The 72,089-nt window shown below is 37.3% G+C and overlaps 3 protein-coding genes and 3 pseudogenes across 7 annotated transcripts; 3 read left to right on the plus strand and 3 right to left on the minus strand.

Moving 5' to 3' along the window:
• The first annotated feature begins 8,940 nt into the window (after positions 1–8,940).
• LOC147507870 (synaptotagmin-5-like) lies at positions 8,941–17,143 on the plus strand (annotated as a pseudogene). Its single transcript, XR_015217817.1, has 13 exons — positions 8,941–9,249; positions 9,331–9,435; positions 9,506–9,556; positions 9,633–9,753; positions 10,779–10,900; positions 11,714–11,815; positions 11,901–11,975; positions 13,122–13,201; positions 13,613–13,763; positions 13,848–14,078; positions 15,177–15,476; positions 16,075–16,188; positions 16,611–17,143. The product of XR_015217817.1 is annotated as a synaptotagmin-5-like (transcript).
• A 1,782-nt stretch (positions 17,144–18,925) lies between these two features.
• Positions 18,926–27,498, minus strand: LOC147507871 (protein NTM1-like 9; annotated as a pseudogene). Its single transcript, XR_015217818.1, has 5 exons — positions 27,182–27,498; positions 26,485–26,750; positions 24,915–25,692; positions 19,545–19,991; positions 18,926–19,462 (listed from the first exon to the last, which is right to left on the minus strand). The product of XR_015217818.1 is annotated as a protein NTM1-like 9 (transcript).
• Positions 27,499–28,987: 1,489 nt separating this feature from the next.
• Positions 28,988–30,578, plus strand: LOC147507872 (transcription initiation factor TFIID subunit 7-like). The gene is made up of 6 exons (XM_086599086.1): positions 28,988–29,124; positions 29,217–29,352; positions 29,423–29,556; positions 29,649–29,768; positions 29,891–29,960; positions 30,223–30,578. The coding sequence occupies exons 2-6, from the start codon at positions 29,238–29,240 to the stop codon at positions 30,354–30,356; spliced, it is 573 nt and encodes a 190-aa protein (XP_086455212.1). The 5' UTR covers positions 28,988–29,124; positions 29,217–29,237; the 3' UTR covers positions 30,357–30,578.
• A 1,197-nt stretch (positions 30,579–31,775) lies between these two features.
• On the plus strand, positions 31,776–32,457 carry LOC147507873 (deSI-like protein At4g17486 pseudogene; annotated as a pseudogene). The gene has a single exon (XR_015215467.1). The product of XR_015215467.1 is annotated as a deSI-like protein At4g17486 pseudogene (transcript).
• Positions 32,458–32,648: 191 nt separating this feature from the next.
• Positions 32,649–37,827, minus strand: LOC147507874 (bifunctional purple acid phosphatase 26-like). Of its 2 annotated transcripts, XM_086600538.1 has the most exons (10): positions 37,668–37,827; positions 37,258–37,468; positions 36,488–36,688; positions 36,149–36,260; positions 35,279–35,505; positions 35,016–35,154; positions 34,031–34,251; positions 33,833–33,954; positions 33,519–33,680; positions 32,649–32,980 (listed from the first exon to the last, which is right to left on the minus strand). In XM_086600538.1, exons 2-10 carry the CDS (start codon positions 37,270–37,272, stop codon positions 32,905–32,907), a joined length of 1,275 nt encoding a protein of 424 aa, XP_086456664.1. In that variant the 5' UTR covers positions 37,273–37,468; positions 37,668–37,827; the 3' UTR covers positions 32,649–32,904. The 2 variants fall into 2 exon arrangements, with proteins under 2 accessions (XP_086456664.1, XP_086456665.1); XM_086600539.1 differs by lacking the exon at positions 32,649–32,980 and having other exon boundaries at positions 33,515–33,680; positions 37,262–37,468; positions 37,668–37,809.
• Positions 37,828–39,558: 1,731 nt separating this feature from the next.
• On the minus strand, positions 39,559–40,326 carry LOC147507875 (uncharacterized). The gene has a single exon (XM_086596520.1). The coding sequence runs from the start codon at positions 40,324–40,326 to the stop codon at positions 39,559–39,561; it is 768 nt and encodes a 255-aa protein (XP_086452646.1).
• Between the last annotated feature and the right edge of the window lie 31,763 nt (positions 40,327–72,089).

Consider the following 72,089-nt stretch of genomic DNA (forward strand, 5'->3'; position numbering starts at 1 on the left):
CCACTTGGCTGGCGATGACCGGTAAGCGTGGATGAGCGCCCGGCTGTTGGGTTATACCGCAGAGGCGTTGTTCGAATTGCGATTTATTCAAATCGCGGCAACCCGGTGTTGCTTTCACGTCGCGTGACACGTGTAGGGGCGAGGGTTCAGGGGACATAATGATAGCGGCGATGGCGTTTGGCGCCTCAAGGCAATTATGAGGCTCTTAGGAAAAGACGTTTCCTAAGGAATATAAACGGTTCTTTACATACCATCAAGGTATTTGGCCATCGTTAGTCTGTATACGCTCTCGCTTCTTCGCTTCTACCCTATCGCCGCCGTAATTTGCTTCTTCTTGCTTCTTCACCGTGCATGCGTGATTCCTTCTTTGTGAATGTTATTCTGTTTGAGAAATACCTAGAGTAAGTGTTAACTGAAGCCGCCGTAACTTTGCTGCTAGGTTGGGATGGCTAGATGTCGTGCGTTTGTGAGAGAAACGTCGCCACTATCAATGGAGGAGATGGAGTTTGAGCCTCATGTTCATGGCGATCGGGGGAAGAGAAAGGTTGCAGAGGGAGAAGCGAAGGGTCATAAACGACCGAGGAGAGATAGTCGCTCTGCTGGCGGCATTGTATTCAGGTCGCCACAGCGAGTGGGTGAAACTACTGGTCGTTTGGCTGAGCACAACGAGTTGGGGCAAGGTCGCCCAGTTACAGGTGAGAGTTCGGCCCCGCCATGTAAGGATGTGGGGAGTGAATTCTACTACCTGGGGAAGACGGGGAAGAAGCGGATGGTAAAACGCTCGGACTGTAGCTTCCACTCGGCTCCCATAGCGACTAGCGTTCTGAAGGGGATTGTGCTAGATGGTGATAAAGCAGAGGTTGAGGACGAGGACATGGGGACACTACTGGGGACGATGGATATGGCCGCTTGTTTGGTGAGTTCCTGATAGCTTAAGCTGTTGTACCGACTTTCAGTGGAGTCTGGTGGTCTAACTGTGTTCATGCAGTTTCTTGCAGGGTATGATAATTCGAAAGATCTTTGCGGGGCGTTCGAGACTAATGGGAATCCGCACGTGGAGCTGGGGTTGATGCGAGCTGCGTGGGGGGTGGACAAGAAGAAACTAGAAGTGATGTCCACCAAGTACCAGAACGTAACTGCTGAGAACGCTGTACTGGTGACGGATGTGACTGAGCTGGAAAGGGAATTGGCGGTTGTGACTGCTTATGCGAAGAAATGTCGGAAGGTGGGCGAAAGCGAAGAAGGCGATAATGAAGCTCAGACGCCTATGCCGCCGCCTGGACGAAAAGTATGACACGCCGAGGTCACTTCAAGCATTCGCCCGACTAAGCGCAAGACCGAAGACAAGCATGTCATTACTGAGAGTTGATAAGGTGATCGTCATTGGACTCTGTCAGTCGTAAGTTGTGAGTATAGTCTACATTCCTCTCTCTTATACGAGAGCAAACAATAGAGCTGTGTTTTAGGCTTGCCCGAAAGTTTCGCCTTTTGTTCGGAGAGGATCTGGTTTCGCGAAAAGCGCGTTCTATATTTTGTTTATTTTGTATGAGATGCCGATCTGGATTTTCTGGGTAGTCCCAGCAGATCGGTGGGCATATCTACTGCAATGCTTGGTCGAATATTGTTATAGGTTGTATTTCGCATGCATGTTATGTGTTCTGTGTATGATGCATGTAGCTTGCGATAGCTGAGTATTTGCTCGTGGAGAGCGTTCTCGCTTTAGTCGATCCTAGAAATATAGGTCCTCGACGTTACAAGAATTGGAGAGGCTATGTAGCCTGTGAGCTCTCGAGGAGTATGCGCTTTCGGCCGGAGAGCGTTTTCGCTTTAGTCGATCCTAGAAATATAGGTTCTCGACGCGTTACAAGAATTGGAGAGGCTATGTAGCCTGTGAGCTCCTCGAGAGTCATGCGCTTTCGTTGAGGCGTTTCGCTTTAGTCGATCCTAGAAATATAGGTCCTCGGCGTTACAAGAATTGGAGAGGCTAAGTAGCCCGTGAGCTCCCGAGAGTTTGTTTTTCTTTCATTGAGTAGCGTTTCGCTTTAGTCGATCCTAGAAATATAGGTCCTCGGCGTTACAAGAATTGGAGAGGCTAAGTAGCTGTGAGCTCCCGAATGCGCGCTCGCCGGTGAGGCGTTCTCTTTAGTCGATCCTAGAAATATAGGTCCTCGACGTTACAAGAATTGGAGAGGCTAAGTAGCACTGTGAGCCCTCGAGCCATGCGCTTTCGGAGAGCGTTTCGCTTTAGTCGATCCTAAAAATATAGGTCCTCGGCGTTACAAGAATTGGAGAGGCTAAGTAGCGCGTGGTTTGTACCAATACAACTAACGGAGTAGATAGTATCGGTCGGCCAAAACTTGTCTTACATTAATGAAAACAAAAGATTTACAACATGAATGACGCCATCGATAAAATTTTTTAGTAGATAAGTATTCCAAGGTCGAGGCAACATCTTCCCTCTTGGGTTCTTATCCAAGAGGGCTCCATTGCCAACGACGCGTTCCACGATGTAGGGGCCTTCCCATGTGGGGGCTAACTTGGAATCGATCCCCCGCGTCTTTTGAGCACTAGGTCTCCGGGTTGAAAAACCTAGGATGAACTTCGCTTATTGTAGGAGTTCTTGAGTTTCTTTGGTAAGATCGACTCGGCGGCAGCTAAGTCTAAGCTTTTCTTCCAACAGTCGACGCGTCGGGATAACACGAAGTCGTTATACCCGACTCAACAAGTTCGATCGAGTTGTAGTGCCGGTCATTTCGGTGGGAATTACGGCTACGTGCCATAACATAAGGAGAATGGCGACTTCGCCCGATCTTGGAAGCGGCGTGGTGCGGTGAGCCCATAGAATGTTTTCCAACTGGTTTGGCCATTGGCTCTTATTCTTTTCAATCTTTTTTTCTTCAAATTTTCCAAGATTGCTTTGTTATCGGCTTCGCTTGGCGTTACTCACGAGCGCATCTTGAGTAGAGAACGCGATGAATGATCTTCCACTTGGCTAGGAACTCTTTAAGCTGTTTCGCCTTTGAATTGAGGCCCGTTGTCCATTACTAGCGTATGTGGTAAACCAAATCTGGTGATAATGTGAGTCGGATGAAGTTTGGACATGGGACTCTTTGGCGTGTCGCGAGAGGAATGGCCTCGACCCACTTGGTGAAGTAGTCGGTGGCAGCTAGGACAAAGCGGAAGCCGATACTTTTACGTGGAATGAATGGTCCCATGATGTCCATGCCCCACATGTGAAAAGCCCGCGGGCTCGCTATCTTGTCGGTTCAGCGGCGAGGTTGGATGATATTGTGGGCGAGCGTTTGGCATTTGAGACATTTGAGGGCGTATGCTTTAGCATCGATCTGCATCGGGGCGAAATATCCTGAGAGATGGCCTTGTGGGCTAATGGCGGCGCCCGCGTGATTTCCACATTAAGCGCCGTGGATTTCGCGAAAATCAATCGACCGACCACGATGCGGGGTAATGCATCGTAAGTGTGGGCCACCGGTGATTTCCTGAATAGCTTGTTTTGGACTAAGCAATAACGCCGAGCTTGATAAGAGACACGCGCGGCCTTGGTACGCTCCTCGGGGGCGTCGCGTCCGGATATAATCGATGATGGGTCGCATCCATGTTTGGCTCAACCGACCGGGCGGAGAGAGGAAATAGGTCGCTTATCATCAAGGTATGGTCGACTTGGTATGCGGTCGGTCGGCGATTTCTATGAGAACTTGTTGGGGGGGCATTTCGAGTCCGGGTAGCCAAATAAGCTAAACCGCTGCGTGGCGGTTCTCCTCACGCAAGAAAGAAATGATGTATGTGTACCGCTTAAAAGAAGGCAATAAGCGATGAACGACACGAAGATACTTGGAAAGGTTACCCGTGGGTAGTGTGTACTCTTTTGCAACTTGGCGAGCGACCGATTCGCGAAGTCACTAAAGACTTGGAGCTCTTTCGACACCGCTGCTTGCGGCCATCCGTAGTCCCCAATTACGCCGTTACTCGGCTTCGTTGTTGGAAGTTGCAAAATCAATGCGGACTGACTTTTCAATCATATTTCCGTCGGGGAAACTAAGGCGACTCGATGCCGCTTCCACCGATTATTACTCGAACCATCCACAAAGAGAGACCAATGCGATTTGACTCCGTTTTTGTAATGGGAGCTCGGTTTCTTGTTCCAGTTAAGGGTCCTCGATTTGGGAAATCTGCTAGGAAATCGGCGACGACGACCTTTCGAAGTCGCGGGGACGAACTCTATGTGGTGTTCGCCGAAGTTCTTCGCCCAAACCGCCATTCGAGTAGTCTTGTTTTCTTTGTGAAGGACTTTCTTCAATGGAAGGTCGGTAAGAACTTTAATTTGATGTGCTTGAAAGTACGGCTGAACTTCCGTCGCGGAATACAACAAAGCAAAAATACGGCTCGTTCGAGGAAGGAATAATTCTTTTCGCCGGCGTGAGTGTCTTACTCGTGAAGTAGATCGGCTTCTCTGAATTGTTCTCCTCTTTAAAAGAACCGGAAATGGCGATGGCGAAGTCGGAATGGCGGATAAAGCCCGGTGTCTCTCCATATACTGGTTTGGCTAAGACGGGAGGCGTGGTGAGATACTCTTTGAGAGTAGCGAATGCATGATGACATTGATCGCTCCATGAGAACGGCTCGCCTTTTTTGAGGAGCTGCAGGAACGGTCGACATTTATCTGAGGCCCTTGATATGAATCGGTTGAGCGCCGCGACCATTCCTGACAACTTCTGTATCTGTTTCTTTGTGCGTGGATCGGGCATATCTAAGAACGCTCGGATCTGGTCGGGATTTGCCTCGATCGTATGACTGCGACACTGATACCCTAAAACTTGCGGAGGGCCCCCCAAAGAGGCATTTTTCGGGGTTCAACTTCATGCCCGTACGGCGTAGTCTGGAGAACGCTTGTTCTAAGTGGGTGAGGTGATCACCCGGCTTTTTGCTTTTGACCACCATGTCGCGTCAATGTAGACCTCCATGGTGTCGCCTAACATGTCTTGGAACATATCCGTGACCAAAGGCGTTGGTATGTCGCTCCAGTTCTTTAGACCGAAGCGGGAGGGGCGTTGTAACAATAGATCCCTTGCTCGTAATGAACGAAGTCTTCTCTTGATCTTCTTCGGCGAGTGGGATTTGGTTGTACCCACTGTACGCATCCATAAAGGAGAGGAGTTCATGACCACAGGTTTGGTCGACCAGTTGGTCAATGCGAGGCAAGGGAAAGCTATCTTTAGGCGTGGCCTGATTGACATTTGTGAAATCGACGCATAAGCGAGCTGTGCCATTCTTTTTGGGGACGGCAACAATATTGGCAATCCACTCGGGGTAGTGTCCACCTTTCGATGAAACCGACTTGCTTGAGTTTTTCGACCTCGTCATTGATGGCTTTTTGAAAGCGCAGGGATAGTCGACGAGGTCGTTGTCGGACTGGTCTAGCATTGGGGTTCACGTTTAATTTGTGGCAAGCGAGGTTAGGATCGATTCCGGGCACATCGATATACGACCAAGCAAAAACATCTTTATTCATTGATAAGAAATTTACAAGTTGGGATCTGAGTGTGGGGTCGAGGTTAGCCCCTACATATACAAACTTCGGGTCGTCTTCTGTGCCAAGATTCACTTTTTCTTTTTCTGCCATTGGGGGTTTTACAACTGGTGGCAAAGCACTACTTGGCGACTCACGCCCGTCGAAGGGCGGAGGCTGGCGGTGGGACGATCCGACCGATCGACCGATGGTGGAGCGACTGTTTAACGCCGCGGGGTAGCCACGAACTGGGGAGTGGGACCTGGCTGCAAACATATTGATGGTGCGGCTGCTATTGGCACCTGTGGCGACGCGGCATGGGCTGAGACGATCTCTGAAACTTTAACTGACGAAGCCACTATCGCTGGGTCAAAGCTAGAGGTCTTCGCTGGTGCATTGAGGACTCGGGGAGCGAGTGCAGGTATCGGCATTGGAGAGAACTTCTGCTTGGAAGAGCCCCCAGCGTTCTGCTTGGCAGTTCGGGGTTGGACTTCTGCGACTAAGTCACGTGCCATTGTGTAGCTGGAGGGCTCATATATGGTGGGAAGCAATTCACGAGCAGTCGCATCTGTTGATTGGACCTGGTTACAATGGTACGCTTCAAGTTGATTGCTTCTAAGCTCCATCATGCCTCGAGGTCCTGGGAAACGGAGAACTTGATGTAAAGTGGGCCAGATTCGACTGCATCGATGAATCCGGCCCAGAGGATGGCATTGTATGGCGATTTTTTGTCGAGAACTTGAGAACCGAGTATTGCGGGTAATCTTATCCTCTCGAGAGCCCACCGATACTGGTAAGATAATGTCACCAATGGGGTCGGCTCTGGAGCCATTGAACCCGTAAAGGGGAGCGATTGGGTCGACTAGAACGGACTTGGGGAGGTTCATCTCTTGCATGGTGTGGTGAAATAAGATGTCACAGGAACTGCCAGGGTCGATCAGGACGCGCTTGACTGTCCAGTCGCTGATTTTGACATGAACGACCAATGCGTCATTATGAGGAAGGCAGACTTTGTTTAAGTCGGCCTCTGTGAAAGTGATATCGCTGTATTTGCGACTGAACCACGCGGGGCGTGAGCTGCCTGTGAAGTAAAATGATAGACTTCCTGAAGAGCGCCGACCCGACGTCTTTTCTCTCGGGAAGAGGTTACGGAGTCGTCCGGAAAGGTAATCACATGAATAGTGCGAGCATTGTCACGATCGGACGAGTCTTTGCCTTCTCTCGTGGCGAACGATCACGCGAGGCGCCCTCTTGTGAGGGCGAGCTGTACTACCCTTTGGCGGTGATGGTGAGGTGGAGACCGACTACGTACACGACGAGCCATCAACTTGTGACGCAGGTCGCCATCAGGAATGCTAGTGTAATGTTTGATATAACCAGCTTCCACCAGGTCTTGGAGATAATGCTTGAGCCCCCAGCATGCATCAGTTTCATGGCACTTTGCTTTATGAAATGCACAAAAAGGCTTGCCAGGTCGATCTGCGGGCTGACGGATGGTTGGCCGGAAAAATGAGGCGCGCTTAATCTTATCCAGTATGTGACTGGGGGAACGTGTCAGGACAGTGAACTCTCTGTTGTTATCTGATCGTGCACGAGCTGCTGGGGCATGCGACCTGGCGCGCTTCTTGCCCCGAGGGGAACGATCTGAGACTTCGGCGACCTCGTGGCTCTCTGCTAAACCATGGAGTTTTAAAGTTTCTTGCAACTTGATGTACTTATCCACGCGAGCGTAGAGCTCGGACAGTGTCTCTGGGCGTTCCTTCATCAACGACCTAGCTAGGTCGCTATTTCGCGACTTTCGGCAAGCATTGGAAAAGGCGGTTAATGGCGAAAAGATTCTTTCAAGCCACTTTCCATGCACAGCAGTTCGGCCTTGAACCGTCCTAGGAACTCACGAATAGTTTCGCCCTCCTTGAATGATAATTGAAACAGAGAATCAAGATCTGCCTTCTTCCGCCTGTTGGACGAGATCTTCGGGCGAACAAATCGATAAAAGTCGTTGAAAGTGTTTATAGAATCGGACTCGATGAAAAGAACCAATCTAGCGCCATCCTTGAGGTCGGCGGAAATAATCTGCGATGGAGATAATCAAACTTCGGGTGAGCTATAGAGTGCCAAACTCGAATATAGCGAGCCACGTCTTTGACCGGGGCATGTCTTTGCCGCCGTCATACATGGGAAAGCGTGGTGGATAAAGTCGTGTGGAGAGGATTTCTCGAGGACCTCTGCGGTGAGCGGAGATGCGCGATACGTTTTAAGCATCTTGTGTACAATCTGTGTCGAGTCCTTCTTCGCAGAGGTCTCGCCAATCCTTTGGGATAACTCGTTAAGCTGCTGATTAACGTCATTGATGCTGTGTTCGGCTCCGTTTCCGACTTGTTGTTCGATAACTATCCACCGAAAGCACGTAAAGTAGCATTTTCCTCCCGAGCAAGGAAATGCTCTCATTCGTTATTCTAGCGGTGGGCGAGGTTCGAACTTGATCTTCTATGCTAACCATGCTTCGTGGGGCCGGAGAGTTAGAGATGGATGAACTGATCTAAAGTGGCTCTCCAGTAATCGAAACCACAGACGGCGCCAATGTAAAGGAGCGTTTTAGTTTTTTCCTGATTATAGTAGAAGAGGTCGAGATGGGTTTGGACTTTGGATGGGACCGAGGTCATTTGTGGAGCTTAACCGCCTCACGTATCTTCTCTTGTTCTTCCTTTTGTTGGGGAGAGAAGAATCAGGTCCGACGTAGTTCCAGTAGATGGTATTTATAGGATTTTGGGAGCGGAGATCTTTCAGACACGTGTACCCTTTGTGTACAAATGTAGGGTAGAGATCGTGAATGAGTGCTGGAGTGGTTTTGGTGTGAGTCATACTCTGATTGGGAGTTGGCGCGGTAGTCCCTATTTCCCGGTGGTGGGGAATACAAATAAGATTTTGGCAATGATTACATCTGGTGGGGCGCGTTCTGTCTCTGGCAAAGCGTTCGTACTGAGATATCTTTGTTCGTACCACCTACTTGTAAGGAGTCGCTCGCAGATCGGTCTTGGAGGTCGATGCGTTGAGGTCGCTTGTGCTTCGTCTGCAATGTTCCTTAGTGGGGATATTGCTCCCCTACATATAGGACATGCAGGAGGGACTACCCAGGAGTACCTTAAACCAGAGGGCAACATTTCATTGGACTCAAAAGTAACTGTAAATCGTCTATTCGGAGGAACTTGATCAGTTGCAGGCAGCACGGAAGCGTCAACTATTTGCCTTTAGCAGCCCATATAGCACTCTTCTCTTGTCCGCTGGCTACTTTTATCTTCCCCGTTTGTTCTCACACCCCATACGATAGTGAGTGCAAATAAGTTTATAGTTAGTTAGTCGGCAGACAAAGTCACGTGTAATACACCCCCACGGGCGGCCAAAGTAATAAAGCCAAAACCTCTGAAGTTCCCCCCCTTCTAGAAACTCCAAAACCAAGAGAGACACATCCTCATTTTTTCCATTTTCTCCTCTACAGCAACCAGCTGTATACCGAAGATTTTTTTTCTTTTCTTCCCAAAACGCCCCCACTCATCTCAATCTCACTACACTAGACTTCTTTTAAGTAGAGAAAATTTCTGTTTTTACATTTGTAGAGAAAGATGTCTTTTTTCTTTGGTTTGATTGTTGGGGTTCTGTTTGGGATTGGAATCATTGTTGCTTTTGTTAATTGTGAAAATACCCGATCTAAGAAGCGTACTGATTTGGTAAATGTTTTTTCAACATCCATTTTATTTTTGATATAATTGATCCCCAAGTATAAGTATTCATTTTGATATTTTTTTTAGGCGGCGGCAATTGCGGCATTTGCTAGAATGACGGTAGAGGATTCCAGGAAACTTCTACCAGCTGAATATTACCCTTCTTGGGTTGTTTTCTCACAAAGGCAGAAGGTGTAATTTTTTATTCCAATTGTGCCCATTTGTCTCTTTGTTTGTTACTGATTTTTTTTTGTTTTGCTAGTTAAAATGGCTTAATCTAGAACTTACAAAGATCTGGCCATATGTTAATGAGGTCAGTATCCTAATTTTAGTAAATTTTATGTTATATTTGTGGAAATGGTAGTTTGATTTGGTGAGAGGTTAAACAGGCAGCATCAGAGCTGATAAGGACAAATGTAGAGCCAGTTCTTGAACAATATCGACCCGTGATTTTATCTTCACTTAAGTTTTCCAAGTTGACTCTCGGTACAGTTGCTCCTCAATTTACAGGTTAGTTTAAGCTGTCCCTTTAGTATGATTGTTTATGGTCTCCTAAAGTTACATTACGTGCACTTATCATGGTTAAATATTGTCTTCTTTTTTGTAGTTTTGATGGTAGCTAATTGTGGTCCAAACTTTATCACTTTCATTACTGTATTTGATTTTGTACTTACGTCAAACTTATATGATACCTGTCAACATTAGTTACCATATGAATTGTGTTTTTTTTTTTTGTCAATATCATCCCCTTGTCAATATTTTTTGGTGGTACACTATCTTGTTGGGTCACCGTTGTAAAATTCAGTAAAACTCCAAAATGAGTGGGGTTGAGCAAGTATCTGCATGTTGACCTTGACATAATAGGTTAGCACCTCTTAGCCCACTTATCATTCCCATTGCACCTTTTGATCCCTTGGCACAACGTTGTTGGCAAAGTAACCCACAAAAGATGCAATGCGGATTATAAAACCATTGAGTCCTAGTTACTACGAAGTCTTAGGACTTCAATTGAGCCTTCTTAAAGTTGGTTGCCATGCTGCCCAACCAAGTCGTCTCTATCACGTCAGGGCTAGTTTGCTTCTCTCATACTTAGAGAGATCCTCTTATTCCCGTCTTTCTGGAAGGCCCGTACAATGTACTTTGGGATTTGATTGGCCAACTACTGGTGCGTAGCCTAAAGTGGGTGAATTATTAGGGGGCTCTGTAAACCTTCCTTGATGTGGTGTGGTGGAGTCTATTTCAAGGAGCCACTGAGTTAAGCGATGCAGCCCGTGAGGTTGTTAAACTATAAAAGGTTTCAGAATCACCGAGGTTAGGGACAATAATTATACTTAATTTAATATCTACGTTTCATTGATGCCCGTTTTTATACATCAGGTTCCACATCTTTAGCTTGGTCTTTTAGGGATCTCAAAGCTCTTACATAATAACAGCAATGATCTATGAGATTACACTCTCCTTCTTTGTCCTATCTATATGTCAGTTCCTTTGATTTCATTGCTTATATTCTCATGTAAGTTGATCATGTTCTTTAGGAGTATCAATCGTTGAAGATTGTGGTGAGGGCATCACAATGGAATTGGAGTTGCAGTGGGACGGTAATCCAAGCATTGTTCTTGACATTAAGACTAGAGTAGGTGTTGCCCTACCTGTTCAGGTGATTTTCTAATTGCTTGAGCTTATTAGTTCTACATTTCCTTTACTATTCGATACACTCTCTTCTTATGAAATTGTAATATAAAGAACTTGCATGGACTGTTATATTATATTATTCTTGAAATATATCTACCACCAAAGAAAGATGAATGGCCATTATTATCTCTATTAGGAAAATCACACACTGTTTACGTACAATGAAAGGACTCACTCAACTAGATGTTTGACTGTGTCATTATTGTTCAGTGTTAGCATGAGCAGTGGGCAGATCATCTTTAAATAATTGACTGAGTGACTTGTGCCTGTTCAATTTGAACTGAATACTGGCCAGTTGAAAAAATGTTAGTTAAATGCTTTTTTACCATGATATGGATTTAGTACTTTGTACTACCTTAAGATTATGGTTCATATTTCTTGGTGACAAGGAGTTGCCATTCTTCCAAGTTTATCACCATCGTTGATCCTGTTGCATTACCAAGTCGAGCTCTGTCCTTTTTATGCATCCAGTTCTCTTAAAAGGCACTTAAATAAAAAACCTAGACAAAAAACTCACAGAAATCAACAACATAACACCCCCCCCCCCTAAAAAAAAAATTATAAACACAAATAAAAAGAAAACATGTACACATTTTTTAACTAATAATAATTTCTGTTCCCACTATATCATTGAAAATGAGATGTTTCCTTGTGGTATTTCATGAGCATCAGCTATTGAAATTTAACTTACTCTTTTCTCTTATAATTAGGATTTACTGTTTTTATGTAATGTACGAAATAAGGGATTCTAATGATTTCTTATATGTTTTCTGTCTAGGTTAAAAATGTTGCTTTTACTGGGGTTTTTAGGTTAATCTTTAGGCCACTGGTTGATGAGTTCCCTTGCTTTGGAGCCGTTTGTTATTCTTTAAGAGAAAAGGTTTGGTGTTTATGAAGACCTTTATGTCCATCGTGTAATCAAACATAATCTGTGACCTGACAACAACTTGATGTTTGATTGGCAGAAAAAGATGGATTTCACACTTAAAGTTGTTGGCGGAGACATATCATCAATTCCTGGGATATATGATGCTATTGAGGTTCTATACCAGTCTTTTTAATCATTTTTTTTTTATTCTCTTGAGCAGTTTGATGTTTGTGTGATAGGATACCTGGAAAATTTACCAAAGTATTCTATTAGGAAAGTAAAAGGGAAACAGAATACATAAAGGGTTAGCTGTATACAAATATGGCCTAGTTACACCAATCATTTCCAATGTCTTAGCTTGATCACCTGCTCTATAGAAACATCTAATCCCTTGTTGGTGAGCCTATTTACTTGATTAGGGAGATCCATAAAATGCCAAACTCCTTAGCCAAAAACAGGTTTATAGAAGAAAAGCTAATGGATGTAATTAAACGACCCAAAATTTTCTATTGCAGATGCTGACTGGGTTTAAGCCTTGTACTTGGAAGATTATCTAGGGGCATGTATACATTTTCTACAAGCTCAATATATTTTCCACCGTTATGGTTCTTCTGTTTCTAACAAGCATTATCTTGCAATCTTGAAGTTACTTCTGGTGGATGTGATGGTTTTGAATGACTCAGTACCTCGTCTCACATGTAACTTTCTAGATAAAAAAAATTCATTCGTTCTCTGACAGAAAAGATAGCTCCTTTACAGTTTATTTAATTAAACTTTTTCATTCACATAAATAGGTTCCAGATTAGCGAAGTTCAATTGTTCTGTTCTTCAATGGTTGCCGTATATATTGGTGCTAGCTGGCAGCTATTGATTTCAGAGTTGGAGTTGCTTGTAAATCAAAATCCCCTCCAGTAAAGAATTATCTTGTGCATGATTTTAACTGTGAACCCAAAAATGAATGGTACATTTTAATCATGCCTGTGCTGGTCATTTTAGAACTCATTTGAGAAAGAACCGTCGCTATATGCTTGTTTCACTAGCCTACTGTAACGTTGAAAATAGTACCGTAATAACGTAATTAGACTTGGCAATATTACTGGGCCGCTATGTTGCATTGAATGGATTTTTTTCTATGTATCCAGGTTTGTAGATAGACTAATTTTACCGTGTGTTCGGGTTGTAAGAGAATGATATGACAGCTGTGGGTCTCTGGTTTATGCAATAAAATAGACATAGTAGCATATTCAATTTTTTAAGAGGCGTCTGGTTAATCTGTCTTGCATGCATTAAATTTGAAATTGCTACACCATTTATGCAGGGAACAATACGAGATGCTATTGAAGATTCCCTGACATGGCCAGTGCGAAAAGTTGTTCCTATTTTACCTGGGGATTATAGGTATGCTTGTTTGTATCAATGCTTGGTTAAGAAAGTTAAGTCCGTCTTTTCATGGATCATAGTTGGCCCCACCAACATTCAGCACTAAGTCTGTCTTTTCATACATCTTGAGCATGATCAGGTCTACTAACTTTAGCAATAAGCCAATAGATAAATAGCAGACAATCAAAATTTGAGTCAGAATAAGCAACATGAAACATGATAGATTTTACACTCTAAAAGATTGGCCAAATATATGTTCTTAAGTTGTACTTAAGCACACATAAACATATATATGCCAAGTATGTCAACCCTGTTTCCTTTGAGACTGGTACTTTTTGATGTTCTATATTCAAATGCTCAAGCAGCAGTACAGCACCATGTCTTCTGTTTCGTGTTGCTTCCCTTATCTGCAATTTTATTCTTTTGTAGTGACCTGGAGCTTAAGCCTGTTGGAACATTAGAAGTGAAGCTTGTGCAAGCCAAAGAATTGACTAATAAGGACATTATTGGGAAATCCGATCCTTATGCTGTATTGTATGTGCGACCATTACGTGACAGAACAAAGAAAAGCAAAACAATTGTAGGTGGTCTGATATTCTTACCCAGCTTTCTCCATTTTATCTTCTTTCATTTTCTTAGCACACTTTTCTATAATTCTCTCCAGAACAACCAGTTGAATCCTGTTTGGAACGAGCATTTCAATTTGTTGTAGAAGATCGTCACATAACACTTGGTTGTGAAGATTTTTGATGATGAAGGACTTCAAAGCGTCTGAACTCATTGGATGTGCACAAGAATGCGGTTAAAGGACCTAGAGCCTGGGAAAGTGAAGGATATCTGGTTGAAGTTGGTCAAGGATCTGGAAGTTCAAAGAGATAATAAGAACAGGGGTCAGGTGAGCACAAAATTCTTCAGTTCTGTAGACTAATTTATGTGTCTAGAAGCAATAGAGAGAAAACACATGTAGAAAAAGAAATGATCAACTACTTTACTACAACAACATATGATTGAATAGGTTTCTATCAAAAGAAAAGCAAAGTCCAATTTATATATTGTGAACGGTAAAAAGAGGTAGAATCTTTTTTCACATATGGAGCACTCTTTCATCTATTCCACGAAATTGGCACAAGTTACTTTAACGAATATTGAATTAGTTCTGTGAAATATTTGCTCCTAAATCAATATGGTGATGGAGGGATTTACAAAATGACACTGGGGATGAATTTAATTCTTTAATAGACATGAAAAGTGTTCAACTCCACTGTTGTTTTCCAAACAACGAGATCCTGCAATTTGCATTGACCTGTAAAGAAGAGAGAAGAAAATTATTACTCAAGTTGGAAATTGGCCTCCCTTTGGCGGAATGAATTACAGCTTGCCACCACAGGGAGGCCGACTCGCTCCCTGTTCAGGATTCCGTGAAGTTATGGGGAGGGATAGAGCCACTCCATCGACTTACAAATTGAATTAAGACCTGATTTTGTGTGGATATGATCTTCTCGCAATGTATAATATGCCCACAAAATTTCATCCTATTTGGATATGTCTAATCTTGCGAAAACTAGTGTTCAATTTTGAATGTTTATCTAACGGTCCAGAATTTTCCAATTTCATAATAATATTTGATTAGGTTAGATATATTTGAATGAGCCGAAATTTGGTGAGCATGTTACTCGTGGTGGGGAGATCATATCTACAAAATATCTGCCCTTAATTCAACTGGTAGGATGAGATATGGCTTTGTATGTTTTGGGAGTGGCTCTATCCCCCTATGTGTGTGTGTGTGTGTGTGTGTGTAATTAAATATGTTGATTGTATTTCATGAAGTCAGAGAGTTTGGACTCTTTTCTTACTATGAAAACCGAGTCCGCCTGTTTTTTTTTAGAAAATATTATATTATTTTAAGACATTGTATTTTATGTATGTGTATGATGCACATGGATTTCTTCAGATGGAGGTAATCCGCCTTATATTTCTATATTTTTTGGCTTAGGTGCATCTGGAGCTTCTCTACATTCCTTTCGGCATGGAAAATGGCTTTACCAATCCTTTTGCCCCAAATTTCTCAATGGCAACATCATTGGAAAAGGCACTCAAAAGTGGGATAGATGGAGCAGAAGCTAACGATACTGAGAAAACACCAACTCAGAAGAGGAAGGAAGTCATTGTGAGAGGAGTTCTTTCTGTTACGGTGATATCCGCCGAAGACTTGCCTGCAGCTGATTTAATGGGAAAAGCTGACCCCTTTGTTGTCCTTCATATGAAAAAAACAGAATCAAAAAACAAAACCAGGGTGAGTGAATTGGTTGAAAACGTAATTTCCTTGTCCTTTCCTGAACGGATGTCCAAAATAGTGTCTATATTTGATGGTTATGAACCTATGACCGTCCTATGGATCCGATTTTTTAAAGAGTTACTGATCTCATTTAAAACAGGCTTGCCAATAAAAAAAATAGATCTGATTTTGATGTATCTTTGTCGCGGAAGCAAGAACAATAGATACGCAATGTATAAAAATACCCAAAACTAGGGTTTAATGAATAAAAACGAATTTCATAAATTCAATCTAATAATAAATCAAGTCTGAAAATCTTAAGGTTTATATCTGCTTATATAGAGAACTAGTTAACAAATCCTAATCATAATAGAACTTGGGAAACTAAAATAGAAGCTAGTCTAATTCTAATTAACTAAGGATTTAAAATAGAAGTAGAATAAAAGATGAACTCTAGCTGTAGCATTATGCATGTGCTGTGCACATGATAATCTATTGCATCCTCGCATCAGATTTTTTACCCATTGGGATGATGATTGATTTTTTGTGTAGAATTTCTAGCTTCTATTATGTACTATCGATAGTTTCATTCTGAAAATGTGTATTGCATTTCCAGGTTGTGAATGAGAGCCTTAATCCAGTTTGGAATCAGACATTTGACTTTGTTGTGGAGGATGGCTTACACGATATGCTAATTCTTGAAGTTTATGACCACGATACATTTGGGAAGGTAATTTGCTTGATCTATCACCAGTTCTTTAGATGTGATGCTATGCTAGATTTGTTTAAGACACTGAGAATCCAAACATGATAATCCCCAATCAAATATTACACTGTTTTATATGCAGCATTGGCATCATTTGTTTGACTCAGCAGTAGTACCTATATATACCCTGATCTTAATCGATTTTGTTCCTTGTGTATATCAGCAATTCAGTATTCAGCGTCAACCTGCTTCTTGTATAGTTTGGGTCTGCTACCTTTAGCCAGTTTCACCCTATGCTTTTCTCCTTCTATGACATAGTCACGCACTTGACACTTCGACTTAATAATTATAATATTCCTTCCTTGGGTTCAATATATTGGTTAACATTTCTAAGAGAACGCCTTTTGCAACTGAAGTTAAATGTTGTATTTGTATTATCACTACAGGACCATATGGGAAGATGCATTTTAACGCTGACTAGAGTAATATTAGAAGGGGAATACAAGGATTCACTTCCAATAGATGGGACAAAATCAGGTAAGCTAAATTTGCATCTCAAGTGGGCACCACAACCAATCTACCGAGACAATTGAATTTGACAACTACAACTCTGTTTGATGGAATATTCTTTGCATTGGGGGGGGGGGGGGTGTTCTGCTATTGAGCATATAGATATGTATACTTGGTCTTGTTCTCCCAGTGGAAGTAAGAAGAAGATTGTAAGTTGTGAAGTCCTTGTACATTATGCATTGTCTTCCAGGTGTTTTTCAGTCAAAGCCAGACTTCAATTTTTGGAAGCTTACATGAGAACGTCAGGCAAATGATTGTTAGAAGTACCCAATAACTGCCAAAACTTTGATGTGTAGATTAAGTAGGAAACGGATGGAAAGTTTTTGTAAATGGGAAATGATCCAAAATGGTTATGTATATGAGAAACTCATGCACAGTTCATTTATAGAAGTTTTGTGGGGTTGCTATCTGACTTGATTTCAGGGACTTTGGTTTTTGTTAATTGCTGCATCGAGTTTTTATTATTTTTTTTCTTTGAACTGAAAAGAAAGTCATTTCTCCCTTTTGAATCTATTTTGGGTGTTCAATACTTGAAAAATTAAAAATATTTTCTGCGAGCCCCTTTTTTGAACTGTCTATTGCATTGTTGTCCGAAGAAGTAATGCATTTCTCGCTTTGAGCAACAACTTGCTTGTACTGGTTTCGCATTTAGAGGCGCTGCAGGAAAAAAACCTTTTCTGGCAAGACCGGTTCTTGTGCTGCAGTCACTTCTGCTGCAGCGGCTGCAAGGATTTCTGACTCTAGTGCCTCTGCCAGATTTCCCCATCTGCAACTGCAGCTGCTGGAGCCACAATTCTGGCTCGTTGTTCTCCCCAACTTGGGAGTTGGGATCTGATTATCTTGCAATAGACTGCAAAACACGAGTTGTGTCATTCTTTTGTTTTTGTTAGCAAATCGTTAGTTTTCATTGTTAGATATCGACTTCCTCTCTTTCGTTTGCCTCCAATAACAACCAAATTCGTTGTTCGTTCATGTGAGCGCCAAGGTGCACAATGTATGGGTAGAAGTATTATCCCACTTCAAGAAAGTGATCGGGTCTGGTCGAGTAGATATTCACAGGAAAATTAAAACAATTAATGATGTAAGTGGATTGTATTGGGACAGAATCTGTGTAACTCCATACGGACAACGGACAGTAGAATCTGTCTTACTCCTTATGAACCACACTCCTTTGGGAGCGGACCAACCAACGGCCTAGCCTCCCTAAGATCGTGTTCCATATCCTTCGTAAATACATGATACTCTCATGATATAAACAGATCGAGCTGTTGGCATTACCACACGGTCTAAAAATGAACCGTAGGATTTGTTGACCCTACTCGAAATACGTCAACAGTTTCATTATCAACTTACGCCCTTCAACAGGAACCAGCTTACACTTTTCTGCAGCCAAGTGTATTTTCACTCTTCTAACACCACCGTAACTCGTAATTTTAGTAATTTTCTTACAGTAGTTACACCCAAACTTCTTGTGACGGTTTTCCATATTTCCAACCAAGAACTTCTGCAAATCACTTCTGGTTAAGAAACCGGAAACTATTTCTTACTGCTGCATCGAGTTTTGATCGACGTTATAAGAAACAAGAAAATGAACTTTGACTACTGGGGACTAACTTTGTGACTTGTCCAAATGTGTAGATTGATCTAACCATCAGATTGGGCTAACCCAACGGTTATTGACTCTGTACGTGTACAACTTTGTGTACATTGATAGCTAGCTGCCTCGTTTTTGAACAGTGGCTCTTTAGCAATTTGTTGCCAGCAACAAGAGAATACAGTTAATTGGTAGGAACACTTTCATAGCGCATATAAGTTATAGTTTCTCTGGGAACAAAGGGATACAGGAGATACATTAAAAGAAAATAAGTCTCGTATTCTTTTCGTTTTTTTTCCCGCCATAGCAAGTTCAGAAAGAACTCATAAGCGTTCGAGCAATATATGTTTCCGAAGACTGAAACCAACATGGCAACACGTACAAGACTTGGAACAGATTTATTGACAGCCAAATATACGAACAAGGAACATTACAACTTAATTGCAAATTGAAGACACTGGTGCCTTCTCATCCAATACTTATAGGCTTTATAGCACTTGCTGATAAAATATTCCGTGGTAATTAAGATATAGCCAAGAAAAGAGAAAAGAAAAGAAAAAACTGGGGCAGAACGAATAGTTAAAATGGAACTCTATGTAGTCAAAATGGAACTCTATATGCAGACCGCAATTGTCTTGTTTCTTTTCCTTTACCTTACATACATATAGGCGAAAGCAAACACTGCCTTCAATATATCAGAGTCAAAGCCCTCAAATCCTGCCAGTACAATCTGCATAAAATTATACACACATATGCATACATATTACCTAATTCTACTCCCACTAACCAAAAACCTCTCCATTTACAGCAGTTATATGTCCTAATATAGAACTGAAAGGAGAATAGGATTTATGTTGTCAAGCATCGCCACACACCAAGGAGCACAGCCGAGATTGTAAATACCGCCCCAAAGACAAAATAAGGAAACGAATAGCTAAAGGGCCGCAAGGTAGACGCCTTAGCAGCTACAGATATATCCTGTTGTCCACTGTCAGTTTTACCATAACGTTTCGATCTTGATCTCAACCTCAGCTTTGTTTTGAATTCACAGGAGATATCAACACCATCCTCAGAAGCTGCGACGTTAGCAGACTGCAGCACGACTGTTGCATTGTCTTTGGTTTCGCCAGTACTCTGCAACAACAAAAAAAACATCTTTTGAGTTCACGAGTAACTATCAGATACTAACCTTTATTTCGATTGACGAACTTCTCACCTCGAGAATTTTTGGTTTTATCTCCTGGTCTTTTGCACTGCCACTTGATTCTCTCCCCTTGAAGGAAGCTACTCTGCGAGTGAGTTTTTTCTGTAAACGAATTCTTCTTGGGGCGTTGCCCTGATATACCAAGTTATGAGAACTTGTATGACTTTGTGGGTGGTGGGTCCTTAATTTGACCCCTGTCCCTACAACGTCTTTATCATCATCAAGAGGAGTTGCTCGAGTTAGAGATCCAATATTCTTGATGGAATTGCTGTAGTATGTAGCAGAGTCATCGGCTGGAGACTCCAATGCAGCAGGGTTACCGAAACCGATACTCATATTTCCACTCCAGAACTCATCCCCATAGAATCCGTCAATACTGTTTATTTCTGAAACGTTCTGCGTCTGTGCATAACCACGGGCGAGTCCATACCAAGGCGAAGCTTCCACTTTCGAATAAGTCTGGAATATCAAGAAACATAAATAACACACATAAGTACATTGAAGTACAGTCAATCATACTAGATGGTTTTGTACAAAATATGAAAACTTTAGATCAGAACCAGTGTTTAAGCTACTTGGTTGCTTACACCAACAAGAAATGAATTAGGGATTCATGGTCTTATCTTATATATAATGCCAATACTTGCTTTTTCGATTAGTTCCCGTATTTCCGGTTTTAGACCACAGTTTTTAATCAAAAGAGTACCAGAAAGTTGGACAGCCACATTCTTTTTGCTCTTCGCAGAAAGGGTATATCAGTAATTTAGAATATTCCCACACTATAAAATACGACCTCTTCAGCAAACAGAGACACCATTTTAAGAAAGAGAAAACCGTTCCGACTTCTCCGTTCCTGGACATTACCCCCCTCTCTAATTCCCAAATTAACTTAAAAATCAAGATTCCTTATGTTCTCTATTTCGAGTTTTCACTTTATACCTTCTTCCCACCAAAACTTGATAAATACTCGCCGAATATTGCCTTCAACTTTGGTACAATGTTATTTTCAAAAGGCTAAAGTAAAAGGGTGCATCCTCATTGGAATTGAAGACTTCTAACATCCCTATTTTAACGGTACAGTTTCCGAAAACTGTTTTAGTATTTTTTATTCTTTAATCGCTGCAGGTTTTGAAGGATCTCTGTTTCGATTTTTTCCTGTTTACATTACAGTTCCAGTCATTCATGACTGTTGTTGTTTTATTCAAGACTTTCACCCCAAAAAATTCATTTTTAAATCGCAAAGGTATCGTATTCTGCCGCCTCTTTTTAGATTACTTATTTGTTTATTGCAATTGTGCCTTTGACCTTAATATGATAATACTAATGAGTGTTTCAAGTCATGTTGCTTCAATTCTTCGATTTACAGTTGGTATCACTCGTTCTGTTGTTTATATACCACTAATTTTCATTAACTCCCTATAACGGTAAAAACTCTTCTAGACAAATTGTATATGTCAGGTTCCATCGCAAATATCCGTTTCATCATAGAATCGTTTGCAAATGGTTGATTTAGGGAACATGTTAGATTGATGTGATGTTTCACATTAACCACTATCTGTGATTTGCTGCTTCTAGACATCTAGACATTTTGTACTGACAACTTTAGAGTCGAAATTTCCCCAAATATTATTTCAGTATACCATCAGTTCGGTAAATGTATAAGTGCAAACAGGAGCGGACCTACAACAGGGATAGCAGGTGTTGCAGCAGTATACCATCAGTTCGGTAAATGCAGTTGAATCTCCTACCAAATTAAGCATACAACTTAGAGAGATGAACCCAGAATATGCTTTTACAAACTCCTATTATCAATATCTTTCTTTTTTTTATTTTTTTTCAGTTCTTTTTATTTTTTATTTTTTTGTAGGTTCTTATTTCTTAAGGTATTGTTGTTTCGTCCTTTTACCAAGTTGGTCACAGTGACCAATTACACAACCCAAATTTTTGTAAGCTTTTTTGTATCTATAAGAGAGAAACCTTTGAGTCATTTAGTTTTTTAACCATGTATAAACACAGTGACTTAATAGAGTGCATATATATATAGTCTTTCTCTAAAAAGTAGCTACTTAAGTTAACTTAAAAATAAGTACGTAAGTAAAACTTCACCTAGAAAGTAAGTAAAACTTCACCTAGAAAATGAATTCAACCCTAATACTTTGTGGTTATGAAGCACTCATCATAAAGATTATCTCCACAAAATTTCAACGCATTTAGAAACCTCTAACATAGATAAAAATTGTTGTTATTTTAAAAAAGAAATCTAATGGTCCAGAAATGTTGAGTTTTTGCAATTATTTTTTGCCAATGTTAGAGGTTTTCAAATGAGCTGAAATTTTGTGGAGATGATCGTAATGTTAAGTATATTATATCCACAAAAAAATTAGGGTTGAATTCATTTTCTAGATGAAGTTTTACTTACGTATTTATTTTAAGTTAACTTAAGTAGCTACTTTTTAGAGAATTACTGTATATATATATATATATATATATATATATATAAGATGTAACGTAAGATATACAATTGGAATACCTGTTTTTGTAAGTCACCCTGGTGAAGCAGGTCTCGATGGTGTCATTCAGTTGTCTAAAGCAAGGCCAAAAATATCGACCGATAAATCCATATATCGGCAATATATTTCAATTTTTGGCCCCTCCGATATAGAGATATTAAGATATTTCGAATGTATATATTGATATAATTTCAAAGCAGATATATATCGAGTTTTTCGATATATCGATATATATATATCGACTGATATATCCGATTTTGACCGCCGACTTTGTTGATTTTGACCGATGTTTGACTGATTTATTATTATTTTTTTCGATATTTCCGATATGCATCGCTATATATCGACAATATTTCCTGATATATTGACACAAATTTTTTTTTGACCAATCAACAAAAAAAGATATATCGTCCGACATATCAACATTTACGATATATTTCATTTTTTGAAAGGTCCGAAATATCGCCCGATTTCAAAATATTAGGCCTTGGTCTGAAGTGCTTCTCAGCATTTTTGAGCGCATGCTTTCAAGTTTTGCTACTTTGAAGTATGTTTAAAACCTAGGAAAGAGGATGATACACAGGTTAGAAACATTAGGCCACCTCTTTTACCAGATTTATTTGAAGCACCAAAGGTGGTTTTTTGCTTAGGAAACTAAGTTGATCAAGAAAAGTGCTTAGTCACCAACAAGGCTGGACTTTTAGGACAGTATGCAAATTAATGGTTTTATTGTGCAATCGCTCAGTTCAAATACAATATAAGCCATGGATAAGTAGTCAAGTCCAATTCATCATAAATAGTTTTTGTGACATTGTACCCCCTCCAGATCAACATTACTAAATAAAGGCTAATTGCGCTTAATTCTTAAAATTGTATGTCTTGTATATACTTTCAAAATGCAGGTTCGGAAAGAATAAAAAAAAATATTACCAAATACTATCTCAAATTCAGGGCGAAACTGTCTAGTGATCAACTAAATGATGTAATCATGTAATCATTTAGTTTTATCTAAGTTTGAACTTCATGCCCTTCCAATTGCGCATTTGTTATGAAAACCAGGAGACGATATGCTATATGAGAAAATATAGTTATTTTTAAACGCTCTTTGACTTTATGTTTGTACCTACCATTTGTTGAAATGTTTGGTATATTACTGTGTTAAATATCCTTACCTTGACCTAAAAACTTATGCATTTAAATAACAGTAGTGCATTATTCATACAAATCCTTTTTAAATTGGAATATTACAAATTTTACATGAATGTTATTGCCATAAATGCTTTGTTTTGTAATACATACCATCTGCGATGTGGTTTACATGTGTTACTTTATTTTGAGCTTGGCACTACTCCATCAAGGTTGTGTTTTCACTCAATTCACAACCCTTCACCAATTTTCGATATAATATATACTGTGTGATGATTTTTTCTAATCTAGAAACATAATTATTTTGTTGATGATCAAAGAACAATTAGAAGTATTGAATCAAGAAAAAGAAGAGATCTAGAAAATAATGAGTTGAACTATGTTCTTTAATAGTTGCCTACGTATCCTGTGAAGAGGAATTAAACTCAAAACGTAGTTCAACTATCTTATTTATAAGAATAAATTAGGTTTCCACAATTGCTTGTGAATTAAGTAATTAGTGTTTAACTAGAAAACAATCTCTTGTCAAGTCTTATCCAGACTCTTCTAGAAACATGTGTTTCCCAAATCAATAAGTCTTCTTTATTGACTTAAACAATAAGGAAAAATGTTCAGGTTTGGATTTGGAGTTCCAAACTTGGTAGTTCCGGATTTGGAATTCCTAGTCAAGAGTTAGTAATCCGAACCTACTATTCTAACTAATTCCGAACCTCCTCTTCTTATTTCACTCCCAAACCTAGGAGGTGAGTTAGTCAAGACCTGGATTTAAAGTGTGTTATGGTACTTTCTACCCACACTAAGACCATACCATAGCGTTAAAAAAATGTTGCCACGTGTTACATATTTATTCGTTAAAATATGTACACAAGATATTACCCTTTTTCCTTAAGGGTTTGAGTTACAACCCATAAAGAAAAAAGAGAGGACATTTGTGTGTACATATTTTAGCAAATAAATATGTGACATGTGACAACATATTCTTAACACTCAGGTATGATCTTAGTGTGGGTAGAAAGTACCAAAACACACTTCAAGTCCAGGTCATGACTAACTCACCTCTTAGGTTCGGGAGTGAAATAAAAAGACGAAATTCGGAATTGGTTAGAGTAGTAGGTTCAGATTGCTAACTCCTGTGACTAGGAACTCCAAATCCTCCGGAATTACCAAGTTCGGAACTCCAAATTTAAACATGTTTCCTTGTTGTTCAAGTCAATAAATAAGGCTTATTGATTTGGGAAACATAAACTTCTAGAAGAGTCTAGATAAGACTTGACAAGAGATTGTTTCCTAATTAAACATTAATTACTTAATTCAAGCAATTATGGAAACCTTATCTATTCTTATAAATATGATAGTTGAACTATGCTTTGAGTTTGATTCCTCTTTACAGGATACGTAGACATCCATTAAAGAAAGTGGTTCAACTTATTATCTTCTAAATCTCTTCTTCTTGATTCAATACTTCTAATTGTTCTTTGATCATTAACAAAATACTTGTGTCTCTAGATTTGAAAAAATCATCACATATACTAACTCTTAATATGTTATGTTTCATATATACTGTCCATGATGTTTTTGCTAGAATGATTTCTTTATTGAAGTTTTTATCGTGCAAATAGATATTATGTTTTCTAGCCATTGCACTTGCAGGCGCAACGCGCATGCCCGTTTACTAAGATGTTAAAATCATTGCCTAGTTCATACGTTTATAAAGGTTTCAATTTACCTGTGCCTGTAAACCTTCATTGTCTGCATCACTGCAAGAAGCGCTATCCTTTCCAAACACAGATTCTCCTGATTGTTGTACCGCATAAATGAAAGCAACTTCAGGTTCACTCTCAACAGCATAGTGTTTCTGACTAGTTGAGTCACCACAGTAGTCTTGGTTACCCAAAACCTTCTCCATGAAATCGAGATCAAATAAATCCTGCTCTGTGCTACCATCCTGATTGTGGGCATTTCCAAACTCGGTAGCCAAGGCAGAACCTGAGTAAGAAAATCCTTGACCAGTAGACATGTTAACATGTGGGGGAGTCAGAGCTTGATCCAATGGTTCAAGTTCAAGTATGGGATCATCTAGCATACCCACATAATCAAACTCTTGGATCCACCTAAGGAAACAAGAAACAAGATTTAGTTTCTGAAACATCTTCCAGCGTAAGGTGCAACATAGCACAACTACAAGACAGAAAAACAATATCTTTTCTCACCTCTACAACTCTTAAATCTGCTCCATGATCTTCCCCATCGGAAGCCTGACAACTATTGGAGTAACTTTGTTCAGGTAACGGCGTACAGGAGGTTAGGTTGTCTGACTTCTCTTCTCCTGTAGAATTCTCCCTTATTTGATCTGCTCCAGAAGTTTCCTGCATCAGTGCCTTCTCTGGTCGCAGACTTTCGATAGAGGAGTTGGTAGCTGTAGGGGAGGAGCCTGTTGGTTCTATTTCATCACATTCCGAGTCTGCTTTCTCTTTATTGAATAATCGGCAAAGAACAAATGGACCCTGCCCAAGGTCGAGGAAGCAAGAAACAAATTCAAACAATGAGGATGGATGCTTTACTGCTGAATGTGTAGAAAAATAAGGAGCGTAAAAGAGCAAGAAAATAATGTATACAGTATATCTAAATATCATGTAGAAGAGCTACAGATGAGGCACACTGATCCTATACATAATATCTTAAAACACATGAAATGTATTAGATACAGCTACTTGGTAATATGAGATTTTACAACTGACACCAATACTTGGAAGAAGGGTGATAGATTAAGCACGATTCATACCTTTTTTCGAAACACTCGCGTCAAGATTTCAACTATGGCACTTCCTTTTATTTAGGTGTATCAAGGAGCTAACAAAGAAGAGTAATAGGATCCCAAAGAATCTTGAATTATAAGTGCGCCATTGCAACCAAAATGATGAACAACTTCAGACTCTACAATTCTTAGTAAGTACGTCATCCCGGCCTACTCTCTTTTTATCTTCATGGAACCTTTGTCATCTTCATTCTTAACCGATTCCAAATAAATAAATTTTCATTAAGTATATATGGCATGCAATAAAAGTATTAATATCTTTACTAAATAGTGTTTACAAGTTTTAGACAGTGGTCCATAGTTGGTAGGTGTTTTATATAGAAAGTTTAGAGTAACCTTAAAGAAAACTAACAACTTCAACAAAATAGAAAACCAGAACAATATCCTTGGCGTATTCACATAACATACAAACAATCAACAAACCATGCTCACCAAGTTCAAATGCAATATAGACCACTGTAAGGGGTATTTTAAATAGTACCTCTTCAGCACAGCTCGTGCGATATTCATGCATTATCCAGTGAGTCCTTTTACCACGAGGAGCACGTCCAGTGTGAAAAACCAGAGTCTTCTTCATACCAATCAATTTCATTCCGGAAGAGCGAGACTTGATTGTTCGATCTTTACCAGTTGCTTTCCAATAGCCCTTTTCCGTCGCCCTATTAGAACGACGCCCTTTTGGATACTTTTGATCACGCGGGCAAAAGAAGAACCACTCTGGATCTTCATTCTTTATCACTGACAAACCTACAAGCAACACAAACACTAATTAAAATCGAGGAAAAATGTACCACTTTGTGTACCAACCTATTTTAAGTAAGGGATCAACACCCACATCAAAATATGCTAAAAGCAGTATTATTTAGGAAGCAACAGAACTCAAAATCTTTAACAAATGACACTTATGGAAACATACAGAGCTCAGAAAAACACTCATTCAACCACCCTATTACAAAAATATATATATATCAAGATCCAAAATTTATCCAAAGACTAAAATGCCCATAACTTCAAAAACCCATAATCACAACAAACCAACCATGAAATTTAACAATTATCAACTAAATTAAGCACCAATTAAAAATACCCAAACAATAAATTCATCTAAATTAACAGAAACATCAACACCCATTCATCCAAATCCATCAAAGAAACAAACTTGTGAAAGAAAAACTTACTAGGCAAATCCCAAGGCTCCCATTTACAAACATCAACTTCAGAAATAGCTTCAACTTTAGATTCTTGACCTTCAATCTTCAACTTCAAATAGAAATTCACTAATTCTTCATCTGTTGGACTGAATCTATATCCAACTGGCAGAAAATTTAGTGGCAAAACCGCCATCTTTTTTCTTTATCCTTCCTCTAAATAACTCACAAAAGTATTTTAAAAACAAAAAAAAACAATCTTTTTTATACAATCGAATTCCCGAATCATCTGTGGTCTAACATGCTATGGTGTTTTGAGAGGTTGTTTGTTTTCTATGGTGTGTTGTGTTGTTTCACTAGCTCTTCTTCTTCTTCACTGCAGCCTTTTTTTTATTTTTAAAGCGCGTATATACCGCGTAAGGATGTTTACCCTTGGACTTTATGAGAATAACGATGATGCCATTAGTCAACCGTTGTGTGTGGTAGGAATGTAATAAGTTGGAAAGAATAGGGGTTTGAGATGAGGGATGAGAGGGGTTTTACTTTCATTCAGCTAATAAGAGAGTGCCACGTATGGAAGATGATATCATGTTTCCGTACTGATCCCACCGTGTTGACGTCAAGACATGGTAACGTAATTTGGATTGAATGTTCTGGGAAGGTGAGATGCATGGAATATAGTGGGATCATCCCAGTTTCTAAGTTGGATAGATTTGGTACTGAATAAGCCTAGAATCAATATCTTTACCTTTTATATTTTTATATATATGAATGAATGATATTATTTGCACCTACTGAATATAAGTACATTCATTCGTCCATATAATAATAATCAACAAAAGAAAAAGTGCATCCATCCAAAGTCTGGGAAAAGCAAATGAGTACCAATGTTTTCTTTTTTAAAACTTGAGGCTCAAGCATTTTCAGATGCACAAAACTTGGTGATAACAACATTTTTATCGTCCACTATCTCCCTCCTTATGATCCCTGTCACTACAAATCGTACAATATTCGGTACAATAATGGTTTCTATGTCTAGCTTTTCAAACATGAAAGATTCCGTTGAAAGTTGAATTGTCGGCGGGTTAGAACTTTATCAAAGGAAAAGGTTCATGCCATCCTTATCTTTTCAGACAAATTTGAATGTTCTCCATCCTGATATATGAAGATCAAACAATAGAAACCCCTAATATGAAGATCTCCTATGTCATTATTATCAGACCATTTAAGAACTTTTTTTCTTGACCAATTATACCAAACAAACTAAAACTAACTTTTGAATCTATGACCAACTTGTTGACAGCCGACCACACTAGCACTGGATCAACCGAGTAGTAGTGATTCAAGACCTATTGTTCCCAATCCAATAATGCCTAGCAGCAGGCTGGATATTGATCTTACTATCTTAGACAAACAAGTATGCAAATCTTTGCTATGCATCGGTTTTTTTAAGTCTTGAAACTCGTCCCTCGAGATCGATAGTTAACATGGTTTATTTGGATTCTAATTATAAATGGTAATTGTAATTATATAGGAGAGACTCATCTATTTATTTATTTTAAACAAAATATGAGATAATTATGTTATTCAAGTGATATTAGGGAGTTCCTTTTAAATTATTAATAATAAAATAGATTTTGTTTTAATTTCAATATGGGAAATGGGGGTAATTATTTAATTTAAGTGATATTAGAGAGGTGTTTTTAAATTATTAATAAAAAAAGACCTTATTTAAATTATATTAATAAAAGTGAGATTTATTCTAAATATAGTGAGGGAGGTGTTTCTAAATTAAATAAATAAAGAGATTTAAATTTGCCTACTCGGCTATTATATGTGTAGAGATAGGAAAATTTGACGAAATATGTTGGTATTCCAGAGTTTTCTGAAATATGTTGAAATTTATGAATTCTTCTCAATAAATCCAATTGAAGAGTATAAAAGCCATCAGAATCAAATCTCTCTTCTAACAGGTACGTTTGTTTTACTTATTATTCTTCCTATGTATGGTTATGGTTATGGTTATGGTTATATTCAATTTTGAGGCCATTATGGTTTTTTATAGGATTTGACTGCCTGAAACATAATGGAAGAACAGTTTATACTGAGAGTGCCACCTTCCGTCGCCGAAAGGATTGATCTCCTTCTAAGTGAGAACGCTTCGTCTTCGGAAGACAAGTCACTGGATTTATCCTTTTCTGGTATGCATATCTTTCATTGTCTTTAATATGTAAAAATTGAATTTCTGACACTTGAATTGCTTTGCTGCAGAGGATGGAAGAACTGGGACATTTGTCATTGGTAATGACCACTTTCCTGCTTCTCTCTTGGATATTCCTGGCATTGTGGAGTCATACAAAACTTATGATGATAATGTGCTAATCAAAACTGCAGATATTGGTCAAGTAATACCACTTAACACCACTTCTATTTGTACTCATACTTTCATACATGGGGCGCTTTCTTTTACCCTTTTCAACTCGTCATTTTTATACAGATAATAATGGTAAAAGAAGATGGTGGTAATGGTCCAGATGGAATAGAGTACCGGCATGGTCTCACCCCTCCAATGAGGGATGCTCGAAGGAGAAGGTTTCGCAGGGAACCTGATCTTAATGTATGCAATCACCTCATAATTTTGGGTCTTTCTATCGTTCTATTAAAAGAAGAGAAACTATGTAAATGCATGCCTTGTGAGCTTATTGTTTTGTGCTGACAATTTGTTTGATGCATTCGCAGCCTGAGTTAGTTCAGCGGGTTGAGAAAGATCTGGTGAATATTATGGCTGGTGGAACAGCAGAGAATGTGGATATCCTTTGATGCAATTGTCGTATTTCACTTTTATTTTATTATATTTATTCTACTCAATTGTTATTATGTTTACATACAAGAGAGTACACCAAATCTTGTACAATGAGCTGCACAATTCAGCACTACATTTGTACCTATTGTTTCTTAGTGCTGTATGATTGTGGTTGAATTTGAGAAATGGTTGCCTTAATATATTCTACGCCATGTTATATGTGATTCATTTTTATATGTAGCTTTCCTTGACTAGTAAAGCAGTTCACATGTTGAAGTGGTTGAGCAAGAGGAAGATATGGATGGAAGTGCACGTAACGCACAGGAGAAAGCTGCTTCTGTGCCTAAAGCAAAAACTAAGGTTCCAGTGGCTGAGAGGCAGCCTGAGAGAAGCTTAAAGTGACGATTCTGACGATTCAACGCCAACTTGAAAGCCAATTTTCTTCCTTTTGTTATCAATGTGTATGCTATCTTTTTGAAGTGCTTGATGCAAGCTTTCATGCCTACATGAATCGCATGTAGAAGCATTACAAATGTGGTTGTTTTTTCGACTCTGTGATATATGCCATGTATGAGTGTATGAATAGACGTTCTTAACAGTTAGTGCATTTGGCTGTTCTTATAATTTTGTTATATTGTGTTTCTGGCTTGCTTCTTAGTTGTTCAGGATGGGGTGTCTAAATACTTATTTTGCGTTAGGCTATGGAAGTATAAAATAAATAACAGGAAGATGCTGAAGTATCTGCTTGAGGTCTCTTGTGAGTTGTGACCGAATTCAAAATAGAAACCAGAAATACCAAATCATAGGGAGAGGCGGAGAGCAAAGTCCACGTGAGGTTAATATGCAACTCAAGTGGATGAATGAATGAATCTTTGGAATGACTTCATTATTACACTTACAAGAGAATGACAAACTGGTTAATGACGTGTGTTAAACTTCTCGAAGGAGAGTTTCAGCTGTAAAAGCATTCATATATTCTAGTTTTTGTTTTATTCAAATTTTCAGGACATAGGATACAGAGAATAGCAATTTAGTACGAGTGTTGAGTATGGTTGTCGTTACTGTATACAGTGAAATTTTACTCATACTGCAGTGATTGTACCAATGCCAAAGTTGAGTCATGTATGCAGCAAAAAGTTCCTCAGAGACAAGCATACATAGTACCAGGGCAGATGAACAGTACTCATAATAATCAGCAGTCATGCATGGCCTGTGGTTTACAAGTGTTGATGCAGCTTAGCATAGAGCTTTGTTACGACTTACGAAACACATCAACAAAGCAAGATGCAGATAGAGACGCTATAAGTTCTCTGGTGCCTCAGCACTCATAACCTTCTTGCTATTTAACGATTCGCAAACCTGTTGCAGATGAACAAATCCAGAGTCGAACAACTGAGAAGATATTCCTACAACAGTTGGCATTGAGCATCCTTGATATCGTGTGTTATTCCATTTCTGTCATCTTTGTTATTACGCTAATTCTCCAATTTCTTTTTTCGCATATGGATTGGAGTACACAAATTCTGCGATATATACAAAAAAACCATTTGAACAGAACAAAGCTCTGATATTCTCCAATTTATGCATCGTTAAAAAGCATATCCCTTCTAAACTTCGTCTTTGAGTCCAATCTTACTTTAACCGAAGAGATTAAAAAAACAAAGACATTCTTTGTGTCATTGAGATACTCTATGACCGCAGATGCCGGTGAAACCAATGAATTTGTAGATGAAATTAATATAGAAATGCGAAAGCACAACAACAGACACAAAATGCAATCACATCACTCCCCTCTCTCGCACACACGCACACCAGCTGTTAAGAAAATTATTAGTATTAAAAGCTCGAGTTGTCAAGGAACGAAAAGCTAATTACATAACACAAGCAGCTAACACTAGATGTTCTATGTTCTATCCTGTTGGAATAGCTGAGAAGCTTGAGCGGATACTGGTAGGAATTGTGAATCATGTGTTCGATTCTTCTTCTTAAAGAAATGAACGGCCCAAAAGTCCGCCGCAGGAAGAGAAGTGGATCAGTTCCTGTATATCTGAATGTCTACGATGTCACTCCCATCAATGGTTATGCATACTGGATTGGTCTTGGAGTTTATCATTCTGGCATCGCAGTTCATGGCATTGAATACGGTTTTGGTGCTCACGACTTGCCAACAACAGGGATCTTCCAAGTTGAACCAAAACGTTGTCCTGGATTCAAGTTTAGGAAATCAATTATGATCGGAAAAACAGATCTTGGCTCAAAAGACATTCGAGCTTTCATGGAGAAACTAGCGCAAGAGTACGTGGGGAACACATATAATCTTATTACTAAAAACTGCAACCACTTCTGCAACGACATTTGTCAAAGATTGACAGGGAGTCGAATTCCTCGGTGGGTCAATCGCATCGCCCGAATTGGCTTTCTGTTAGATTGTGTTCTTCCGGTGGATCTTAGCCAGGTCGGGCATCAAAAATCAGCTGCACAGATGGTTAGGAGAATACCTTGAAGATCGTGCAACAGAAGATGGCTACGTTTATTTCTATGAAAACATATTGTAATTACTATGTATGATTTTGTATTATGCATGTAAACAACTTAGAATAAAGAAAATAAAGAAAATGACCATTGATAGAACAGCATTGAGTTTTGTTTGTCCTGTTTCTCGTATTTGTTTTTCATGTTAGTATCGTACCACAATTAACTCAAACTACCAGTTCATTTTTTTCAAAATGATCATTAGCACATACCAATATTTGGATTCCCGTCCATTATTCAGTAGAAAATGATTTGAATGTTAATACTAGTATCAGAATATGAAGAAGAAAATATCTACACTCAAGCTACTCTCTGGTATAATAATTGAAATGGATGCTACTCAAATTATTCTAGTTGTTTCCCCTTCATTTAAACATTTCCAATAAATAAGAGAGAGACATTGACACATGGTATATAATCAGTTAGTTGCAACGCTTCTATAGGCACCTGTTAGATGTTTCTTCTTCAGTCTTCTCCTTTGCAAATTGCTTGCCCTGCATGATCACAAACTTATTAACTTAATAAAATATTACAATCTCAGGTGAGAAATAAAGAACAATGTAAGATGCTTAACGAGATGGTAACTTCCTTCAGAAAAAAAAGTATATGTTGACTCTATTATTCATATCATCGTTTGGTTTTATGAACGCGAGAGTAGTATGATTACCTCCCCTCTTTTCTATTTACTTGATTTCTTATCCTCTTTTCAGCTTACTTGTATTTATCCAAACACTAGTAATTATTCTATATCTATATGGTGTAGGAATCCAATAAACTTTCCCAACTCATATGACTGGAAGAATGGAGCATTCTCTGCAAAAGGGATGAGCCGGAAGGACATACCTTTTCACATAAACCCGTCATCTTTCTTATCTCTATATTAAAAAATTTCAAGTTTTTAATATCACATACCAACTTCTAATAAACACATTTGAAAGGCCCACATTCAAACTATTGCTTTTGCTATTAATCAGACAATTTTTTTGCTATTTACAAATAGGAGGGAAATGCTATATTCTAATTACCACTTACCAGTATTGATTGAGGAACATGACGGAGTCTGTTGGCACCTTTTTCCCATCATCATTGCGGTTCCAATGGTAAAATGCATGTGTTCTGTTTTTTATCTCCAATGTCGAATGCCCATAACTGGCTTCCCTGAATGCAGAATAATCTGGCTGTGGATCTCTAAATCTAGAAACGCAAACCAGATACATGGTAAATGAATACTGAACATTTTTATATTGAAGACAGCATATCAGAAACATCTGCTCACGTTGGAGAGCAAACTTGAAATTATCAGAAAGCCAAAGTTTCACGGAACTGAACTATGAACGGAAACTTACCTCCCAGCAAGACCTTCCTGATTTCCTCCGTCACCAACGGTGATGTACACGGGGGCTGATTTGTCAGGTATGGGGTAACAATCACCACTTGATACATTGTAGTGTAAATTCGAGATACGGTACTGCAGAACAACACACTTCACTGTATGATATTTCTATACAGTGAATGAAACCAGGAAGAACAAGAATAGTCCATACCGATCTTTCGTAGGCATGGACATGGCCAGCAAAAATGACATCAACTTTGTATTTGACAAACCAGCTCTCAAAGACGGGACGCATGCTCTCACCCTCCATGAAGTGAGCTACATTACTGTTGTATATTGGGACATGCATGAGTACAATTAACCAAGGTGTCTTCTCACGGTCCACTTTAGTTAGCTCTTCCAGTAGCCACCGCCACTGGGGTGTGTACTTCACTGTGGAAAAGGTTTTATAGATCTTGAAGCGAGGCATACATAGAAAGAAAAAATAAATAAATAAAAACCACAATTTTAAGATAATGAACTTCTTCGTAGTTCGTGTCTCTTTTCAACGAGAACAGCACCTTACACGTAAACTGATGCAGTCAGTGTTCATGATAAGAACCAATCTGACTGTATTGTATCTGTGACACTAGCAGAAATAACATGCAACTTGACATTGCTATCTCTTCCCCACAGGTAGAGGCAGTTAGAAAAATCAATGGTATAAAAAGAACCCAAGTATAACGGTTACTTACTTACATGATATAGCGTGGAGCACTGAGTTTGTGATTCCAGAAATATAATTACGGGCTGGGGTTAGATCTCATCCTCTATAGGACTTAACATGAGGTTGAGTTTTGTAACATGAAGGCAAGAGGGTTGAGATTTGATCTCACACTCTCTCCAACATCTATAGATAGATGTGGGCTTCAATTCATCTTCCTCTCTATAGTCTTAAAATGCAGATTGTAAGGACATCAACAAGTGCCAAATATCTGTGAGTGATTGTGAGTGCAGGAAGAACGTTGCACACATGGGAGAGACAAAACATCTTCATGATTTTCTTATACTTTTTTATGTGAGAATCTAAGGTTCCTACTCAGCTTAAACAGTAGCACTTCCAAAATTTATGAGCACATTAACTAAAACATAGATGAACAGTAGCACTTCCAAAATTTATGAGCGCATTAACTAAAACCAAGTAAGTGAGCGATTACCAAATGGCGAATAGCTGGATAGCACAATAATATGAGCAGATGCACGTCGAATTGCATACCAAAGAGGACTGGTGCTCTTGGAGGCCAGGAAAGGTGTTGTGTATCTTTGTAAAAAGTTCCTGAAGGGACGGACTTCCCCCTAAACAAACACCATAAAAAATGTGGGACAGAAGTTGTTCGGTCAACAGTTGGAGCTAAGTTGTTCGAGAGAAAAGACAAAATAGTAACAATATATTGGAGTAAAAGAAGCTTTTCAGCAGTACCATTTCTGGAAAGTAATCAATTTCATGATTCCCTACAGACCAAATCCATGGCTGATATGCAGTACTCTGCTCAGCAAAACGACCCCATGTGTCCCACCGAATACCCACGTCATTATACATATATCTATCAGCATAAGAGAGATCTCCAACGAATAAAACTGTTTGCCCTTGGCTTTCCATGTAGTGTTTGAGAGTGGAAAGAGAATTATATGTTTGGCCCAGATCACCTGAAATATATGAAGAAGTTCAGTTCTAAGAGGAATCAGTGAAAGAAATGGAAGATATTCGCTTGTAGTTATCATCAAACTAGTTACTGGTGTTTCTTTTATGCAGTCATTTGATGCAGAATTATACAGGGGACAGAACTATAGCCATTGAAGATTTTGGAGCGTAAGAAGCTGGAAGAAATGACATCTTTGCTCTTCACTCCGAATTTTCTCTAAAGTCGTCAACTAATCAGAACTGGGAAATTTTGGTGTCAATGTCATAACTATGAGATGCTAGCATATTCACTCAGTTCATCTTATGGATAACCATTCAAGAGAGATTGCGCAGAGAGACATTTTTCCCGATTAATTACCCTCTACTAAGAACAAAATGTGTGTTAAAGATGTCAACTATATGAGTGTTGGTTCATCAATTTTTTTTTTTTTTTTTCAATGAACTGCAATTTTTGGCATTACATTATACTAGCTTGGATAATCATATGCATCAAATTTCTTATTTTCGTAATCTTTAATAGAGTAATATGGATGCATACTCTGCCTGATATCTCAACTTCAACAAATTGAGATCACAACTACATTCCACTAGCTCAATAAAAATTAGTTTAGTTATTTTTACAACAGATAGAAGGGAAGTATAACCCACCAATGATACCGAAGGTGTAAGGAACATCAGGACCAATCTTCGGAGGTGTTTGGAACCAAAACTCCCTTGAAGAATCACCTTGCCCAATCTTGTAGTAGTACTTGGTGTCATACTACAAAGCAAAATACTAGTTTGATATTAGTTATATGCAATGTCCAACTTAAGGTGCCTCCAACTGACGTAAAAAAACATACTAGAGAACGTGGTACAGAAAAGGAATGTGTTTTCACATGCCAAACAATTTTAAGAAGTACTATAAATCAAGAGGAAATCAGCAGGAAATAAGAAAAAGGTTCACATTGCTAGCAGAGATTAACTCATAACTCAACGCCATATTACCTCAAGGCCGTCAACTAGACAGTGGTGAATGTAACCAGAGTTATACTTGTAAAACGTATAGTTTGTCGTATTCCCCTCAGCACTAAATTCATATTGCTTTTCTGATGTGCCATACTGCACTTTACTGGGGCCAGCTTCTTCCGGTGTCACCCATGAAATAATTACAGCCTTTCCATTATAGTCTCCTTGAGTGATATGCACCTATGGAAAAAACAGTAGTTGAAGTTAGTGGACGGTAATAAATGTGAGACAATTGATCAAAAGTAAGATTGTTTAACAAAGACTTACTTACATGCAACGCATAAATCAGTAACATAATCAATAAAGACACGGACCAAATGAGAGTAGTATAAAGAAGTATTAACAGATTATACTTGGCTAAATGGGACCACATGAGAGATACAACAAAATCGCTCTGACATAAAGCACGTTAGATAACCAACAAAGGTTAAACCTCTGTAAAAGTACAATCTTTATAATGGTTTTGTTCTCAAGACGGAAGTCACAGTAGCATTAGATAACCAAACACAATATGATAGTTACATTAACAGAAGCTGGAGCTAAGAAGATTTGAAAGAGCAAACTTTTCTACATAAGTGGTGTCCCTCAAGTAGAGTAACCTTATGGGGAAATATATTACATTAGACCCCATTAAGCGAAGTTGACCCCTTAAATGGTGATTTGCAGTCCAGTATGTGTGTGTGTGTGTATGAGCAGCTGCTAGATAACTCAATGACAGAATGCGTTATAATAGGGAAATAAAAGCTCACTTGCTGGGGGGGCATTATGACCCTTTGGAACTACAAATGCTTCATTGTCAAGAGGGATGTCAGTAGATGGCCATTCAGAACGAATAAAGGTACTCGTGATCCCTGCACTCCCATAGCTCACAACACTCAGGAAAAAAAAGGATACAGCCAAGAACTTAAACAACAGAGCATGTGTGATCATAATTTCAATCAAGGTTGTTGCTTGATCAGCCTGTAACAATCAAACTTGATTTAGACTTAAAAAATAGCAAACAAATCTAACAGGAAATTGCTTAATCATATTTTCAGTAACAAACTATACCCATATAGATAAAAATTTAAAAGCTTTACTCAAAAACATAAAAAAAAAATGATATCCAAACATTGAAAAGAAAAGAATAATAATGGGTTTGAAGAGAAGGAGAAAGTACCTGAGGTAGAGTTTGAAGAGAAAGATGAGTTCAAGTGTGTTTTTTAAGGATGGATCAGAGAATGTGAGATAAGGAATGTTAAGAATGGGTCAGTTGTTGTTGGCTGTGTGACAGAGTTACCTGCCACCTAATAATCTGGAGTAATCTTTGAACAACCCCCGATAGATTACGTTACTATTTTTGTCAGGGTATCTGTGATGATAAGTGCAATTATTATAGATGCCGTGAAATTTTGTGATATCAGTTGAGATATGGTGATATATATACTAGTCCAATTTATTGAAGAGATTTTGACTATATCACATTTTAACTATGAGATTGATCAATCCATTTTAAGAGAGTGTGGTGGCATAATAGCATAATAACATTGCATATTGCTTAATCAACTAACACCGAGGTTCTAGGATTTGTTTTGTTGGTATCGTAAATACCCCGAAGATTTTACCAACTTTGCTAGTTGGTATCTGGGTAGGTCTAGGAGTGGCAGTTTTGTACGCGACCAACTAACCCGACACAAAATTATTGGGTTCGGGTTGGAAAAAAAAGGCTTTTGGGTCATTTAAGGGTTGACCTGCCAAACCCGTCAAATAAATGGGTTGGGTTAGGGCACAGATGCTAACTCGAGTAACCCGTTAGGCCATCTCCAATGGGGGTATAAAATTATACCTCCACATAGGCTCCACCTAGGTGCCATTAGGATTTTACAACTCCAATTGCAAATTATTGTATAGCCCATAAATATTCACTCTCTGTTGTTCCCAATGGAGATGTGTAAAAAAGTTAAATTTTAAACTCGGATGACACTTGAAGTAACGTCCCTCTTTAATGGCACCTAGGTGCAAATTAAAGAAGTAACGTCCCTCTTTAATGGCACCTAGGTGCCATTAAAGAGGGACGTTACTTCAAGTGTCGTCCGAGTTTAAAATTTTCAAATTATGACTTTAGAAATAGATAGGGACGACACTCCAAGTGACGTCCAAACATTTCTTTTGTTCAGATGTGTGTTCAAGTGTCGCCCGGGCTATTTATCAACTGATAGCGAGATGGAAAATTCTCCACCCCCTCTATCAACTAATAGTCTATTACCTACGGTTTAGCACCCCCATTGGATTTGACACTTGGGGTGTAAATTTTCCACTCTATACGGTTTATACCCCCATTGGAGATGCTCTTAGTATACCCGATTTGTTCTCAGGTCTAATGAGTCAAGTCATCAACCCATGATCAATATTTTTTTTTTTTTTTTTTTTTTTTTTTTTTTTTAAGATCTCATCATCTCAACTATCTAAAATAAACGACTAAAAGGAGAATATTAGCCGTCATATTGATTCATTTGATAAAGATATGTTTCCTTATTCAATTTTTATAGATATATAATTGAATTATGAATGATTTTTGAAAAAATTAATATATTTTGTTTATATATATATATATATATATATATTTTTATATAAATAAAAAATAAAATAAAAAATACTAAATATTTTGCATATAGTTATATGTGAATCTTATCCGAAAGTGACCCGCTAGCTTATACTACATATTTAACATGCTAATCTATTATTGATAAAAAAAATGAATTAAAAGAAAAATACCTTCAAAGCCGGAATTGGAGATTGAAAACAAATAAAAACTTTCCAAAGTTGAATCCAAAAACTTAGTCTTCATCCTTCTAGTAGTATTCACCACACCACAAAACACTTTTCCTTTTCTCCTTTTTTTTTTTTTTAACTGACCCATATTATATCTAGTACCTTAGAAACACATAGGTTGTATGTTTTGTTCCAGCAGACACTTCGGAAGACTACTCAAGCTTAACTGTTGGTATGCCCAACCAGCTAAATCATGAGCATCCCCATTAAAAATCCTATTAATCCAAAAGAACCTACTATCACTGTAAGGAAGCTATTAGATTGTTTATAGAATCTCTCAAGCTTTCCAAAGCCCAAGGACAACTTGGACTTGTGAGTGCTTTTATCACCTCTGCGGAATCTCCTTGAAAAAACACTTCCTTCCAGCCTGTTGCTATAGTCATTCTAGCTGCCAGTACTTCTGCTGCCAACATCTTTGCTTCTTCAGCAGACCTCGCCTTGAACCTCCTTGTTGCAGCTCCTACTATATTGCCTTCATCATTGGTTGCAATACATCTAGCTGTTGCCCATCCAGTCTCTTGGTGAAACGTAACATCAAACCTAATTACCACACAATTATTAGGGATATTATCAAAATCATTTAGAGAGTCAATCAAATTCATAGGTAATTTAGGGCCATCGGAAACTCCCTCTTCTTTGAATGATTGGATGCATTTCAAAGCCTCGACAGTGCTTCTCCTTAGCACCCTCTCCCTATTAGCTTTCTTCTGTTTAAACTTGATCTTATTTATGATTCTCCACATGTTATTGAGAATGCAGCAAGCCAACACACCAACAAAGGAGATTGACTCCTGAGCACTATGGCTCCAGGATATAAAAGTTTCCACCCAGCCTTTTATGGTTCCCTTTTCAGGGCCAACCACCCTCAACCCCAAGTCAGAGGCAAACCATAAGGCTTTTGACCATTCACATTCAAAGAACAAGTGAATGTCAGACTCTAGAATCTTGTAGCAAAAAGGACATGATAAGTCCCCTAGAACTTTCTTTGGGGCCAATTTGTCCCCCATTGGTAGACCAAGCATATATAACTTCCAGATGAATAAAATGGTATTTGCTGGAAGCTTGGCCTTCCAAGATGTGAGCAATAGTCTTTGAGCTGTAACTAGAAGACTGTCCCTCCCATCTTTTATGATTTAGCATGGAGTAGACAGACTTCACAGTTAAACTCCCAGATCTATCCTCACACCAAATCAGCTTGTCCTTGCTAGCCCCTAAAGGCCTAACAACCACCTCTTGGATCCTTTGCCTTATGAAAGGCTCAAAATAAAGCTCTAAAAGCTCAGGTTCCAGCCAGACCCATCATCTTTAAACAAGCCAGACACTTGCATATTTTCAAGATGAGGGTTTTCAACCCCCAATTCTTTAAGAGTCCTTGGTTTCCCATTGCAAACAAGCCAAGGATCCTTCAGAACTGAAGTGGTTTGTCCATTATGGATATTCCAAAGAACCCCCTCACTTATAGTGTTGAACACCTTATGTATACCCTTCCAGAAGAAGGAAGCATTATCAGGGGGCTTGTCAACATCCCCAATCCAGTTCTTGCTATATATACTATAAAGAGTTTTAGTCCACATGGACTCCACATCAATGACAGCTTTCCATGACAATTTTGCCAACATAGCCACATTCATCTCCCTTGCTTTTCTAAAATCCAACCCTTTATGTTTTTTAGGTTTACACATGTGTTCCTACCCAATGGTGTGTACACTTTTTGAAGTTTCTGTCCCATTCCAGAAAAAGTCCCTACATGTCTTATCTATTTTTTCACAAGTCGAAACATGCAACATGTAGGTTGACATAGCATACAAAGGTGTTGCTTGGGCCATAGAGTTTATGAGAGTAACTCTACCAGCCTGAGACAACACTTTGGCTTTCCATCCTTTTATTTTTTTGTGAACATTGTCCACCAAGAATTCAAAATCCTCAGCTTTCCTCTAGGATAATATAACTGGAATCCCAAGATATTTCTCTCTGGATTCAAACTGCCTCATTTTCCAGAATCTCTTCATCCTAAGCTTGTTCCTGAATCTCACATTCCTACTAAAGAACATGTTGGACTTATCATAATTAATTTTCTGTCCATATGTCTCACAGTATTCATCAAGGATTTTTCTGAAATGACCCCCATCAGAAATGTTGGCCTTAGTGAAAATGATCAAATCATATGCATACAACAAATGAGTGATGGGGGGAGACCTCTTTTTTATTTGGATCCCATGTATCTTTCCTTCCTGCTCTTCTTTAGCAATAAGCCTAGACAAAGCCTCTGAAACCATGATAAAAAGATAAGGGGACAAAGGGTCCCTTTGCCTGAGTCCTCTATCAGTTTTGAATTTCTTGAGGGGACCCATTCAGTAACACTTGAAAAGTGACAGAGATCAAACATTGCTGGATCATGCCTCTCCGTTTTTCATTAAATCCAAGCCTATCCAAAATGCTATTAAGGAAAGACCATTCTACCCTATCATAGGCCTTAGCTATATCCATCTTGAGGGCCACCCAACCATCCCCTTTAGTTTTCATGTTTTTCATGTTATGAAAAAGCTCATAGGCCAACCCAGTATTATCTCCAATACTCCTCCCTTTGATAAAAGCCCCTTGAAAAGGAGACACAATTTTATTTATATGACATTTCAACCTATTAGCCAAAATCTTCAAGATAATCTTGTAGCAGAAGTTGCACAGGCTTATCTCCTACTTTAGTTGTACTTTTCCTGGAAAGATTAATAGTCCCTTTTACCAAAAAGTCATTATCTTATATAGAATTTTTTTGAGAATACATAAGTGTGTGTAGAGGGATCCACTTAGGATTCCAAGTCTTATCTTAAGAGGACAAGTCATTGTCATACAAGTACTTGTACTTGATATACTAAAACACTTTTAATACATATCTCTTTAATATGGAAAATGCCCATTAACAAATCCATATTTATAATAAGGCCCCTTGAACTTTCAAGAAAGTTTTTTTCTACCATTAATTATATTTAAGTCCCTCCATCTCACTTGTATTCACAATTAGACCATTGGGAATTTGTTATTCATTGTCACACCCATGTCTAATTGACCCAATGTGACATTCAACATCAATTGAGCATTAAGAAACTATTTATTATACCGGCCGGGTTTGAGCTCAATTAGTTATGTCACACTTTCCTAATACATAACTCTGTAGAGTGGTGGATCATTTATTAGAATTCATAATTCAATGTGTCCTACATTCATTACCTAAAACGTCAAGTCAAGTCTATGAATAGACATTACTTTTTAACGTCTCAAAATAATAAATTTGAGACACAATGAATTTTCATAATTCCTCAAGTCTAGGGATTAACCGGTAGAGTGAGATTTGCAAACTAACCTTAACAGCGAATTTATAGTGTGTTCTCACTTTGATCCCCTCAGTGTCAGTCATGTGACTACACCAATATACAAACTTAGAGTCATACTCAAATGATTGAGATATCATCATCCTATCATATAGTAGTTATGTATATTACAGTCTTATAAGTTAAGCGTCTAACTTCACCCCTAACTGTGAGCATTATAGGTAAATAGATGTAAACCCTCTATTTTTTTGTACATTATTATTTTACAATATTTAGTATTTTTGGATTAGATATTTAATGCATGGTCAATATGCTAGAAAATTTGGTTTGACTTTTATTATAAAAAGAGAAAGGAGGGAAAACAAGAGAATATTTTTGAAATTTGTATTAAAGGAATTTAATGTTTTGAATTTCAAGTTTTTGTAGAGATTTTTAATATTTGGAAAGTTTTCAAAATAGATGTTAATATAAGGTATATAATAAATAGAGTACTTTTAATAGAGAATAATATTCTATATTTATGAATAGAGATATTTGGTTAAAAAGAAAATTTCTTTATAAAGGTGAGATAATATGGTAATAATTTTATTATTATAGAAAATTAATTTTTATTCAAAGGAAAGTAATGGAAAGTTTTTAATTGTTAAGGAAACTAATGTGTATATAATTTAAAATTATGGAATTGTCTTAGTTTATTTCTTTGTATCTAAATAAGAACATGGTTTCACTTAGAACAAAACAAAAAGAATAAAATATATAAAAGAGAAAAAGAAATCAAAAGAATATTTAAAAGGAATAAGGAATAAGGAATAAGAGATAATGAAAAAAGGGAGTATTTCTATTACTTAGTGATATGGATTTTACGTGGTGTGGATTCTTTTATATAATTGTTCTTTCGATGGAAACAACAAAAAGGTGAGTAGACCTCACTAATTAGTTATTTTCAATTATTTGGTTGTTGATTCCTATATATTACATTCAATTAATTAGAAAACAAAGAAATATATGTTGTGTATCTTGAAATGTTAAATATTAATGTATGATTAATAGTCTTGAAATAATTGTTTTAATTATAAGGGTTCACATTTTATTTACATGAATCAAATTTAATATTACAAAGTACTTATTAACGTTGAATAACGTAAAATAGATAAAATGAAATGATTAAATTGTATTAGTAAGTAGACCTCACTAATTAGTTATATATTTATTTATATATTTAGTTGTTGATTCTCAATTTAATTAAATTGAGAAACAAAGATGCACTATTTAATTTTATATTGGTACATGGAATGCTAAATATTAGTTTGTGTATAGTTGTAGTTGTTTTGAAAAGGTGAAGATCAATCCCGTTTTACATTTAATTACATGAAGTTAATTAATAGTCTATAGTCGTTACTACCATTGTATAATATAAAATAGAGGATAAGATAATAAAAATCTGTACGTAGTAGTTAGCCAATCTGTTTTAACGATGAAATGAATAAATGATAGATTTTTAAATTTATTACAATATATGCATTAGGTGTTGTTTTCGTATGGAAAATGATATTTATTTTGTTAGCATGTAATATGTGTAGAAACGTTGTAATGGGAAATGTATTAAGTGTAAAGACATGTATTTGGTGTTTAAAAGGTGTTTGGAATGGATTAGAAATTATTTAGTCATGAATCAAAATATAAGTATATTTTTGGTGTAATATTATGACATTGTTGAAATGTTATAAAAGTATTGTGCAATATTTTTATGGAGTGATTACGACATTTCGTTGTAAGTTGGAATTTATGTACTAAATTTATTCTCTGTTATATTGTTGTTTGATAATTATATAATTAAATAAATGCTTATATATATTTTTGAGATGCTACTAAAAGTTATTGTAGCGGTTATGGAGATTTGTAATATTTTTAAAGGATTTGTGGTTTAGTGTAATTATTTATTTAGCACGTGAAATAATGAAAATTGTTATGAGATGTATTGATATAATAATGTTTTTAAATATTGTGGCTTAGTGCAATAATTTAATTGGCATGCATGTGATAGAGTGAAATTGTTATGAGATACAAATAAATGATATTTGAATAAGTTACGTAACAAAAATCCTAGTTCTTAGCTACCACAACTCATTTGATTATATGATGTTGATTTACCCTTGTAAAGGGAATGTGATTTTGTTTCAAAGGAACTTAGAGCCCTTGTAACCAAATGATGTCTTTATTTATCTCATCGCTAATTCAATACGAGACGTGCGATATGTTATGCTTAGTACGTAAAGGCTTACTCACATAGTTTTGGCGTCTGTGTGGGGGTTACCTGGTATGCAACATCCCGCTTAAGATAACTACGCACGTGAGTGGTTCCATTATGTGATAGAGACATGCGGATGTGCATGTTTGGCTCGATTGAGGGGAGCGATTGTGGATTTATGGTAGACAGGAAACTAGGTAAAACATAGAGACGACGTGATTCTAGAGACACTTGAAGAAACTCTAAACAATAATTTTGATGATATATCAAAGTGTACGTTAAATCTATAATAAATGATTGATTGTGGTTGTGAAATTGGTTATTAAAATTGTTCTTGTTGGTTCAATGAGATTATTGGAATTATGTATATGATATGTTTGTTTTATTATAATTTATTTTGCTTTCACAATGGTTTTGCAGAAAGGTGTGTTGAATTGATTATTTATGTAGGTGTGACCCACTCTGTGATTAGGCCTACATCAGTTTAAGTATAGAGTAAGTTTTAGTTTTTGTTATTTTATTATTAGATGCATTTGATCTAATACGTTTTGAAGCTAAGGCGCCTCGGTGGAGGAACTAAATGCCTTATTATTATTGAATTGGAAGCTAAGGCGCCTAAGTGGAGGAACTACCTACCTTAATTGTTGTACTTAAGAATGTTGTATTATTTGTTGGATGTTAAGGTGCCTCGGTGGAGGAACTAACTGCCTTATTGATTGTGTATATATATATATATATATATATATATGATTTGTATTTTAGAGCTACTCATATCAGTATTGTTTATAATGTTGACCCGATTTGCATGTTTGCTTATCGGGTGTGTTCATAAAATGAACATAGCCGATAAGTCTTGATAGGATTAGTGTTGAAGAAGGTTGATGAAGAAGGTTGATTGCTGCTTGCGGTTTGTGTTAGCGTCTCATTACAGAATATGTTTTGTTTTCCCTTGAGGTGCAATAGATTTTCAGTTGAGACAATGTTTTTGTATTTTCAGTTGTAATTATAATTAAAGAGTTGTTGAAATGAAATTTGTAACTTAATCATATTTGTGAATTTTTTTAATGAAGAGGACTTTTGTTTATTTAAAATTTTTATTGGTTTCAAATTATTGGAATAATTAAACATATTATGGGTTTTTGGAAGTTGAGAGTGCATTACACCTCGAAAATCGAAGAGTCGGGAACAAATATTGTTTTTCTGATTTTATCGAAATTCAAGGTGTGACAATAGATACGATCAAATCTCTCGCACATGACTCTTCATATGTTTGATTGTTATAATTCTATTACCTATGGAATTTATGGTTTCATCATATGATATTAGTTCACACATATGCATAATAATAAGATTTGTGTATTTAACCATCATGTATAAATAATAAATGTTCATTGGTTTTGTAAAGGTCAAATATCCCAACAATTTTCCACCGGCCTTCAAAGCCATTTAGCAACCATTCTAAAACCCATAATATCTATATATGGTGCATTATTACATACATGTATACTAATATATAGTATTTGGTCCTCGATCATAGACTATATCATTCATAATGAATAGTGTATTATATACATATGAGACCAAAAACATAGCCATCTTACCTTCAATCTTCTTGTAAACACAAGGTCCTTCCTTACATTGATCAAAACCAAATGATTTGATTGTTTGATCAAAGTTTACATTCCAACTCCTTAAAGCTTGTAGGAACTGTAAAGCATCCAGGTTCTAAAACACGGTCTTTACATCCATTTGCCAAATCATATAGTCATAATGAACAGCAATCACTAGAAGGACTCTAATAGACTTTTCATGGTTACTAGCGAAAAAGTTTTCTCATAATTGATAAGTGCTCAAAAAGTGCTATTTAACTCTCGATTATGCCTCTTGTTTAGCCATCTTAGCGGACTAATATTGTTTGTAAGTTATGTTTTATGATTCTACAGGTGAAAGAGAGAGTTTTGTAGAATATTAGAGAAAAAGGGGTAAAATGGAGCAATTCGGAGCATTAAGGATCACATGGGAAGCCCATGGACAATCATGGAGAAGGCCAAGGAATTGGAGCTATTAAAGATGCGACTTGGACCTATTTTAAAGCCTATTTGGAAGCCCAAGGCCAAATGATTCGTTGCTTGGACCAAAGCCCGCAAAAGAGGATAGAAGGATAAAGCAGAAGAGACAAAATAGGCTTATGCGTCTGGGACGCATGGATTGAGCGTCCAGACGCATTGATCGCGGTTGAGATGCATGAATAGTGCGTCCAGACGCATGGATCGACAATGTAGCCAATTTCTTCTCAGTTTTGGAGACGAAGTTGGACTCTGAAAGAAGTCTATTTGTATTAGGAAACAAATGACGGTTTGGAATGCTTCTAGAGCTCATTGTAACCTCTATAAATAGAGGACCTAAGTGCCTCATGTAATTTGCCAATTCACTTATACTCTTTTCTCCAGAACTTGAGGCAGAGAGAGATTAATAATAAAATATCGGTTTTAACTAGCTAAGTCTTAATAAATTAGTCTTTCTAGTCTTATGTTCTTCGACTCTTCTTCTTCTCGTTCTTCGTGTTCTTTCTTCTTTATGGAAGGCTAATCTTCTCCTTCAAGGGAGAAGATGAAGCCGGTGCTTAAGGTTTAATGATTATTCTGGTTCATGGTGTTCTTCAATCAGGTTAGTTCTTTATGTTTTTAGTTATTAGTTCTATTGCCCAGACCAGGGGATGGAAGTATAGATTAAGGTTTTTATTTATTGCAATCGAATATCATACTAGTTTAGGATTGTATTTATTGCAATTGAATATTTGTTAGTAACATGCTTTTATTTATTGCAATTGAATACAATGCTAGAATAGGGTTTTATTTATTGTAATTGAATAGTATACTATTATTCTCTACTTTTCTTCTAATTGTGTAGTGTTTTAGAGTAAGGGAAGTATTCCTTGTGTTTGCCTTAGATGGTGATTCATTGAATAGCTGCCCAAGCTCACATAAAAAGAAAGAAGATACTAGTAACATGAACATAGGAACAACCTTAAGTAGAGTTAATTGTTAATGATGTTTCATCCAAGAGGGCATCGGCACTCGCTCGATTGCCTAATTGTAGTCTACTTGTGAGAACAACCATGAAGCAAAAGGTCATTGAATCAAAAGTATTGGTGGATTCTAATATCTTAAATTCCCTCTCTTATAAATTTTCAATAGTTTAGTTTAGTTTAGTTTAGTTTAGCATTAGAATCTACAATATCTATAATAATAGTTTTTAATCCCTCAAACCCCCTTTCCAGTCTTGTCCTTCATATAAACATACACTTAAAAGTGGAACGATACCCTACTCATCCTTTACTTATTGAGGGATAATTAGGTTTTGATACGCTTCTATTTTGTTCAACGACCATCATCCATCTACATCATCTACCTATATCATCCATACACCATCTCATCTACATACACAAAAAGAGGCAATTGTCAATAATTGATACCCTCTTTTTGAGTAAACATTTTCTCCACTAGTCTTGCTTTAAAAGTCTCTACCTTTCTATCAGCTCCTCTTTTCCTTTTGAATAACCACTTATTCTTAATAGGCTAAATATTTGGCAGTGGATCAACAGGTTCCCAGACATTGTTGGAATTAAAAAAGACTTCCTTTCTTATTTCATTGATTCAAGCCATTTTCTCAAATCAATGTTAGAAATTGCTTCTTTGTAGTTTATGGGATCTACATCCTTGTCATTTGATGTAACTGAGAAAGTTTCCCTTAATAGGGTTAACTTTCCTGGAGGTCTAATTGTCCTCCCACTACGATGAAGTACTGGATTAAGTTCAAGTAATTAATGCTCGAAACTTCATTTGGAAGGTTTTCATCTAAACTATGAGTTAATTCAGATTGAACATGACTAGGAATATCTGTCGTCATTTCTTCAATGACCATTGCACTACGAGGTTTTCGTTTCAAAATATAATCTTCCTCGAGATACTTAACATTTGTACTCACAAACACTATTTGTTTTCTTGGATTATAAAATAAACCACCTCGAGTTTCTTTTGGATACCCAATAAACATACATACTTCAGTTCTTGATTCTAACTTAGCTTGTCAGTCTTTCATTTTAGTACATGCGCAGGACAACCCCATATATGTATGTGGTGTAAACTAGGTTTTTGCCCTGACCATAACTCCCTAAGAGTTATAGGAACTGACTTAGAAGGAACCAAGCTCAAAATATATATCGTCGTTGTTTCTAAGGCATATCCCTAAAAAGATATAGGTAGATTTGAATAACTCATCATCATGGACCAAACCATATCCAATTAGGCTATATTCCTTCTTTCAGCAACCCTATTACATTATGGAATTCTTGGTGCACTTAATTGAGACAAAATCCAATTTTGTATTAAGTACTCTTTGAACTCATCTGAGAGGTATTCACCACCTCGATCCGATTGAAGTGTTTTAATTGGTTTACCAGTTTGCTTTTCAGCTTTTGCTTTGAATTCTTTGAACTTTTCAAAAGATTCAGACTTTTTGTGCATCAAATACATATAACCATACCTTGAATAGTCATCAATAAAAGTGATAAAATATTCAAAGTTACCTCTTGTTTTCACATTAATGGGTTCACATACATCGGTATGTACTAACTCCAATAACTCTGTGGCTCTTGACCCTTTAGCTTTAAAGGATCTCTTAGTCATCTTTCTTTCTAAGCAAGACTTACAAGTTGGGCAAGGTTCTAAAGAGAGTGAACTTAAAACTCCATCTTTCACCAACCTATCAATCCTGTTTAGATTGATATGACCAAGTCTTAAATGGCATAAGTACGTTGGATTACAAGAAGTTGACTTCCTCTTTTGAGGCAAGACCTTTGATGAATTGCCAATAACATTATCATTTATTTCTAGCATAAGAGAAAGTATATAGAGACCATTTACTAAAGTACCAGAGTCAATAAACTTTCCATTTAGTATGATTACAACTTTTGAATCAAACGAAATGGAATATCCTGACTTATTAAGTGCAGAAATAGAAACCAAATTTCTATTTATCTCTGGAACATAGTAACAATCTTCTAAAACCAACACTTTCTCACCTAATGCTAAACAATAAACTACTACCGATACTGCGACAACCTTTGCCTATGTACCTAGTGTTAAGTACACCTCTTCTTCATTCAACCTTCTTTTTTTCCTGAAACCCGTATAACATATTACAAACGTGGTTAGTGGCCCCTGAGTCCACACACCAGGTGTCAGAAGAAAAAACCAACAAATTGGTTTCAAGAATAAAGGATTGCATATATTCTTTATCTATTTGTTTCAAAAAACCAGAAACTCTGATAGTCTGATCCCTACAGTTCCGCTTCCAATGACCATGCTTTTCACAATAGTAACAATTACCCTTTGTTTTAGCCCAACTTTCAGCATTCAAGATAGATGCTAAGGGATTGAGAATTGATTGAGACATATCTGGAACATTTACATATACATAAAAATTATTATAATACATTTAATATTGGTTTTGGGAATTTAATAAACCAATTACCCGCTTATATAATAAAAATACAATACCCTCTATATTGTATCATTAAGACAAATATAAGCAATGGAAACCTAATACTTATGAATAATCTCTTATCCGTAGGGCATCAAAATTATTCAACTTAATCAGGCGAGTTCTACTTGACCCATCAATTTTACATACATGTAATATGATTTCCACTATTATTCATTTTGTTACTAAAATGTAATTGTACAAACCGTAGGGCTGTCAACTATATTTCAACCAAATATACCATCATCATAATTCATTAATATAACCGCGAGATAATGAATCCGTAAGGAAAAACACTCTCACTAGCCATACATGAATTTTTCTTCTCAAGAATAGACAATAGGAAAAAATATTTTAACATGCAATTAATTTATCCGTAGGGATCATATTAATCACATCTAAAAATATAATTCCTATTGAATCGATAACAGTGTAGTAAGGGATTCAATTCGTAAATTAAATGCCTTTACCACTTGCTTTATCCATATTTACAATAAGGCCCCTAGAACTTTTAAGAAAGTCCTTTCTTACCATTAATTATATCTAAGTCCATCCACCTCGCTTATATTCACAATTAAACTATATAATTCGTAGGGATCATATTAATTTTAAGGCCCCTAGATACAATAAGGCCCCTAGATACAATTAAAAAATATTTTAACATGCAATTAAAATATCCGTAGGGATCATATTAATCACATCTAAAAATATAATTCCTATTGAATCGATACTTGATTGTAGTAAAGGGATTCAATTCGTAAATTAAATGCCTTTACCACTTGCTTTATCCATATTTACAATAAGGCCCCTAGAACTTTTAAGAAAGTCCTTTCTTACCATTAATTATATCTAAGTCCATCCACCTCGCTTATATTCACAATTATAGGGTGTGTTTGGAAGTTTTCCTGTGGAATTGGAATTGAAAATATAATTCCAAGACTTACAATTTCAAGTAGTTAAAATTCCTCAAATTGGAATTCCTATGTTTGGTTGCACAACGGAATTCATTTCCAAATTCCACAGAATCTCAAATCAACTGTTTGGCCACTCAAAATTTCCAAACCAAAGTTGATATATTCAAAAAAAAATGTACTCTAAACCAACAGGTCTACAGACCAAATTATTATAAACTTTATTTTTGAATGTTTAAACCTCCTCTTATTCTAAACATTGAGATGCATCATCAGCCATTCTTTCTTAAAATCATCCGGAAGCCCATAAAAGGCGTGTTCCTTAGTCTTATCATTTGCAAGCAAATCAACAACTTCGTAGTGTTAGAGAGCGATCAAAATTGAACTTTATTAACTTCTTGGCATAACTTGTTCACATCAACGGTGGGAAGGCGCACGTGAGTTGGTCTCTACCATAGACTTCAATGTATCAGTCATGGAAGTCACAGCTGCGGCAATGGCATCTCCTGTGCGAACTTTTTTATTTGCAGATTGTTTCTCATCCGAACCTCTTTTCAATTGCTTGTCACTTCTTTCCTTTTCGCCATTAATGTCCTCATGGCCATCATTCTCATTGCTGCCATTGTTTTCAACTTCTTCTCTTGCTTTATCAAGTTCTCCTCCTGTGTTAGCGCCAACTCCTTTTGCATTATTCTTCCCAACAATAATTGCTAACTCATCATAGTTTGTGAGAGGCTTATACCTAAACCCTTTGGCATCGGGATGTGACTGCAAATTATTTAACAAATATTTAAGAAAAAATACCTTGACAATAAAAGGCAAATTTATATTACACAAAAAATTACCTTAACATAGTTCTCCCAAACATCATCCCTCACCACAATCATCTTGCGATTGTCATCCCACCCGAATCCTGATTGGTCTCGAAGCTCAGTCATGATATTAAAATTCTTAGTCCAAGTCTTTAAGCGAGCTTGAACATTATCCTTTGTCACTGCTTTTCCACATTTTTCTTTGATGGCATCAATGATTCTGATCAAACAACGAGGGCTCCAACCTTGTTCAGATTTGTTTCCCTTTTGAACTTGGTCAAGAAATGTCTCAGTTAATACACGATCCATCTCAATTGTCCAAACCACATAGTTTCCTTTTGCTTTGGTGCTTTTTGGTTGTTCAGGTGATTGATTGTTCTCCATTTCTAACAGTTCAGAAGTTACATACAAAAATTATCATTGAGCTCCCATGCAACATGATATAAATGCTTATTAATTAGAAATATAAAGAATAACATAAATTCAATCCAAGAAACATTGCAACAGACCAAACATAGACTAGAAAATAAAACATTCTCAAGTAGAAAAACTATAAGACTAAGTCATTTAACGATTTCAATTCTCAAGTAGAAAAGCTATAATACCAAGTCATCTAACGATTTCTCGACGCCATATAGTCAGCAAACATTTGTTGTGCCATCTGGTCCCTCATTACATTCCAATCATCATTGCCATAACTAATTTCAGTGATCAACTCATTTGTCTCTGGCCCTAAGATTTCCAACTCAATATCAACCTCAGCTAATAAAGGATCATCTGGATCTATGGCCATTATATAATTGTGAACAGCACAACAAGCAAGCACAATCTTCACTTGCATCTCAAAACTATAAAATGGATCACTTCTTAGTATAAGCCCATCGTTTTTATCAATCCAAATGTCCTTTTCGATCACATTGCGTAGCGATGAATGCCTATGATTGAATAGTTCCTTAAAATTTTGTGGTCTTCGCCTCCCCTCCATTCATTGAGATGGTAGCGAACACCGCGATCACGGGCAAGAAATCCGGGGGCATTGGCATATCCCGCATCCACAAGGTAATAGTTACCTATTTAAAATGACAACACTTCATTAGTCGATCTATTTCTAATGAATATGTATATCGATCCTTTAATAGCAATTGGTAAAGAACATACCAATTGGAGCAGGGAGTGGATCTTGCCTCCGTAATGCAGATTGTAGTACTCTACTACGCGCCACGGATCCTTCCCAACCGGCTAAAAGCGTATGTGAACTTCATGTCCATTGTACATGCACCTAAGACATTTTGTGAAATTTGTTTCTTCCTATTACGATAAGCTCCTTGTTACGCAAGTGGGACTTTTGCAGGGGACATAAGTTCCATCTAGTGCTCCCATGCAATCCTAATATCCCGTGTTGAAAAGTTTTAGATGAATAAGAACAAAACTTTTTGTTCCCACAAACAACACATATTTAAAAAATATAAATTTACCTTAAAATATGTAAATCTTGGATTCTCGGCAATTTGTGGATATGGAAGTCCCCCAGGTCGTCTAACAAGATACTTATACACACGTATTATTGCATTCAAAACTCGCTTAAAATGACGATGAACAGTTTCCCCAGAACGATTAAAACCAAATTTCACTACTCGATTTCTTACATCATGTGCAATAGTATGTAAAAAATATGCAATCTGTTCCTCTAGAGAGACAAACTTTGAATATTGTATTCCTCCTTTTCGACGCAAAAAATCACACAAACTAAGAAATTGGATTTTATTCATCCGTAACATGTTGCGACAATCGCTATCATTCCCATTAGTCAGCCTATTCATAAACTTCTCTCTTTCAATATCAAGATTGGATGTAGGAAATTTATCTATAAATGTATCGTGGTACCATCCTACAGCACACAACGTTGTAGCCACACATGTAGCTACAACAACATCCATACTCTCATCGTCAGTATCGTATGTATGATCTTCCATCTATATTATAAGCATCAAATTATTCATCAATACATGCATGCAAAGAAAATGCATAAATATACATAACCCCCGTCACTACATACATCGCAGGTGTACTATACTGATTTCAAATCTGACTATTATAGATTGATTAAGGCAAAGTATTTGAGTTTAGATCTGCCAACCCTTAATCCACAAACTGAAACCTATGATACATTTTTTTTTTATTATGGGTCTTGTAGCATCTTATTATAAATGAATATAATTTAGTAGCGACTCATAATACTCGTGTTTTAATTTATTTGCAGTCTTATAAAATATAATTTATTTGCATGTAATGGGTTTGTTCCTGAAAATGATATAGTTTCGAAGTCGCTCTTTTCCATCTTGCCTTGGTTGCCAAGGGATTTTGCCTTCCTTGAAAGCCAATACATGACTATAAATAGTGCATTCGTCAACTACAAATGCCAAAGGTTGAATTGTGGCCCTATTGAAAGCCGTTCATGCTATAAACAAGGTTTTAAACTAACTATGTTCTCTATCGGTTTCAAATACCAGTACTAGTATACCAATCAGAATCCATTGTCATCCTTACTTCCTTAGCAAACAGCTTGCATGCATGCTCAAATAATGACACACGAAGAAGCAAAGTAATAATGATGTACTCGGGGGCTTCTTATTTTAGAGAGTGGCCAACTCAAAACAGAGAGAGAGAAAATGGTGCGGCATAGCTATGCTACTAAGTCTAACCAGAATCGGGTCATTAAAACCCCTGGTGGAAAGCTTGTTTACCAGACGACTAAGAAGAGGGCTAGTGGACCTAAGTGCCCTGTTACTGGAAAGAGAATCCAAGGGATTCCACACGAGACCTTCTTGAATACAAGAGGTCTAGGTTATCTAGGAATAGAAGAACTGTGAACCATGCTTACGGTGGTGTTTTGTCAGGTGGTGCTGTAAGAGAAAGGTAGCCACGGCTACCTACTACGAAATCCGGCTACAATATCATAAAGCATTAGCAACATACAAACTGAAGAAGCTGCAGCTATGTACAAGCCAATAATAGGCACTCGAGAAGAATATTTGCAGCAGCGGTCCTTTGTTCCATTGATGCACCGATGGTTTGTCATTGTATCTACTTCCGTGGCAAAAAGCTAATGGAGCTCTCCTCTTTTCTTGGCATAATGAAGAAATTGGAATTTTTATAACTTGGTTAATACAAAGTGAGCTTGTTACTTAGTTGGTATAATAATGATAAAACCAACCACAAGACTTCAGCTCTGTCAATAGGTTAAATGTCGTCGATTTATACAAAGTTTCAAAACAGTAGTGACGTTTGTTACCTAGAGTATACACAAAAGAGTGTGGTTATACAGTTACACTATCCACAACTTAATTTATCCAGCTATATGAAACCAATTAATATAGAAAGGAAAGAGGGACGATATGGCGGTATCGTTAAAAGTTCTATGGTTCATTGGGTTTATAAGCTTATTACTAGTTCGATTAGTGTCAAATGTTTGAACATTTTCGTTGAAAAATCTGAGTGAAATAGATTTCTCAAACAACTCACTAGCGAAATCGAAAAAATGTGATATCGTTTTTAAGAGTAGACGAAATAACTCTGCCTGAGGTAGCGAGAGCTGCTTCTCCATCAAGGACAATTGAAAAACCCGGTGGAAAGCTTGTTTACCAGACGACTAAGAAGAGGGCTAGTGGACCTAAGTTACCTATTACTGGAAAGAGAATCCAAGGGATTCCTCACCTGAGACCTGCTGAATACAAGAGGTCTAGGTTATCTAGGAATAGAAGAACTGTGAACCGTGCTTACGGTGGTGTTTTGTCAGGTGGTGCTGTAAGAGAAAGGATCATCCGAGCCTTTTTGGTCGAAGAGCAAAAGATTGTGAAGAAGGTATTGAAGATTCAAAAGGCCAAGGAAAAGGTAGCCACAAAGAACTAGAATGAGAAGAAATCACAAATTTGTATTCTGTCGAAAGAAATTTTGACTAGAGATTATTTATGGAAAATGTTTTGAGGTACCTTAGTTGTCTGTAAACCTTATGTTCAAAACAGTAAGCCATTGATACATAATCAAGATTAAACCTTATGTTCAAAACAGTAAGCCATTGATACATAATCAAGAGAACTAGAAATTTAATATAAAGCATAAAAAGTAGAAAGAAAAAAAGATAAGAATTATAGAAAGCGTGCAAACAACAACAAGAATAATGAGGGATGAGAGATGGGGTGAGAGAGTCGCACCTTGGAGAGAAAAAAATGGTCGAAGTTTTAGACTAGTGTTGGTAGAGAGATCGAGTGGGATATACGAGAGGTTTAAAGAAGTAGAAAATATATCTTACCCGATAATTTTTCACCAAGTAAGGAATTGTGGAATCTGACGAAATCTCAAGTTTACGCCCCCATAGAAACTTGCGATTCCTTTATTTTGGGGTTTTGGAGTTTCCATTCTAGCGCACTAAATGTTGCCAAACGAGATAACTCCTAATTCTTGGAAATATATTCTGAATTCTCCCCTCAAATCCAGCATTCCAAACACACCCTATTGGAAATTTGTTTTTCACTGTCACACCCATGTCTAATTGACCCAATGTGACATTCAACATCAATTGAGCATTAAGAAACTATTTCTTATACCGGCCGGATTTGAGCTCAATTAGTTATGTCACACTTTCCTAATACATAACTATGTAGAGTGGTGTATCATTTATTAGAATTCGTGATTCAATACCTCCTACATTCATTACCCAAAACGTCAAGTCTAGTCTATGAATATACATTACTTTTTAACGTCTCAAAGTAATAAATTTGAGACACAATGAATTTTCACAATTCCTCAAGTTTAAGGATTAATTGGTAGAGTGAGATTTGCACACTAACCTTAACAACGAATTTATAGTGTGCTCTCACTTTGATCTCATCAGTGTTAGTCATGTGACTACACCAATATACAAACTTAGAGTCATACTCAAATGATTGAGATATCATCATCAGATCATATAGCAGTTATGTATATTACATTCTTATAAGTGAAGCGTCCGACTTTACCCTAACTGTGAACATTCTAGGTAAATAGATACAATCAAATCTCCCACACATGACTCTTCATATGCTTTTGATTGTTCTAATTCTATTACCTAATGAACTTATGGTTTCATCATATGATATTAGTTCATATATATGCATAATAATAAGATTTGTGTATTTAATCATCATGTCATGGATTTAAATCTATTCAAAATGACTATTTTATATTTTTCCTTAACAATAATTAACGGGGGATCGAAAACTGGATGCAAATACATTATACTAACCTAAAAGAATAATTAATGAAAAATCAGAAATTTGATATTCTTTGATGATCATACTTAGTGAATCATGTATAATATTTTTTTTATGTCAAGTTTGCAAAGAAACTACAAAAGACAGAAGTTGGTATTACACACCACCTTGAAATCTTGAATAACTAATGGGAAATCACAAACTGTATGCAAATGCATCTAACTAACCTCAAAAAATAATTAACGGAAAATCAAAAAATTAAATGGATGCAACTGCATTGAACAAATCTAAAAGAATGATTAACAAGAAATAAAAAAATTGGGTGTAACTGCATTGAACTAACTTCAAAGAATAATTAACGGGAAATTAGAAACTTGATGCGAATGCATCAATTTAACCTCAAAGAATAATTAAAGAAAAATCGAAAATTGTATGCAAATGCATCAAACTAACTTCCAAGCAAAATTAACGGAAAATCACAAGCTATCTAATTGCATGGAACTAACCTTAATGAATAATTAATAAGAAATCGGAAACTAAATGCATCGAACTAACCTCAAAGAATATTTAATGGAGAATTAGAAACTAGATGCAAATTAATCGAACTATCTTAAAGAATAACTAACGGGGAATTGGCAATATGATGCAAATGCATTGAACTAACCTCAAAGAATAATTAACAGAAAATCCAAAACAGGATGAAAATGTAATGAACTAACCTTAAATAATAATTAACTGGAATTTTTTTTATGGTCCAACATTGTGAATCATGTACTTATATGATATTTATTGAAATCCATGTTTGCAAGGAAACATCCAAAGGATTAATAGAATTTGGTATTACTAATGGAAAATAAAAAACTTGATGCAATTGCATCCAACTAACCTCTAAAAATAATTAATGGAAAATAGGCAACTAGATGCAAATGCATTTAACAAACCTCAAAGAGTAATTAACAGATTTTTTTTTTTTTTGCTCAAGATAATTGTATTGATTAAAAAAATGTTACAAGTTTCAAAAAAGAGTTAAAGTTAATATAGGTATCATGTCTTCATTTCGACAGATAGCTAATTTACAAATCTATAGTATGTAGGTCATATTATTGTCTTCTATCATGTATAGAAAATTAGGAGTACCGACCCACCATTTGTTTCCCCCTTTGCCAAGGTGACAACAGTTTTAGAGCAAATGTCTGCTCCAAAGTTACCTCTCGACATGTGTTGGTGATTAGAATCCAATCGGCTAGATGCTTGACTTTTTTCCATGCCGCTCACACTCACCAATGCATTTGGTTGTTATTAAATGACTTTATTGCAGCAGTGGAATCCGACTCCACCCATATATACTTCCATCCCAGTTTCACTACCTTGCTAATGCATCCAACTAACCTCTAAAAGTAATTAACGAGAAATCAGAAAATATATACAACTGCATTGAACTAATTTCAAATAATAATTAACGGAAAATTAAAAACTGAATGCAAATGCATGGAACTAACCTAAAAATATAATTAACGACAAATTAAAAACTAGATGAAATTGCATCTATCTAACTTTAAAAGATAATTAACGCGAAATCAGAAATTGGATGTAAATGCATTGAACTAACATCCAATCAAAGAATAACTAACGAGAAATCATAAACAGGATGTGAATGCATCAATCTAACCTCAAAGTTAAGAATAATTAACTGAAAATCATAAACTGAATGCAAATGCATAAAAGTAACCTAAAAAAATGATTAACGATAAATTGAAAACTAATTGTAACTGCATATAACTAATTTCAAAAGATATGATGCAAATGCATTAAAAAAAAACTAACGGGAAATCGGAAACTGGATGTGAATGCATCGATCTAACCTCAAAAAAAGATTAACGGAAAATTAGAAACTGATAGCAAATGCATCAAACTAACCTCAAAGCATAATTAATGAGAAATCGAAAATTGGACGCAACTGCATGGAACTAACCTAAAAGAATAATTAACAAGAAATCATAAACTAGGTGTAAATGCGTCATATTAACCTCAAAAAATAATTAACTGAAAATCGGAAACTGGATGCAAATGCATTAAACTAACCTCAAATAATAATTAATATGAAATCAGAAACTTGATGCAAGTGCATCGAACTAACCTCAAAACATAATTAATGGGAAATTGGAAACTAGACGCAACTGCATGGAAGTGATGGAACTATGATGATAAAGTACACGAGTTTTGTGGAATATTCACAAGTCTACATGCAACCAAACTCAAGGACGAGTTTCTTTCAAGCCGGAAAGTATGAGGCATAGGCATAAAAACTTCTAATTATATTATTAGTAGTCATATATAATTTATTAGTAGAGTTTCTTATTTGTTCTAGATCTAGGTTAATTAGTAAGGTTTCTATTTTAGTTTCTAAATAGAATTAGAAACATTAGTTATTATATAAAGGCAACTAGGCCTTCATCGTTAGATGATTGTTATTAAATATTTATTCTAAAGAATTTGTTATTCATGATTGAAGGTTTATTCTAACCGCAAATAATATAATTAATGGAAAATCGGAAACTTGATACAAATGCAACGAACTAACCTTAAAAAATATTTAGCAAAAAATCATAAACTAAATGCAAATTGATCGAATTATCCCCAAAGAATAATTAACCGGATATTGGCAACTAGATATAAATGCATCGAACTTACCTCAAGGAATAATTAACGAGAATTCAGAAACTGAATGCAAATGCATCAAACTAATCTCAAAATATAGTTGTATCATATATAATGAGAATGTCTTGACAAGTATAATTTTATATTTAAAATGGTATTTATAGTAATGTTTTGCTATTCAATTAGCGTCAATGTGATCTTCGCCTCCTTGGGCATTCTCCCAAAACTTTAAACAAACTTATATTACTAATTAAACAACAACAAAAAAGTTGAAGAGTTTTGTCAAGAGTGGGTTTTTTCTTTTTATAAAAAGTGGGGTTTTCATATATATTGCAAGAAATTTGGATGAGTAGTCAATATAATATTCATATCTCATAGTTATGCATTGTTGCTAATACTTTTATAGCGGCACCCGTTAGTATGACGAGTTTGAAAGCTAGTACCATTTGATAACTTAACTCGCTATACAGTCCAAGTTAAAATTTGAAATACATCCTTTTTGGCTTGGAAATTGATTCAGAAGCAGTACCGACTAATGATAGAGTCAAGAATGCGGGGTCAAATAAGCGGGGGCTGCCCTGAGTTTTGGGGGGCCCTAGGCGAGATCGTAAAGTGTGGCTCATGCCGATAAATGATGAAAAATATAAGCCAATTTTTTTTTTCTTATTTGATAAAAAAATTAAGTCTAAATTCATTCGTACTCTTACGGAATCAAGTGTGTGCTTAACATCAACAAATTCACACCAAAATTCAATTACAAAAACTAAGCACTATTGAAAAGCTAGTCTTCTTACATTTCTAGCTGCGAAATCACTAATTAAGTATTCATAATCAAGTTTTTTTCTACTAAAGACTTTTCAATAGATAACATTTAATCTTTCTTGAGACATGCTCGATCGAAGGTAAGATTTGATCAACTTCATCTTTGAAAAACTTATTTCTACAGATGCGATAGTAATTGGTATAGTCAACAAAATTCTGTATGCAACCCAAACATTTTGAAAACAATTATCCCATGACTTCAAATGATTTAGCATGTCTATTGCTTTTTTTTGTGTTATCTGGTACAAGTTCTCTTATGATTCTTAACTCTGCAAAATAAATCTATCCCGTCAATATCAGAAACACCGTCATGTTTCAAAAACTCTTCAAGATTAATGCAAGAAATCTTTAAGCTATTTATATCTGCAACCTTTAACTTCTCTAAATCAAACAAGAACCTAAAAAATTTCTCATACACTTCAAACTGCTCAAATCTACTCTTGAATGAAGAAAGAGCTTGGTCTACTATGAATAAGAAGTAGTTAACTCGAAATTATTCTTCAACTGATGTGTCACTTTTTCACTAATGTTCTCATTTTCCTACAAATGATCCACCTTTCACAAAAAACTGGTTGAATTTCCATCATAGTTGCAATATCCTTAGCTTCTATCATGGCTTATTTGAATCCAGTTTCTCTATACATCTCAAAAATAGAAATAAGTCTTTTCATTTCATGTATGGCCATATCAATCTGCATGTCTTCGGTTTGAAAGTTTTTGCTAACAGAGTTAACAACAAAAAGTAAATAATGCCAAATTACCATGGCAAGCAAAAACTCAAAACTCTCAATTTCATGTATCGCTAGTGACTCAGTTTCACTCTTTGTTTTAGGATCATCACTGTTTTCAGCCATGTAAACCAATGCATCTCTTATTATCGGAGCTTGATGTCTAATTGCACGAACACTGTCTACGCGACTCTCCCATCGTGTTGCTAACAACGACTTTAGCGAGAGACCTGACTTGGGCTTCACATCTTTCACATGATCTTTAAACACTTTCCACCTCTTTGTGGAAGACAAAAATAATGAATAGATTCGTTGAACCACTCCAAAAAAAGATATAGCTCTTGAACAAGAGCTAGCCATATCACAAAGAGCAAGATTCAGACTATGACAGCCACATGGGGTGTATAAGGCTCTAGGGTTTATTTCAAGTAGTCTACTTTGAACTCCTTTGTGTTTTCCTTTCATATTAGATCCATTGTCATAACCCTGCCCTCTTATATCACCAATATCAAGGAGTTAGATTAGCTACATGATGCCATTATTGTATTCATGATGAAAAAACTCGATCTCCAACAATATGCTTTGGGATTTCCCTCAAGTAAAGAGAAATCTAGGATTGGGTTTCGGTACATTTGAGCGAATTTAAATGAATTTAACTTTATGGGTTTGAAACAACGAAGCACCAATGTACCATAATACAAGAAGCGTGGAATCTTTGTTGTGGGCACGTAAAACATGGTTCAAGTTTGGAAAACTTCGCAACAATCAAGAACCACTTTTAAGACACAATATAAACATGGGCAACATCGGAAGAGAAGTTAAAGTGGTATTAGAACTTCTAGTCTGGCTCTCGAGGATGGAAGGATGAATAATGACACTTTTGATTTAAGGGGTGTTGAGTAGACTTGAGGAGTTGAGGTAAAATAGAAACATTTTCCCCGCTATCCATCCATGTTGGGGATATGATACCAATCAATCCCCAACAAATGGTATCAGAGCAAGGTTATGATTCCAAGTCTCGCTCGGAAGGTGTTTGACGAAATTACTAAGAGGAGATTTGAGGTTAAATAGTTGTTGTAGATGGATCATTCTATCAACACTCACATGATGAGTCTAAACCGAGAAAACTACACCATTTGGAAAGCCAAAATAGAGGACTTGCTCTATTGCAAGGATTTGGCACAACCTATCGAGAATGGATGAGCAAAACCGGAAGCTATATCCGTAGCCAAGTGGAGCAAGCTTGACAGAAAAGCGATTAGGTACATTCAACAGTGGATTGATGATAATGTATTCCACCATGTATCTCAAGAGACTACCGCTTTTAAGTTGTGAAAAAAAACTCTAGGACCTCTATGAGAGGAAGTCAGCCGAAAACAAGGTACTACTCATTAAGAAGTTTGCTAACGCGAAGTACAAAGAATGTTGTAAAGTCCTGAATTATTATTAAGGGTATTTTTGTAAATTTCATATCAAATCTAGGGTCGTTATGTAGATTGGTCGTCGGGTTTATATTTCAACCGTACGTAACTTAAGGAAACTTAACTCCGACTCCTAAGCCACGTTAGATAAGCAAATCTTATATGAAAATTGGACCAAAAATGTCGGTTAGTGGTTTTCTGCGTTCGAAGCTGACACGAGTTAACAGCTTACACGCAGGAGTGGGTTATTGTTATAGCCTGCGGTAAGATAGAATATAGGAGATTAAATTTAGCGGGATGGGCCGGAAAAATAATTACGACGCTACGTCAAATGAGTTAGTGGTTAGGAGTATTAGGACCTTAAGCTTAATTGGAATATATTGGGCTTGGGCCTAAATATATCGGCCCAAATAGAACGAAATCGTGAAACAGAAAAACGCACTAAGCAAAAAAAACCAAATTCGCACCAATTTCTTTTCTTCTTCCCCAATTTCGCAATCTTCTAAACCCTAGGAGAGAGAAACTCAAATTCTCCCAAATTCGGTGATTAAAACCTCAATTCCTCACACCCAAACCTTGTTAACATTGAACGCGAGAGTGGGGATTCGAAATTTCTGGAAATCGCATCGTATCGAGGTAAAAGGTGAGTTATTTTCGCCTCAATCAAATAATTTAAACTCCATGTCGATAACTTGTGATGTATTGATGAAAATATTGAACGGGGTGTATGATAATTCGACAGTAGCTATTTGGAGAGGTGATGGCTTAACGAAATCAACCGAGAAGAAAGCTAAATGAAGAATTCTTACTGATTTGGTAAGAGATTTTGATATTCTCTAGTTCTATACTTTGTTTTATAGGCCTGGGAATTTTAAAAGCAATGATTCTAAGTTTATATGTATTAGAGTAAATTCGCACCCATTCATTGATGAAGTTATTATGGTTGGAGTGTTGAAATTTGGATGGAATTGTGCTGTATTGAAAAAATAATAATAATAATAATTGAAATTGGTTGTTGAATGTCGGCAGTAGCTTGTTTGGAGAAGATTGAGTTGAGCGATATCGGTGGAGCAGCTAGCTAGGGAGCGGTTCTTACTGACTTGGTAAGAATTATAAATATTCACTCTATTTTAGAGAAGTTATGTTATTTATATACTTGTTTAGGATTAGGTCGATTGATGAACGTTTGATAAGGAACACCCCGTAATTATTTCTAGATTTAAGGTGAATTGAAGAGTGGAATTTGTTTGTAGTTGGAGTTGGGAAAAATCTTAATCGTTAGTGGAATTGATAGGAGTGGTATTGACATAAAGGCCGCAGAAACTGTCAGAGTATCAGTGCCAGAAATGGCCTGTAGCTCTATTAACGGTAGTTAGATGAAAATTTATCCGAAACCAAATTCTTAACGTCGAGATTTCTTCTCGGCTTACACTAGTTAAGAATTCCTCGTTGTTCGATCAATTCTAACAACCGACGTATATGTATATGCTGTTATAGGAGTGAATTCGAGTGGATTTGGTTAAGTGGGATTGATTTAGTTAAGTGGGCTTGAGGAGAACGGAGCTTGCTAATGTAGGAACCTACATACCAATATATAGCATGCTTATTTTCATGCATGATTTGAATTGTTTAAATTGGAAATAGATAGTTTGTGTATCAACCCTGCATGTATATATGATATTCATGTTTTGCACTGTATTTCCTCGCTATAAACTATATATATAGATAGCTTTCGTGTGAAATTGTTTTTGTAAAATTGGGGTAGCGGGGATTTGTTTTCTTGGTTAAAAGAGCAAAAATTGGTTTTGGGAAGGGTTCGCGTCTCTTGTCGATGGGAGACGAGAGAGATGGATTTTGTATGCGGGTGAGGATTACCCGGGTGTTTGTAACTAGGTGGGAGGTTCTGGATTGTTCCCGGGATGGTTGTGTTATTTACGATGATTCGCCGTTTGGGAATCATCGATTGTTATTTACTATGACTGGCCCGTTTGGGAGTCATAGGTTGTTTTTACTCGATGGTGGGAAATCCAGGAACTCACACCTACAGAATTAATAGTTTTAAAAGAAAAACTAAATATGTAACTAGAGTATTTGAAAACAATCGGTAATACGAGTATATATATAGATATTACTATGCTTATCACGAGGGGATTTAGAAAAGGAATTGTGAATTCCTATAAAGAAGGAACTGTTGTCGCAATTCCGGAGGCGGCAGTTCGCTCTAGGATTCTAACTGTGGTGTACACCTTTCGAGGTGGTGGGCCACCTTTAAAGGGATGCATCATTGGATATAGTCCGGGAATTCCTTTTCTACTTTTCTAGATAACCATGCTTGTACATGTCACGCTGTATGGTGATTAGCTTGTGTGGGGTTACATGCTACCTCGATGAGGTTTAGGCGAGGAGTGAGAGTTTAGTCCACTCACGGATGTGTGTCGAGGATCTGGCGGTCTGCAGATCGTCGAACGGTTGACCACCGTAAGTTAGGTGACAGCCACTTATGGGGGTTAAGTGGTCGGGAGGGCCCACCGAGCCCTAAAAGCTTTGGGGATTTTGTGTAATGCGAACACAACAACGGCATTTCAGCTCCTGCCCGGTAAAATCAGGAAAACAACGGTGCATGGTTCACTCTCGAAAATCTTGAACCGAGATTTGCTGGGATCGGGAGTACCCGGTCGATACCCTCACCATTCTAATAGGATCGTGCCACAATAGTTGTATGATGATTGTGAAAAACTATATTTTGTATATCCATGAAGCATGTCGAGATGATTTCGCTAGTTAGTGATGTATATATATAGTCCGATATTTGAATACTTTTATGGAAACCCCCGCATGTTTTAAATGTTTTATATAAGTAACTATTTATTGGCTATGTCGTTTCTCACAAGCATAGTTGTTTTGCTCATCCTACTTAACATTTCGAGGGCGAGGCGGATTCGGAGGAGGTTTTCCCTAACCCTAGTGATGATGGTTATGGTGATTTGGGAGGATTTCCTTATGCTTGACGAGGACAGAGTCAAGTTCATACTTTTGGTTGTATAGAGAGACTAGTTTCTTTTGTTGTATATATAGAGAGCTAGGTCATTTTGATGTAATAATCGTATTTGGCAACAGTTCTCCCTTGTTTTGTAGATATTGTCATATCCCTGTAGTATTTAAAGTTAAGAGTAGTATATATGGTTGTTGGATATATATATATGGTTGGAAGAATGAATTATGAGATGTTCAGGGGTTATGACAGGTTTTAGGGTTTACGAATGTCGATTAAACAAAGGAAACTCTGCCGAAATTTCGTTAGACTTGGGTGTCAGCGTCGAGATTCACTCCTCGTCCTCGGGATGGGTGTTGGGTCTCGGGGCGTCACAAATGTTCTTCAATGTTTGAGCATCTTAATGAAGTACAAAATATCATTAATCAGCTGCATTTGATGAAGATTGATATGGGTGACGAAGTCGAGATTTTGGTACTATTGAATTCTCTACCCGACAGTTGGGAGACTTTAGCAGTTTCTCTTGGCGGAGCCGCTAAGGATGGAATCATTACCATGGAGATGGCTACCAGGGCATTGTTGAATGAGGAGACAAGAAGGGGTTCATGGGGTAGCTCCTCTCACTCAGAGATCTATGTCACTGAGAAGCGGGGGAGAGCTAAGAGCAGAAAACCACCTCATTCTAGATGTGATGGCAGAGGCAAATCTATGGGTGAATCTAGAACTCCTAAGGTAGAAAGATAATGTTACTATTGTACCACCAAGGGACACTTCAGATATGAGTGTAGAACACTCAAGAGGGATAAAAAAAATAATTGTGTGCTTGAAGACTTGGTAAAGAGGAATGGAAGCACAAGCCGAGATACTACCGTAGTAGTTTCAGATGATGATCTATTGAGAATTATGTCAGATTGTGGTGAGTGTTATGTCAATACATCATATCAGGATACAGAGTGGGTAGTAGATACCGAAGTGTCCTATCACATCACACCACACAAGAGATTCTTCACTACCTACAGCTGTGGTGATTTTGGTGAGGTAACAGTGGAGTCTCAAGGATTGAAGGGATCGGTGATGTTCATGTGGAAACTAGTGATGGCTACACCTTGACACTCAAGGATGTAAGACATGTCCCCGATCTCCGACTTAGAATAATTTCCGCGGGGAAGTTAGATGATGATGGGCCAAATTCCAATGAATCTATACCGATACATATATAGTAGTAATGATACATAGACCTACTAATTTGACCTACTTAAGCGACCTACTAATGGTAACCATTAATTTACATAGAGATACGTGTATGTGTGTAGTGCAATGCAAACCAACGTTCTCCAAATAATGAGTCGCAATAGTAGGTCTAAAAAGTAGGTCCGTCACTACTCCATGTATAGTGATGGATCCTCAGGTGTATCCTACAATCAAACAATTTCTATAATTACAAGTCTAATGAATCTATCCACACCTAGTGTACAGCTACACTATCTCTAGAATAAGAAGGAATAACACAAGATCAATTACAAGCATCTGTGAGTATCAGCCCAATATCTGCAAAAGCACTCCCCCTCAAGTTGGTGCATAGATGTCACACATGCCTAACTTGCCCAAAAACTTGGAGAATACTTGACCTGAAATTGCTTTGGTGAGGATCTCGACCAACTAATACTCTAATCAAATCTTAGGCAACTCCACAATGTTCTCATCCAACTTCTCCTTGATGAAGAATCTATCTACTTCCACGTGCTTTGTACGATCATGTTGAACCGGGTTATGAGTAATATCGATCACGTGCTGCTTTATTGTGACAATTAATATAAGTGAATCGATACGGTTGCCTAGGCGGATAGCCCAAATCCCTCAAGATAAGTCTTAACCATAATACTTCACAAACTCCAAGTACCATACCTCTATATTTAGCTTCTGCACTTGAACGTGCAACAACATTATGTTTTTTTTACTTCTCCATGTAACAAGATTACCACCTATGAAGGTGAAGTAACCTGAAGTAGCTAGATCGCATGTCATCTACTGCTCCAGCCCAATCAGCATCAGTATATGCATCCACACTTCGATGATTTATATTTTTAGTGAACAAAAGTCCCTTTCCATAAACAAACTTCAAATACCTCAAAAGTCGCATAATTGCGTTCATATGTTGCTCACCAGGATTATGCATAAACTGGCTAATAATACTTAATGCATAGACAAGGTCCGGTTGTGTGTGTGTGTGCTAAGTACATCAATCTCCCTACGAGTCTCTGGTATTGCTTTTTATCAACCGGTACCTGATTAGACTCAACACTTAACTTCAATCCTTCTTCCATTATTGGTGTATCAGTTGGCTGACATGCCGACATACCAGTTTCTTGTAACAAATATAATCAACATCAGTATATGCATCCACGCTTTGATGATCTCCATATTTAGTGAACAAGAGTCCCTTTCTAGGAGCAGACTTCAAATACCGCAAAAGTTGCATAACTGCATTCATATGTTGCTCACCAGGATTATGCATAAACTGGCTAACAATACTCAATGCATAGGCAAGTTCCGGCCATATATGTGCTAAGTACATCAGTCTCCCTACGAGTCCCTGGTATCGTCCTTTACCAACCGGTACCTAATTAGATTCAACACATAACTTCAATCCTTCTTCCATTGGTGTATCAGCTGGTTGACATGCCGACATACCAGTTTCCTGTAACAAATCTAAGGCATATTTTCTTTGAGACAAGAAGGTCCCTTTATCTGATCTAGACACTTCGATCCCAAGAAACTATTTCAAGGAACCGAGGTTTTTCATTTCGAATTCTCTAGACAAGTAACTCTGTAAGGCCTCCTTTCCTCAAGATCATTCCCTGTAGCCACACCATGTCATCCACATATACAATAAGTGCAGTGATCTTACCTCGTTACTTCTTTAAAAATAGTGTGGTCTGAATTGCTCTGACAGTAACCAAAGGCTCTCATAGACTTAGTGAACCTTCCAAACCAAGCTCTCGGAGATTGTTTCCACCTATGCAATGATTTCTTTAATATGCACACCTTCTGACTATGCATTTATGCTATCATGCATCCTGGTGAGAGATCCATGTAGATCGACTTATTATGATAACCCAACAAGTTCAAAACATTGACTCTTGGTATGACCAATTTGTTCACAATGAGTGCATTTGTAGGTGGACTTGTTGGCACCATTAGTAGTCTTAGGATTGCTCAGCTTGGTTCGGTCTTGTTGTTTTTTAGGAGGGTAGTTGAGGGCCACCATGGCTGAAACTTTAGGATTTTCAGTTTCTCCATTCATCATTGCTTGTCGAATAGACTCACGGTGGACCAATGCATAACATTCTTCTAATTTAGGCATAGGTTCCTTGCAAAATTTCACCACGAATCTGTTAGAACTCACCATCCAATCCGCAAGGAATATATGCACTCTTAGCCATTCAATCGACTTCCGATATGTTGCAACATCATCATGATGCTTCATAAACACCTTATCACGGTGATCAGATCCAACGTAACTCATGAAAAATTTCAATTAATTCTCCATAATAAACAAAGAGGGTTTTTCCATTTTGTTTGACCGTAAAGGCCTTTTGATTCAAGGTATACACCTGCAATTCATCACTTCCATCATAGAATGCCTTTAAGAGAGCATCTTATATCTCTCTAGCAGTGGGTAAGTATATGTATCGTTTCATGATTTCAAGACTTATTGACATCAAAAGCATCGCTTGACTTTTTGGTTTTCTGCATACCATTTGTCGTACCCTCATCTGATCCTGCGGGCTGCTTGGTGTTGCCACTAATATATGAGAGTTTTTCACATTCTGTGATGTGCATCTCAATGATTTGAGACCATGCATCATAGTTTGATTCAGTGAGGGTGATTCCTGCATTGAATGCTGACCTTTCGGATTGAACAATAATGGACTTGGTGCTTGATGATTCGATGTCACTCTTTGCCATTATGAACTATATAGGAATTCTGCAGGTTAGGATGTGCGGTGGTGGTGGTGGGATATTTGCAATCAAACCCTTGCAGCACTGATTTAATAGTGCAGCTAGGATGTTCAAGAAGAGACGGTATAGTGTTCTTTAGAACCTCGCTCCGATACCAACTTCAAAATCAGAGTAATAATTGATTGTCTTATTTAATAAATCTATACAAATACATACATAATGATGAATCCTTAGGTAGATCCTACGACCAAACAATTTATATAATTACAAGTCTAATGAATCTGTCCACACCAAGTGTACAGCTACACTATATCTAGAATAGGAAGGAATACACAAGATCAATTACAAGGATATGTGAGTATCAGCCCAATATATGCAATATCTCAACAGATTTCCCCTGGGCTACACTGTTCCCCTTATCCGAAAAAAAGGCCGGAGAATCTTCGGTTTCTTTGAAGGAGCTTCATGCCATCATGTGTTACGTGAGAACATAAATTATTCAATAGTAGCTGATTGAGTACGTGTATGTGAATCGTTTCTCCAATGTATTAATTCTTGCATGCACAAGTAAAAGTCTTGAGTTTAACGTGTTTCTCTTGCTGCTTATGTAGGCTCCGGTACAAGATGCCTGTATTAATTTGGTGGAACTCGGTTGCTATGCGGTTTGGATCCCGACCCACTTATTTGACATCTTGATGTGTCACAAGTCTTAATCATTGATTTACATAGAGATCGTGTTTGTGTGTATTGCAATGCAAACCAACATTATCAAATAGTGAGTCGCAATAGTAGGTCTAAAAAAAGTAGGTCCGTGTAGCACCAGTGTTAAAAAAAAACATGTCATAAAAAAAAGCTTAAAAAGAAACAAGCAAATCGGCGTGTGAACAAACAAACTATTTAAATTGTGTCGCAAAATTGTAACCCTAACATCAGCTCACCCTGGAACAAATTCCTGGCTCCGCCACTGTGTAGCACTACTTTAAAATATGTGCTACTGGTTGCATGGGATTCACCACTCGTTAGGGCCGGGGCATCAAAACTATTTTGGAAGCATAAATAAGGTCTTTTTTTATGATGAACATGTTAATCTTGCTTGCTGTACTAAAGAGATCACAAAGCTAGTCAAAGAAGCTTACTTCTTGCCACCAAGGAACAATTGCAACAATGCCACTGAACTCGCTATCTTGAGCAAGTGGTGTCTCTAAACACGACTATACCCGGCTCAAGAATTATGAAGTCTTTGGTGGACTCCCCCAGCAAGTGATATGGTGAAAATTAACCGTGATGGGTGTTCAATGGGGAACCCAGGAGCTACAGGATATGGGGTTGCTTGTAGGACACACAAGGGTGATTTTCTTTTAACTACATGGAGGAAGATCGGGGTAAACACAAATTATATGAGAGAGTGCATTACAATAGTTTTGTGCTCTTCCCGGCATCCAACCAACCCCAGCCCACTTCTCCCATGGGTCTTACCGGTCCGATTACTGAAGCTCCCCTACTACGGAAATTCCCTAAGGTGCAATCCCTTAAGACGAGGCAACGTCTAGAGGCCTCACCTGAGTGGAACTGCGTGGCGAGAGAGTTCGACTAGAGAATCACATAGTATTATGTCGTCGATTTGAAGAAGCTGCCCAAGCCCTCTACACGCGGCTGCAGGTGTGTTTGCATGACGTCACTCTAGGTTTCTCAGATTGGAATCGACAATTGACGGTGTGGGCCAGCATGCGGAATGCTCCAAATTGGGTTCGCGAAGATTGTGTCTAATAATGTACATCTATTGTCCTATTGCTAGCTTTTATGAGCTCTTCAAGCGGAAATCTCGTAAATGATCGGCTTAGGTGTGAGTATCCCTTTAAAGGTAACAAGGTTCCCAAAGAAGGGTCGAGAGGGCCGAACTCCGGCCCTATGTAGCATAGCGGCGAGACCAAAAAGCAAGCCCGACAAAGTGTAGGCTAAAAAGATGGATCGAGGGGTGCATAAATTTTTTTCTCATTTGAATTTCTCGAGGGTAGTTTTCTGTTTCACTTTAACTATGAATCCGAATTCTTGGTATATATTTCTTCAATGATAGCTGATATCTTCACCATAGTAGG

This window comes from Coptis chinensis, chromosome 3 (assembly GCF_015680905.1).
Source record: "Coptis chinensis isolate HL-2020 chromosome 3, ASM1568090v1, whole genome shotgun sequence".
Taxonomy (NCBI): Eukaryota; Viridiplantae; Streptophyta; class Magnoliopsida; order Ranunculales; family Ranunculaceae; genus Coptis; species Coptis chinensis.

Coding starts and splice junctions, on each gene's coding strand:
- LOC147507875 (XM_086596520.1), bottom strand. CDS start 40,326: ATGGGGGACAAATTGGCCCCAAAGAAAGTTCTAGGGGACTTATCATGT.
- LOC147507872 (XM_086599086.1), top strand. CDS start 29,238: ATGGAAGAACAGTTTATACTGAGAGTGCCACCTTCCGTCGCCGAAAGG. Junction 29,557..29,648: donor AAACTGCAGATATTGGTCAA/GTAATACCACTT, acceptor ATTTTTATACAG/ATAATAATGGTAAAAGAAGA. Junction 29,961..30,222: donor TGGAACAGCAGAGAATGTGG/ATATCCTTTGAT, acceptor AAAGCAGTTCAC/ATGTTGAAGTGGTTGAGCAA.
- LOC147507874 (XM_086600539.1), bottom strand. CDS start 37,438: ATGATCACACATGCTCTGTTGTTTAAGTTCTTGGCTGTATCCTTTTTT. Junction 36,689..37,261: donor AGGGTCATAATGCCCCCCCA/GCAAGTGAGCTT, acceptor TTTTTTCCATAG/GTGCATATCACTCAAGGAGA. Junction 33,955..34,030: donor TCCATGCCTACGAAAGATCG/GTATGGACTATT, acceptor GTTGTTCTGCAG/TACCGTATCTCGAATTTACA.